Below are 71701 nucleotides of genomic sequence, written 5' to 3'. Positions count from 1 at the left end.
CTCATTCACCCACCGTCTTGGGCCCATTTCTCCACCTGCAGACTGAGATCATATTTCCCCATGAGCCACATGGAGTGAAGCAGTGCTCCATCCTCCGTGTCAGCCTCTGTCCCTCTTCCTTTCTGGAATCTCTCCCGGTTAGTGCCCACCTCCTGCCCAAGTACCAGTGGGTGATATATGCCTTAAAGTCCTTCCATCCCAGGGAACATCTATATGCCAGCTGTAGTTTCATAGTGTGGACATGTAGTAATACCAGTCCTCACCCAAAGCCTCACCCTGTGAACATCCTTATTACCTAGCACTCACCTGGCAGGAACACCCACACCTGCAGATTGCAGGATGGGATTGCAGGATGAAGGAGGTAGAGTCCCACTTGGGGATGATGAACATTCAAACACTGTGACCCCTCAAGGGGAGCCGGGTCTTCTGGGTCACCCTCAAGTCAACCCCTAGAGGAACAGAGTGGAGAGCAGGCTTTGGTGTCATCCACCCATCCAGTCATCCGCAGGGAGCATGCACACGCAGACAGTGTGCCGTGCTGTGATGGGGGCGTTGGTTTACTCCCTTGAGCCTCAGTTTGCTCATCTGTAAAGCAGTGCAGTAATTCTGAGTACAAGGCATTCCTGTGAGGATTGATCTAAATAGATAAAATAGAATGATCAAAGACCCATTTTACAATGAGTATTATTGAGCTGCATGGTAAGTCCTCAATAAATGAAACTAAATTCACCCTTCACCGTCTTCACCCTATCATTTATTTCTTGTGTCACTTTCGGGAAGATTCTCTCAGCCCTGATCTTTCATCTCTGGAAGTTGCAAACCTCTGCTGATAGCGGTCTGTCGAGTATGTGACGCAGCCAGCGTGGAAGTGAGAACCCAGCATCATGGTGGTCCTGAGGCCTCCCCACACTAGGCGGGAGCTGGGGAGCAGGAGGCTTGCGTAATACGCCCTCCAGAACACAGGGGAGCCAAGAGCTGGCCAAAGGGGTTCTGGGATTCCCCAGGAGCCCATCGCAATTTTAGGAAATGACCCAACATGCTTCAAGCCACCATCGGCTGAAAGTCACCACAGCCACCAGGCCAGGCCACACTCTGGGGTCCAGGATCACCATGTTCCTACCCAGTTCAAAGCCAGTTCCAGAAATCAGAGCTCCAGCGGAGTGAGCTATGAACCTGTCAACAGGAGCTGGGATTGCCTCCCAGGGTAGCAACAGATCCCCCTTCTCGGGCCGAGGCACGGCTCCAGGAGAGCTGGGCACTCGGAGCAACTGGAGGCCAGCCGGGCCAGCGCACACTTGCCCGATTGTGTTGGGGACCAATGGAGAAACAGTATCTGCTCTGAGACACACAAAGCTGCCATCGGCCCCCTCTCCAGGGCCGGCCCCAGGAAGTCTTTCCAGGGGGCACTCAGGGACAGCCAGGGACTGGCTAACGCTGCAGGGACACGGGAACGTTGAAAACAGCAAGCGAATGGAAGGGCTGCCTCGAGAGGGACTTCCAAGGTTACTGTGTGCATCTCCTTTTGGGCGCAGCCCTCTCACCCTTCGCCATCCCAGATGTCACTGATAGCAGCTGCAGTCTGTCCACTTATTAGGAGCAGAGCTCACAGACTCTCAGGACCAGAAGGGACTCAACATTCTGTGTGGCCACTGCTTCCCAGCTCCGGGCTCTCTCAGAATGTCCTCCTTACCCTTTGCCTTGAACTCCTGATCCAAGAGATCTGGAGGGGACCTGGGAATCTGCATTCTAATGAGTTCCCAGTGATGATCAGAGTCCACTTGTGCTGGTGAAGACTAGGCCACTCCGTTAGCACAACATGGAGAACAGAAGCCCAGAGAGGGGAAGGGGCTCTCTCCAAGGGACTCAGGGCAGGGCTGAACCCAGGCACCAGGAAACCCCACTTCCTCTTGCTGTGACTCCTCCCTGGGTGATTCCATGTCTCTAAATGCTCCCACCGGGAGACACTGACAGGAGCCATGTGAATAAGCAGAGAGATAAGAGGGATTGCAGGGGACCTGTTCCAATGTGGCTTCAAAAATGGTTCCCAAATATCTAAACACAGCAAGTCAAGTATGCAGTGTTGTGGGGCTGGCCAGGGGCCTGGAGAAGGCCTGTGGCCATGACAGGAGGGATCAGCAAGGAGGAGCACAAGGAATCCCTGAGACTTGGCACATTACTGAGCAGAAGTTGGGACACAACTGAAGGGTGTGATATTGTGAGGACGATGGCTTTGGGACACACCAGGAGAAGCAGGACAGGTGGGAGTGTGCCTGGAACCAGAGCCCTATCATGTGCTGGACGTGTAGTAGATGCCCCATGAACCCGAGCTCAGGACTTGCTGGATACCTCCTCCATTCACATCTCACCTGGGTGGAAACCACACCATCTCAGAGCGTGTTTGGCAGGAGAGAGGGGCCACCTGCTCACATGTGCTGGTCATCTCCTGGTCATCTCAGAAATGTGGACACCTGCTCTGAAGCCACAACACCTCCTGCAGCCATCACCCACCCCTTGTGGGGACCATGTCCTGTGAGAGGGAAGCAGTTGAGCACACCGGGCCTCTTCCTGTGTCCTGACAGCAGGTTAGATCTCACCATCACGGGGCTGATCTTCAGAGCCTGGCTCTGGTGCCAGGATTCAAGTTGCTGGTCAGTTACACACATGGCCTTCAACCTCCTTCCTGAGGGCAGTTCTGAGAACTAAGTTATGACAAGCAGAAAGCATATTATGGTTCCTGACATAAAATAGATTCTCAATAAACCCTGACCAAATTTGTGGCCATTTCTCCTCCCTGACCACAGACAGGCCAGCTACCACCTGGTGACTTTTTTTGATATGTTGAAGACAGTGGCACAGTAGAAAGGCCGCAGTGCCTTCTCCATCAGGTGGGAACCCCTGGAAATGTCTTCCTTCCTGCTGCCCAGAGCTGGAGGGGAAAGAACAATGGTCCTGCACCTTCACCCCTTCTCGGGGCAGGAGTCATTGAGGTGCGGTCCATCCTGCTGTTGTAAACCTAAAGGCCCATGTCTCTGCGGTGTTCAGAGCTGGCCCACCCTGAACGCCCATCCCAGTCTGCCCTCAGCTATGGTGAGGAGGAAGGAGCCTACAGGGACACCGGGGACCCCGCTGTGTGTGAAAGCCGAAGGTACTAAGGACACTGAGGGACCCTGTCCGAGAACACGGAGGTAGATAATGGGATGCAGATCTGTCTTGAAACTTCCCTCCATCACGACATTAGGAAGGTGATGGACAGGTAGGGCGGGGAGCCTTGAACCTGAGAGACCAATGGGTGGACCGTGAGCTCTCAGACAGCTCCGGCAAGTTGTCTGGAGAAGAGACGTTTCAGAGCCACAGATGTGCCCTCGTCCCCAGCTGGAGAGAACAGGAAAGCACGAGGTCAAGTCTGGACATTAGCACAGTTTGAGGGTTCAGTTTAGCAACAGACACACGTGAATTGTTTTTTATGATTTTGTCTTTCCATAATTTGATTTTTATCTGTGTCTATTATATTCATTAAATAATAATAGCAAGTTCTCAGATGGAACTTAGTAGGGGCTAGGTACTGTCTCAAGTATTTATAAATATTAACATATTTAATCTGCACCACAATCTGCAGGTATCATCTCCATTCTAAAGACAATGGTGAAGCAATTTATCAAGGACACATGTGATCAGCCTGGGCTGCCTGGCTCCTGAGTCACTGCTTCCAACCCCTCCCCCGACCCTCCCCTGAGCTACCCTCCCGGATCCTCCTGAGTCAAGACACACAAAATCATCATTACTGATTTATTTGTCTGGCTCTCTCCTCTCCCATCCCCACCACCAGTCTACAAGCTCCGTAACGTCTGCGATTTGTTCATCTGTGGTCATTGGCTGTGCAATTAGCTTAGCACAGTCCTGGGGTATCAGGCCTTTAGCGAAAGCCAAATAAAGAGAAGCACAAAGAAAGGGATTTGTGAGGAGCAAGTCCAAATGGTTGGGAGGAAAAACACAGAGGCAGGAGATCCAATATTGGTTGAATACATACTCTGTGTCAAGAAGTCTACATATGTTACCACTTTCAGTCTTTAGGATAGCTCGCGAAGAAATATTAGCGCTGTTTACAAATGAGGACTGAGACTCAGAGACATTCAGTAACACCTCAGGTCATTCATTTATCCCAGTATTCACCAGTGTCAGAAAAAATGGCAAAAGATTTTGAAAAACCAGGAGAGTGGGTTTTCTTTCTAGAGCAATCCTTCTGGGCTATCAGCACTTTCTGAACATCTTTCTGTTGTTTTTCTACTCTTTGAGTTATAGAAAATGGACAGTCATGCAAATAATTCCTGTGCATGGAAATGCAGTGAATTTCAGTTCTTATAAGGATATTCCTTATTTTGGATATCCACTTTATTTGCACTTATTTGTAAATTCTTTTTTATTTCCTATTACCTACATTTGTATGTTCTTTGAATTTTCAATAGAATGTTTTTACATTTTACAGTTTCCTCGTTAATTAACGGGAAGCCATCTATGAGCGGTTGGAGCCATTGGTCAGGGAAGCCCAGACTTGGGAACTCCCAGGCAGAATCCACTGGTTGGAGAGCACCAAGGGGTGTCATTCAGACTCAATGCAATTGGTCTGGGGTGGGAATCAGGCATCCATAATGTTTAAAATCTACTCCCTGCCCAGTAAAGTCTAAAAGACAACCAAGGTTGAGCATCCTTGCTGACGGGACCCAGAAGGTGGCCTGATCCAAGGACTTCTCACCAGCCTCAGCCACTGCACCATTCTGCTGGGGCGGACAGCTGCTGTGCCCCATGCAGGACAAGTGGGGCCGCAGGCCCATAGAGAAGGGTCAGGTGAGGCTGTGTACCCCTCAGATCTCCCTCCCTTCATGGAAAACAGTGTGTTCCCAAAGGTTCCCAGCCAAACATGCCCTCCCGCCCCCAGCTGTACTGCAGGAAAGACTAACAGCATTGACAGACGCTGCACTGTGGAAGGGGCTTTAGAGATTTATTTTTCTCATTTGACAAGAAGTCTGGAGGCCATGGAGAACAGAGTGGACCTCCACAGTGTGTCACCACAGAAGCCCTCTGTCTTCTGCTGGGCCGACATCAGTGAGAGGGCTCCGGGTTTCCCCTCAACGTCCCTTCTCCTCTTCTTACGTCGTGGAAGGATTCAGTCATTAACGTACCCTTCACCTACGCTTACCACTTTTGTGATAAAAACATTTAAAATATACTCTTTTAGCAAATATACAAAGCATTGGCACATTCCACAATGTATATTGACGCATCCGGTTGTACACCATGAATATATATAATTCTTCATTTGACAATAAAAAGTAAATTAAATTCTTTTAATTAAAAGAACTAATAGGTGTATATAAATAACAGTTTTATTCATTGGACAGGTGTTAACCCCACACACACACACACACACACACTCACACACACACTCACACACACTCACACACTCACACACACACACACTCTCACACTTCCCCACACCCCCCAGGAAGAATACAAGAAGAAGTGGAATGGAGGTCTCCTCATTTCTCCGAGGCCAAATGAGGCTCCTCACCTACTTCCGCGTAGGTGCAAAGATGGACAGCAGGTGTCCACTCAGCCAGATGTGGGCCAAGAAGCTGAGGAGAGAGAGTCGAAGGCCGCCAGGCTCCACAGTGCTGTAGGAGCTGCACCTCAGGGGCTCCCAGAGGGGACGAATCCTGCTCTTCAGTGGCTTTACATAGAGATGAGGCCCTGGTGTGCATCCAGGAGTGGCTCACCACACAGGGGAGCCCTTCCTCACCCTGAGTCTTGTGCCTCTGTGAAAAGGCAGCAATGGTCAGTCTGACAGGGAGGAAAGTGGGAAGGGGCCATGAGAGGTTGGCGCCATGTTGGAACTCTCCAGAGTAGACCTTCTCCAGCAACTTTTCCATCTGGGTCTGAGTCCCTCCTGTCCACCTTGTTTGGGACAATAAAGTATGTCCAGATTGGACAAGTCACCTGCTACTCACGGGCCGTCACGTGGATGTTCCTTGATGATCCATCAGCCAACCTTGGCTCAAGCTGATTCTGAATGTCCCCGTCCCCGCCTCTGACTGGCTCTTTCTCTGGTCCTGGATTCTGAAATTAGACCTCCTTGCACTCCCACAGCTGTGCTAGAAACCCAGATTCCTAGAGCTGCCTCTGTCCCCGTCCTTCAGGCCCCAGCCCCCTCCACCCATCTCTAACACACCACCCAACCACGCTGATCTCCTCCTTCGCCTTTCAGTAGCTGTCAAGTGCGTGCATGAGTAAAAGGGGTGGCTCGGGGACAGTTGGGCCAGTCACAGATGCCCGCCCCGTAGATAGGGCAGGGTGCCGAAGGCGCCACCAGTGACTCCTCCGTTTCCCCTGGCTGTCTCTCCCACCGCCCCCCCGCCCGCCCCCCATTACTGCCTTCGTCTTCATCCCTGTATTTTGGTGGCTTCATTTTTACAGTTGTCTCTAGTTTTTCCAAATCCAAAGGAGATATTCACATGGTTGGAGAAGTCAGAGTATTTCCAGAAAACCTGAGTAAAACCCACGCAGCTGTCCCCATCGGCCCCTCCACATGCACCCCTGCGCTCCCCAGAGAGCCCGTTCACCCTCTAGCCATGCCCCCTGGTGTTTATGGTTCAAAATAATATAAACATACTACAATACTTTTATCAGCCAAATTCAGTCACTCCTCATTATCTTATGACAAATGAAGTTTTATCTTTCACATACGATCTTTCCCATGCTGGAGCCTCCTAGAATAGCAATCTACTCATTTGTATTTCCATCATTTTGGATTTTCCTATGGTTAAAAATGTTGCTTTTCTATTGCTCATTATTTTTTCAAGCTATTACTAATTCCTCCCCTGACACCACCCCCAAAAATGGCCTGGGAGAAAAGGTCTCAAGGCATTTTCCACATCGTTAAGTATGTTTTATCTGCTTTTTGCCCCTGGAAATCTTCCCACCACAGGCCAGCTCTGACCCTGGCAGCCTACTTCAAAGTCCTCTCGCCTTTCTCCTTGGTTGGAGACCTCATTTCCCAGACCCCAGATGGATTGTTCTCTTGGTTGGTTTGTTTTTAATGTTATCCTTTTCTCATTTCATGAACACAATATGCTTCCCTTTTGAAGACAATAGTTGCAGTGTCTGAAATTTTCTGCTGATTCCTCAACAATCTTGAGGAGGAGGAGGAGGAGGAGGAGGAGGAGAGGAAGGAGGAGGATGACGATGGTAATGGTGATAGTGATGATAATCCCATCTAGCTGGCCAGTGTGGTTCTCTATTGGAGACTTCCCCAAACATCTGGGAAGGTTTCCTGTGTTTGTACATGAAAATACATGCACTAAACATTGTGTGTGTAGATGTGGGTGTGGGTGTGCGGGTGTGGGTGGGGGGGTTGGGGATGAGGGGGTATGGGGGGGGTTGTGGGGATTTGGGGGTGTGGATGTGGGGGGGGGTGTGGGGATGCTGTGGGGGGTGTGGGAGTGCTGGGGATGCAGACGGTGGACATGGTACATGGGTGTGTGTGCATATGTGGTATGTGTATGGGTGCATCTGTTACCTGTGTCTGTGTGGGTGTGTCTATGTGTGTCTATGGGGGATGTGGGAAGTGGAAGTTTATGAATAGTCTGTGTGTGTGTGTGTGTATGTGTCTGTGTGTGTGGGTGGAGAGTACACATCTGTGCATGTGTCTGTGGATTCACATCTTGTGTGTCTCAGTGGGGATAGGGTTGAGGTGTATGAGTGTGTGTCTATATATTTATATATTTTGTGTGCATGTTATATGGGGTATGCATGTGTGTCCTGGGATGGGGGAGGGGAGTATATGGTTTGCCTGTGGGGCAGAGGGTATGCGTGTGTGCAGGACCTGTTGGTGGTGGCTTTTCGGCAGCAGTCTCCATGTTCCCCAGGCTCTAGCACCTACAGGTCTCCCCTCCAGCGGGCCCTGCAGGGAAGAGGCCCTGGACTCCTGAGGTCATGGCGGTAGTGGGGAGCCTGAGGGCCGGCCTTCTGTACTTGGACAAAGGAAGTGGACGTTGAAGGTTCAATAAGCAGGGTCCCTGTACCCAGCTTTGGGTCTAGGGCCTCACTGCCCCAGGTCTCTCCCTCCCACTCAAGGACACAGCAGAGGCCTGTCACTCATCTCTCAGTTTTGCCCTCTCTGCTCGCCATTCCCAGCCGTACAGACACAGCATGCTGCAGTAAGTCCCCTGGGTGAAACCTGCCTCGGCCCACATGGCTCTGTGCCACCACAGGTCCCTTTGCTTCCCAGGACAGCCACACCCCTTCCAGGCGATGCCCACCTACGCCTGCTCCCCCCACATCTCGTACCCACTCCGGGCACACTCTCAGGCCCCGCCCCCTGCCCTGCTTCAGAGGACAACCGGCCACCCGGACCGCACCGCCCAGGCTCAGGTCTGCAAACTCCCCATCACTGCCCCTGCTCATACAGGAACCCCAAACCATTCTCCCTGCCACCAGGATGCCAAACACCTGGGACTGTGCACTGAATGCAAGTGTCTTCCTTTGTGTTCTCCCTCGACTGATGGTACCACGCCAGCGCGCGGAGCGGCCCAGCAGAGCTAACGCGCCAGTCCTGGCCCACACGGCGTTCCTCCTGCTCACGCTCTGGTGTGTCCCACCGGCCGTTTCGTGGCTCCCTGGCTAGGCTTCCAGCTCAGTCAAGAGACGGCGCGGCCACAGGGACTCCAGCTCCCGGTGCGGCATTCCCCTCCCAGGCCAACTCCTGGGAGGACCAAGGGCCAGCTCTGCTTGGTGAGAGGAACAGGGTCTGGTTTGCATTTGTTCCTGGTCAAAACAGGAAATGTTTACCCCATTTTTTTAAAAAGCAAATATTTCAAACAGCTTTTTTAAAAAGCAAATTCAGTGTGGTGCCCATGACGATCAGCCCCGGGTGACACTGTGGAGCTGCTTCAGCCTTTCTCACAGCCTGACCCTGCTCTGTGTCCTCTCCTTGTCATCAGCTCAGCCTGGACGGATGTTAGGGCCTCTCTGGTACGTGGACTTAGGCTGGGCACATGTGGCCCTCACCCCAATACTTCCCACTTCACCTGGGTGGCCACACGCATGTGTCACTCTTGGTGGATGCACACTGACTACTGGAATCAGTGGGACGACCTGACACGGTGCTGAATTTGGAGACGGAGCTCTCTCAGCCTTTTACTTGGAAGATCTCGGGCAAACCTCTCTGGATTCACGTTCTCCTGGACTTCTCAATAAAATGGAGAGAATGACTGTGAAAAAGGACTTGGAGACAGAAATGACAGTTGTGCCTCATTTTTAGTTTCCAAAGCACCAAGCACTCTGAATGGGCCAGTTTGGAAGAGGCCACTGGGATGCCAGTGGGGACAGTTTCCTAGGGGACTTCCACCTACAGGTGAAGCACATCAAGTACTATGAGTGCTCCAAAAAGCCATGGCATCCCCACAGGCACAGCAAGATGCTCCCCAGGACACAGAGGACAACGTGGGGTTGATGTCTGCCCTTCTCACAGTTCACACTACGGCACTCAGAACTGACACCCCCAAGGGCCGGTGTCTGAATTCCAGTCAGTAGACACCAGCTGATGGCTTCCCTCTGCTGCAAACAGGTGCTGACAGGTGCTGCTGCTGCAGAAGGAAGAAAGGCCTCCCCGAACCAGAGTCTTACCTCCTTCCTCCCAGCAGATGCCAAGGGTATCTCAGGACTGCTGAGGGTCTGGAGCTTTCTGATCAGCCTGGGGCCACGGGGGTCAGGAAACGTGTGTGTAGGGGGAGACAGAGGCCACCACAGGTCATTCATCTCAAGGTGCCATGCCAAGATCCCTCCCCCATCCTTTCACCAGGGACTTGGTGCATAGGGACAGATCTTAAGGATCAGCTATCCATCCCCATCCTGCAACAGAAGGTGCCCATGGGAATGAGAGGTAACCAGGCCAGCTTCCCCAGTCCCCAGAGAAAGCCTTCCCCATCCCAGGGCTCCCAAATCCATGCAAAGTTTCTCACATGATCATCTGTCATCTGGATCCCAAAGGGAGCACTAAAGAGAAGTTTTAAAACAGCTTCACCTCTCTAAAAATGGTCCCTCCACTGACGACAGGTGTCAGCCGCTATGCAAGGGTATGAGCAACCCCCTGAAGGAAATCCCCCCTCAGGGCTGCTCCTTGCCCCTGTTGAAAGGGGGGCTCTGTCCCAGATGGGGGCACAAAGTCTCGGCCCACAGAATCAGAGTGCAGGACTGGGGGTGCAAAACTGCCTCATTCCCAGGTACCAGCACCCTAGTTAGGTACGAGTATTAAGAAAGCCCCTCACCTTCATGAAGTCAGAGGGGAGTAATTCTCCAACTTTGAGAGTGAAAGTAGAGAATTAAAAATCCCCAACGTGGCTTCAGGCCTAAGCTACCTCCATTGCAATTTGCCAGGGAGTCAGGACATTAAGGCCTAAGCCAACATGGGGGTCCTGTTTGGCTCAGTGGATAACCCATTCATCAGCTCCACAGGAGAGGAATATGCCTCCACACCCAGCCCCTAAGTGAGTTGATGGTTTAAGTAGGCTCAGTGACCACAGAGGTCCAAACAAAGGTTCTAAAGAGAAAAGTGGGACAATCCCTGGGTGGCATAGTCCCTAGCTGAACCAAAAAGTCCCTATATCCGAGTATGAGATGATGGATTTAAGGGGGACCCATCCCTGGTGTAAAAATCTGCACCAGTTCACTAACAGTCAATGTGGATGTAAACAGGGAATAAAGAACTCTGCATCACTGCATCTTACAGAAGTCAGTGTTCATGGTGACTTCAGTGACGGTCCATCATGCTCAAAAGCTGAAAGGATCTGGTTGTCAAATCAAACATAACACACAAATGCATCAGACATAAACCCAAATCCATGCTTGTTTCACCAGTTTCAATGCATCCATTTCCCACCACATAACATTAATGTTGGAATTCTGTCCGTGCTCTAGTTTTATCTGCACTTAATTTTAAATGCACTTTGGCTTTGCAATTGCAAAAGAGCCATTGTTTTATGTTTGTGAATATTTAAAAAATAATTTAACATTGTAACCTTTTGAGTTAAAAAGGCTACGTGTATTTGTCCACTTAACACATACTGGCTAATCCTAAGAAATTCATCTAGTTGGGTCCTACCTGATTTCTGGAGAAGGTCCAGATGGAAAACATTTTTGTATACAAGAAATTCCCCCTATTATCGTCCTTTGTGTGCTGCCCAAAAGCAAGAACCCGAGAGCAAGAACCCAGACTCTTGTTCAGAACTAAGTCTTTCAATACCCCAGAGGTTAACTGTCTCAATTAACAAGCACTGTGTATCTTTTAGGATAACCCCTGAAACATGAATCAAAAAGACAAAGGACAAAAGCGAAACTACCAAACCACTCTGGAAGGAAAAATATGAAGTTCCCAAATGAATGTGTTGCTTGAAAATATAAACCATTTCTTCTCAGTTTGGCTCTGTTGACCATCTCGGAAAAGGATGTTTTTACAATCAGGGCAGAAATATGACTGGCCGCTCCTACATTTACATTTCTTTGTTGCAAAATGAATGTGACTTGTTCGGGTTCCAGCAGCAGAGAAAGCAGCAGAAGTGGTGGTTACTTTCCAAAGTGAAACTTAAAACCACAGTCTCCGGTGCACAAAAGGCAGAGTGAGTCACAGGAAGGGGCCACTTGCTTGCAAAACTCATTAAAAGCAATGCAGGCTGAATGGACTTCCTGCGCCGATGAAAAGATCCTGGCATCAGGACAGGCACCTCCAGGCTCCAACAATTTGGGGGAGGAAGGGAGCCATTAGGAATCCGGGCACAGCCTGCCAGGCTCCTTCCCATGCACCCCCACCCTGCCCCAGGCTGCCCAGCCTGTGGTCCCCTCCCAACCCTGATGGCTCACATCAGAGATCTCAGGAAGGGTGCTTAGATATGTCACAGGGTCAGGACGACACCTTCTGACTCAAGCAGGCACCACACTTGGTTTTCAAGCTCCTTCTCAGGAGGTTAGCTGAGGCAAGTTCATCTTTCTAGGGATGCCCCTTTCCTTTCTGGGCAGGTCTGTGTGAGCTCTGGGCGGTTATCTTTCCCTGATCTGACCAGAGGAAAGTCAGGAAAAAGGCAGAGGACCCTGCTCTGCAGCATCAAAGGAACCAAGCACCGGGATTCCCTGAAGGGGACTTCTTTAAACAGATTGCAGGGCCCAAGCCGCTGGTTTGATTCAGTAAGTCTAGAGTAAGGGCCCAAGAATTTGTTTTTGTAGCGAATGAGCTCCCTGTGGCTGCAGCTGCAGGCCAGAGATGACACTTAGAGAACAATAATCCTAAAAGGACACCAGACCTGAACAGGCAGCCACAGCCTGCTCCCTCTATGAAATCAGTCAGTGATGCTGGGCCTCAGGCTGTGCCAACTGGATATACTCTGGTACCAAAACAGTCCCCACAAGGCACTCCCCCGTCTCCCTCCAGGTCCAGTCCACTCCTGGCTGATCTCCAAGTCCAAGCACTACAGGAAGGGGGGCCTTTGGCGAAGTGGGAGATGCTTTTTAAAAAATGTGCTGCCAAAACAAAACCAATTGTGCCCCCAGGTGGCCACTTGGGCCCATTGACTTCCAAGGACGTCTTCTGTTTGGCCATACCCTGGGCTTCCTTGGGTACCAAGCCCCCTGCCTGGCTTGCAACAGAAGTGACTCCAATCACCACCTTTGATGCTGGAGTTGAAAGGAGGTCAGAAGAGTAAAGTCAGAAACTCCAGTGGCCTTTTAACCACCTTCTCTAAGTTTAGGAAGAAGTTGAGAATGAGCACTGCTCTCACAGACAAAATACACATGTTCAAAGGGAGGCAGACGAGGGAGAGGGACAGTGATGTCCAGACAGCTGGCTAGATAGTACTCCTGCAGGAGGAGGGCACTTAGATTCCAGGAGCTTGTTTTTATCCTTTTCAAATGCACCCTCCTTGTGTTCCTCCAAGATGATTAACCTGTTCCTGGCTTGAGCCAGGGTGGCATGCATTACCTGCTTGGAAAGGGCACTCTGTGACCCAAGGTTGATGGCTGCAACCCACCATCTCCACTCCTCAGCCCCAGATGCAAGGGCAGTGCTGTGCCGGTGTTGAAAACATGCTATTAAGCATCTCAAATGGTCAGATCACACCTGAGACACGGGGCACCAACCTACTGGACTAGTTTCCCTGGATACCTGTGGGAGCCGGTGCAGAACGACAGTCACAGCTTAAGCTAACGGTTAGGTTACAGGTGAAAGAGCCTGCTGACTGGATCCGAGCTGGAGTGAATCTGTGACAAAGCTCTCGACACTGTGTGAGGCTCGCTTTGCCACATGAGACGCACAGCCTTAGTACTACAGATGCCAGGGACAAATCATGTGGATCCGGGCAGTGTGAGGAACTCAGCCTAGGTTCTCCTGCAGCTCTGTTTCCACATGTAGGTACCAAGAATCTTCCACTTACTTCAAAATGTTAAGGTTAACTTAGGTAACCACCAGGAGTCTCCAGCCGTGTTGACTAAGAATTAAGCAGTTCTTAGCCTAAATAATTTAATAGGTCAGAGACTGTGATTCATTCATTTAAATGATAAATGAACTTGCAGTACACCACAAAGAAGTCAAAAGTGCACAGGAGGGCAGCCTGTGAGGCCAAGGACCCCGCGTGTTAACACTGAGGGGAAGCCCTGGGAAGCACTTGGGGATCAGCATCTTACTGAGACTCCTGGCTCCTAAGTCGCCCTATCAAAACAGGGAGGAGCCCCAAGGTACAAGCCACCCCTTCTCTTTCTTCATCCCTCTTGTCCCTCTGAAGAAGGGACACTGAACCATCAGAAAAGATGTTTATTCTAAGGGTGAGCAGGCCACCACCTTCAGGATTATGTTCAAGTAGAGAATAAAATACTGTGCTTGATAACACATCAGAAAAATAGCAACCTAATGACTTACCGAAATCTATTTAAAATTCACTTGCCTGATTTTCAGAGAAGTCTTTTATCCACCTCATCATTTATTACAATATTTTTTATCTTTGCATCCAGCACAACATAATGAAGTATTACAGTGATTTTCATCATTGCACCAGCATATACAAACACACATCAAATATTGTCAATAAAATAAAGTGGTGATCCGAACCTCAGAACAAAAGGGGAATTCTTTTTGAAGGTGCAACCATTTCTCTCTCATGTTCCAGATATATACATTCTTCTTCATCATGTGTGACAGACATTTGGAGAACTCTCACAATGGAGTGATTCACTTCCATGGACCCATTTGAAACGTGTGGTCCAAATACAGCTGACTAGCATATGACCTAGGGGTCACCAGGTCACAGCATACACGCAGATAAATAATCCACCTATTCCTGGGTGCAGCCACATATAAACCTCGTTTTCAGAAGCTGTAAGACAGGTGCTAATCTTACAGCCCACCCAGGGCTCACGTGTGAGTGAGTGTGACTCAATGGAAGGTGTGCTCTGTTTCGGGGGGGTTTTATGGAAAGGTACATCAAATTAGTGTCCTAAGTTGCGTGCTCTCAGGCTCCACTTGGAGAGCAGCCTACAGAGCAGGTGAAGAGTGAGTTGCAACCATTCCCCCCGCCAAGGCTCCCTTGGGGCGCAAGGCAGAAAGCATGGGACCTCCGCAGGCTAGTGAGCAGTGAAAATTCACTCACACACCCTGGTGGCAGAAGATTCATGGGCCTTGTAAAGGTCAGCAGAGAACAAACAGGAGTTCGTTAAGGCAGGAATATTTTTAATTAATTTTAACACCTCCCAAAGGGAATTTGCACATGCATGTCTACACGTCTCTAGGAAGTCTGCGATCTGCCAGACTCTGGGTGTCCCCACGAACAGCTCAGTGGAGCCACCCATCCTTAACAGCCCACCAACCACAACAAAGGCAATGAGGCCGGGTTTTCTTTCACAGAAAGAGTAACATTTCCTTCAGCCGCTCCATGCTTTGCGCCTACAATTCTAACAATGACATTTAATTGGAAAGCATTTCAGTCTTCACAGTAAAACACTCCTTAAAAAAATACTTCAAAAATGTAAAGCAAAATATTTTACCAAAATAATTCTTTCATGTTTCACATTGTTCCTTCCATCAGCTAGGTTAATAAACAGAACCACCTTCTACTGGCTTCAAGAATGTCACTCAAATTATTACTTTTAACCTTACCCTTAATTTGAGTGGAAAAAGCTAAGAAAAATAAATTATTCATAATTCCAAAAGAAGGTGGGTCATGAGACACACAGAATAAGGCCCTTCAGATGTCTAGCACACTCGTTTTTTAATGTATTAATAACAGTTGTAATTGAAAGACTATGGCTAGGGTGCTTACAACAGTGACCCAATCAGAGTGAAGCAATAAATAATATCTATAAAGAATAGAATTCAACTGCTTGAAACTATTTTCTTAAAACCAACCAGTTTCTTTTGAGAGCTCCCAACAAAAATCAACATCATCACCCTTCAGCATAAGCCCCGGTCAAGGCCACATGATCAGCGCCACCTCGCTGAGTGAAAGGGTGACAATGGGATGTTGAACTGATTTGAAATGTGCCTTAAAAGTCACGATCATTTTCCTTGAAGGCATAGCAGTTACTGAGAGCTGGACACAGCGCATTCCAAGTAAAATGTCTGCCACGGATGCATTAAGGCAAAAATGTCCCAGCCTTGAGCCACAAAGAATCGGGGGATATGCAGGCTGCCTCTAACCAAAGGAACTAAGAACATGTCACCTAAAAATGAGGCTGGTCAGCAAACACTGCCAGGGAACAACCACGGGGCCAAGACTAAGGCTTGCTCAAGGCTCCGACCCCATGAGGGTCAGGTTGCCATCAGGGACCTCGGGTTCAGGTCACTTGACCCTTCACTGCCCTGTCCGCCCTCTGCAGAAGGCAACACAAATGTCGCTGCCATGGGAGTGTGCCCCCTCAGGACCCCAGCCATGCACATCTGGCAATCCTCAGCTGAACCTCGTCAGGGGGCAAGCCTCTGCATCGGAGCCCCATATTGCACATTAACCAGAACTGACCCTGGAGCAGGCTGGGGCTCAGCGCTGCTGTGGGCAGCAGCCACACTGAGGATGCCTGGCACCCAGGAACACCCCACTCCTGGCCAGAAGGTCCACCCTCTGTGGTGTACTTAGAAACGTCACCCCATGGCAGGGGGAAGGGGGAGAAATGCTCCTCAATTCTAAGAAAATGAGCACACATGGGCTCCCAGTGCCGGCTCCAGGGTCCCCACAACCCGTTCTTTAGTGGTGACAGGCTCCCGCACCACTGCAGGAGGCTGTGTGGCATGTACTATGCTGAAGCAGAATGAATGTCCTGGTTCTCAAAAGGTGGCGGCGGCTCTCTCCAGAAGGTGAAGTTACTGAAAGTGTCCGCGCAGGGGAAGTCCGAAGAATGGCTTCTCTTCAGCAACGGGAAGACGTGGTCAACCACCTCACACAGCCTCACATACCTGCAAGGAAAAGGGACACTGAGTTGCACCAGCACCCAGGGCTGCCCTCGCAGTAGGCAAGACCCACAACCCCAGCCAGTGGCCACCTGCCCAAGGTGACTGAAGTCGCTCTAGGACACTCCTTACTAATGAGGAATCAAGAGGTGAGAACAAGAGTCATAAAGGAGTCCTGAGGGCTTTATGGGAGGGGTCACACAAAGGACAATAGGAGGAAATCAGCATGGCCACCACACAGCTGCCTGGCATAGAGGCCACCTTGACACAGGGGACACAAACCCAGGCAAAGCACCTCCCAGGAGAACACAACAAGAGACTGCTTCACTATAGGATGAAAAGACTAGCAGCCCTGGCGACAGGAGTCATGCCCTGGCCGTCGCCCTGCCACTTTCCAGCTCTGTGATCTTGGGAAAAGGGCTGAATCTCTCTACGCCACAATTTCCATCCCTGTAAAGTGGCGGAAATGAAAACTGCCACAGTGTTACTATCAGAATTAAATGAAATAGTATCTGCAGCAATAGAACTGCGTATAGTGGGTACTCAATAAATTTATTCAGCAAATCATTAATATGTCTCAGGGAAAAAACTCTGGCTGGCATGAGGGTCAAGGTGTTTGGGAGCTGCTCCTGCCTTACTTGCTGAGGGACCAGGGTAAGCATCTTGCCCTCTCTGAGCCTCAGGCCTTTCATCTTCAGAGTGTGTGGAGCTGGACTAGAACAGGTTTCTCAATGCTCCCTACAACCTTCTCTCACTCTATTTTCTCTGCATTCCCAAGAGGATGCTGCACATTAGCTTTTGTGCCTGCACTACAAAAAGAAAGTTGCATTCTGAATCTGCCTTTTCAGACCTCCAGGCACCTCCACCCGACTGGGACACGCCTGGCTCTCTCCCTTGCATCCCCAGGCTCCTCCCTGACAATCCCTGGGCCTCTTTCCAGTTCCAATTTGCTTTTTGAAAACCTAAAGGGGCTTTTGAAATCCAAACTCCAGGAATTAGTATGTTCTGAGGCATACAATAACTTATTAAATAAGGACGAGTGTGTGTGTTTAATAGGGGGCGGCCTCTGAAGGCCTCATGAGGAACACTGTACTGGCACAAATGGGAAAATCTCTCTTAATATAAAACCAAGAATTATGTCTTTACTGGGGATTAAAACAAAATTTCTAAAGACCTCCCAGCTCTAAGACCTATTAATCTGAGCCTTATGGCTATAGGAGGAGCCTCCCGGCTGCAGCAGTTCTCTGCCAGGCTGCGGTAGGCACCAGAACCAAGCCCACGTGCTCTGGTGACAAGGCAAGACCCAGTGGGTGCCTCGGCCCTCCACGACTGGGCTCCCTGCAGCAGGCGGGCATGACATGCCCCGCCACTCACAAACGCAAATGGAGGAAAGCACCGAGCTACTTTATGGCCCATCCCTGAGGACATTCCAGATAACTGGCCAGGTACACCGCGTGGCTTAGAAAGTTCAGTGCCTGAGCAATGTGGGAGTAGTCCCCTCACGGAGTAGTCCCATCATGGTGCAGGTGTTAGGGGAGAGCATCATTTGGCAAGATGGGAGTCGGCTCCATGCGTAAGTCCACCCTGAGGCCCAGCAACAGGCAAAAGCAAGGGGCTACAGCAATCTAACCCGAGTCTCAGGAGGCAAGCAGAGTGACACTGGAGGCTTTGGGCAAGCGGTCTTAGAAACTGGAATCCCTAGCCACGGAAAGCTCTTTGTAACCCTAAACAAAAATCCATAGATCGTCTCTAGGCCAGGGACCCTTTCACATGGGCACATGCTGCACTGGCATTAGGGAGAAGAGGAATGAAAACATTGTCGGGGCAGCAGTTTAGAACAAGGGGACACAACGATTCATCAGAGGTTCCCAAATTTCTATACTATGAGTTCAGGGAAATAGACCCACCAAGATCCTAATTAATAATAAACAAAGCATCAGGGTTCAGGGTGCACGCCTGGGATCCCAGCTATGCTACTTGAGAGGCTGATTGCAAATTTGAGCTCAGTCTGGGGAATTTAGTGAGACCCTGTCTGAAATAAAAGGGCTGGGATCTGGCTCAGTGGTAGAGCACTTGCCTAGCATGTTCAAGGGCCTGGGTTCCATCCCCAGTACTGCGAAAAACAAAAATAGCCATTGGGGTTAGCCCTCTGACTTGAAAAACCTGAGTTTTAACCAAAACATACAAGAGCATTTCTTAACAACTACATAGGACAGGGAGCTTCAACACTTGAGGAGATATCCAGCTTCCCATATTTCTGCTTGGTTACATTTCTAATCCACATTCTAGGCTTCCGAGCCTAACTCGGCAAATCTAAACAAGGATGTTTTGAATTCATTCAATTCCTTTTGGTAGCAGAATCTAAAGTCTAGTTCAAGTTTTACACCTAGAGGGGAATCTGATTTGATTCTAGCTGCTTAAAAATTAAATTTTGGACAAAAAATATAGGAATTAAACCACATGCTTTAGAGTAGTTAAAGATTAAAAACACAGGTAGCAAGGGCTTTAAGAGTCCACTGTAAATGGCAGAGCGCCATCTCAAGACACAGCTGCAACCCCAGGTGGCACACGCCTGCCATACTCACGAGGAGATGTTGGTCTTGGCATGCTCCTGTACCAGCTCTCCTTTAGGGTTGACAGTGAAGATTCTGTTCAAGGACACCCCCACTTGCTTGTAGGAATACACGTCCTGTGTGGAGAAAGGTGATTTAAACAAGTTCACTGTAAAAAAAAGTGTGTGATCTCTGTTTTAAAGTAAGAGCATCAAATTCGCACCAACAAGAGCAGGAAGTGGGGAACCAGCCAGCTTTCCTCCCCCGGCCTCGGGCCCCTCTGTGTTCAGGAACCCAGTTAAAGAGCAAGCAAACTCCTGCGTCTCCTGCAATCCTGACATTCTTTGGGGTTACTCTGTCCCACTTTCTTGTTTCATGAAAACCTGTCATGATGTTTAAGAGTACAAGAATTTTCTGGTTGAGCAATTAGTACTGTACCCACTGTATTCTCCAGAATTCTGAACCTTCCACTAAACTTGGGCCACACACACACACAACCTCAAAGCATTTCCTCTTCCTGTAAGATTATATGTTCCACACTCTTAAAATGCTACACCCCTAAGACTCAATATGTGGACTTCCCCACCCTCTGGAAGAAAGGATCTAATGCTATTAAATGTCCTTGCTTTACTCATTAAGAAGTGATATGGAATTTCAAGTTTATAGGCCCACACCTCAAGGTCAAACCCACCAGCCAGCCTTCAGAGAAAGCTGGAGGCCATGTGACATAATTTCAAATCTCTTTGCCTTGAGATGCAGTCATTTGCCAGGCTATGTGTCACAGGATGAGGACTGGCTTTACATGAGGTTCGGGCCACAGCTCTCCGGTGACTGCTGTTGGGGGAGCAATGTCCAGGACTCTTAGGGACTCAACCTAGTACTCACAGCCGGCCGGTTTCCAAACGCAGCATAAAAGGGTTCCGTATTTGGGAAAAACAGGTTTTTGATGTCAGTTAAACACTGGACTTTAAACTTTTCTGGCTTCTTTTCAATCACTTCTCTGTTAAAACAAACCAGTAAATAACAGATCAGCAGGAGAATAACTTCAGTAACTCTAAACTACTTATAGGCCTCAACACTGTGAAGTCAGTGAAGCCAGCCTAGGAGAGTGTCAGGGGTGGCCTGCCAGCCTATCCACAGGGACGGCGCCAGGAGGAAGAAAGACTTCCAGCAACCAGCTAAGGAGCAGGGGCTCCAGGGCCTACTGAGGGGAGCATCTCCACACCTACTCATGAAACAGGTACAGCCTCGAACACAGAACCTGAGGAAAATTCTGAGCAACCGGTAAACCAATGTAGCCCATGAATAAGGGCAAAGCTTCCAAAAACATATATGTGTGTAAACCAGCAATATCCAAAAGCCAGGCTCATGTCAGGAATGCAAGAGTGACATAATATCTAGAATTGATTAGTATAACACAACACATTGTCAGATTAAGGGGAAAAAAATCTCTGATATAAAAAGGGCAATTATACAATTCAATACCAAATCAGGATGAAAATTCTTAAACCAGGATGAGAAGGGGATACTCAGACCTCCTGACAGTAAAATACCGGGGTCTCCAGCACCACGGCAGTTCAGTGTACACTCAGTCCCACCCAGAGCAATGACATGAAAAGATAAATACAGGCTGTAAAGATTAGAAAGGATGTGAGAGAAACAACTATTCATATTCACAAAAAGCTGCCACCTACATTTTTTAAAAACCCAGATGAGTTATCAGAATTCAGGAAGGTTAATAAGTCAAAGGAAAAAAAATCAATGCATTTCCATGTATCAGAAACAGAGAATATAATTGTGTAAACAGTATTTAAAATAGATTTTAAAATATCAAATGTCTAGAAACCTAACAGTCATGACAGACCTTTCTAGCTAAAGTTATTAAACTACTGAAATACATTAAGAGAAGGCCTACATAAATGAAGAAATAAATTATATTCTTGAATTAGAAGATTCAATATTATACTGAGATATTAATTCTCCCTAAATTGACCTACAGAGTCATTGCAATTTTAATCCAAATTATGAAAGATTTCTGTATGTTTTTTATATAACTGCATTCCAAAAGCCACACAGCAGAACGAAGCCAGGGCACCCCTGCTGGTGGGAGGGTGAAGGCTTTCGAAGCTCTGGGGCCTGACACACTGCAGTACCTGGTCCATATGTTCCTCTGCCAAGGGAAAAACAGAGCCCAGAAACAATCGCACATTCACAGACGCTTGGCTGATGACCACAAAAGCATCCCAAAACAGGATGAAAGGGCAGTGTGTTCTTAATATAAGGTGCCAGGACAAATGAATACCCACAGAAGAAAAACAAAATGACTCTGGGTCTCTGCACCAGGCTATCTACATAAATCAGTCCCAGTTAGTGTAGACCTAACGAGAAAGTCACCGCCAGTCAATAAAATTCAGAAGACTATGCTCACAGGTCAGGGAGGACTTTGTTAAGACACAAACGCCTAAACCTCAGAGCCAACATATGCTCAGCTCTAAGTAATAAGAACTTATACTCATTAGAAGCAATAAACTGAAAAAAAAAAAAAAAAAAAAGAGAGAGATTTGCAGCACTCATAGAATACACATTGCGCTCTCCCAAAGCAAAAAGAAGTTGCAGGGAAGCCTTGGATAGGCACTTCATTGAAGAGGTCCCCAAGGACCAGTAAGTCTAAAAAGAGGTATTTATACCCCCTGGCAAGAATGTTAAAGCCTCTCCTCGACCCAGCACACGTGCCCTAGGGACACACACAGGAACAGTGCTGTCTGGGCTGGGGTTGTGGCTCAGTGGTAGAGCACCTGCCTAGTAAGCATGAGGCACTGGTTCAATTTCCAGCCCCACATTAAAAAACCAAATAAGCAAAATAAAGGTATTGTGTCCATCTACAACTAAAAATATTTTTAAAAAATAAATAAATAAAATACTGCATCAACTGCAAAAAGCTAGAGATGACTCCAGCATCCACCGGCAGCAGAATGAATAAATAGGTGTGAGGGCCACGCAACCAGAAACCACTGAAGTAATGAGAAAACTGCAGCTCCACTCGCAATCCTAGAGACTCTCAACAAGAGCTGAAGATGTGAAAAAATATATGTTCCAAGAAAACACCTGATTTCATTGACATAAAACTCACAAACATGCACAAGTAAATACTTTGCTTAGGGTCACAAATATCGGTGAGAAGATTAGCAAGACCATAAGGAATGACTAACAGAACTCAGGGACAGCGGGCACTACTGAGGGGCAGTGGGGTCCAGCACTGAGACTTGCACATGGTGGCACACCTCTGCTCTTTAAGTGGATGCCAGGTGCCCTGTGTCCACCATCTGATTATGCTTTATACCTTGCAGATATCCTAGAAATCTCCTCTTATACCTACTGAAAAATGTAATTTAGGTGACAATGACAATGGCAATGATAACCACAGGCACAGACTAAATATGTGAAGCCCCCAGGATGGTCCTGGCTCTGTGCTGACTCCCAGGCCATAGGTCCTCCTGGGCACTGAGTAAGGGTCTTGTACTCCACAGCCTGGGACCCTGGTGTACGGATGCATGAGTGGCTGTCCACACTTCAGGACCCTTGTGGATGAACACGTGAGTAACTTCACGCTCACACACACAGACTCACAGGGGGTGGGAGGAATGGGACAGTTCAATGTGAATGGGTATTTGGTGCTCAGCAGGGAGATACCATGGCCCCAGGCCACCCATGGCTTGACAGTGCTGGATACCTAGAGAGCCCTGGTATGACCACAGTGGCCAGTCCACACTGCTCCTAGGTATATCCCGTCTCTGATGATCTGAATTTGCAAACAGTCATGGGTCACTTACCTCAAGAGAGGTAAATTACTCTGAATCACAAGTGTCACATGTCCAAGTCTCACAACTCAGAAACCTCAAGGGAAATCAAAGCTATTCATGGAAGTAGGGCCTCTTTCCCAGAGACAGAGAGCAGCCTCTACTGCTGCCTAACTCCAGAAGTTCAACTCTGCCCCATAATCCAGAGTTTCAGGAACCAGCCAGGGTTAATCTGTAAGCCCCTGCCTCTGAGCCCAACTTCTCAGCAGGTCACCACCCGGAGCCTGGAGCTGCACTGGGGACGGTGCACTGCACTGATGGGGGTTTATGACAACCATCTGCACAGTTCTGTCTCCACCATAGGGCACGGGCCTCAACTCCAGTTTTGATCTTAATGTGAACAAATGGATGGGAGCGTGGAACAAACCAAAAGGGTGGGTGTGTGGAAGAGATCCCCCCAACTTGTTTCTCAGTGTTTCCTAGAATCACAGCATGGAGCTGGAAAGGCCTCCCGGGAGCATCTAAGCTAACCTTCTCATTCGGCAGTTGAAGACACAGCCTATGGAAGGCGGGGTGCCTCTGGCCACACCAGGTTGCCTGGAGGCTCTGTCCCCACTAGCAGCTCCTTCTGCCCTGCCCTGGTGAGAGCCTGCTCCTGAGACTGCAATGCATGCAGGTCCCCGTGCCCCCCACAGCCTCGTCCACTTCTTTTCCTTCATCCAGTTTAAAGCTAAACAGTGCCATCAGGATGGAACCCAGCTAAACCAAACCCTGCTAACGAAGGTTGTCTGTGCTCACAGCAGACTCACCCATCAATTCTAGGAAATCTACAGGGCAGCTGACCATGAAATGGCTTTGGCTACACTGCAGGACTGGGTGTTGGCTATCTGCTACAGGGGCACTTCCATCTCCCAGAACACCATGCAAACTGTGATTTTTGAGAGTTTTTAAAATAACTCCTTACAGGCAAAAATACATCTTAAACAAAGATATGTAAATAAGAACATGAGAAGGATTACTTTAAAGTTAACAGCAGGATGTCAGGGTAATAATGTCCACTCTCCACTCTGCCCAGCATAGACTTAGTGCTCAGCACATGCTAATGACAGCCAGCTTCAAGCTGTCAATGTAGCTCAGTGACAAATTCCATTAAACTTCTGGATTGCATTGAAGCTATACTGTTGTGATAATTCATAAGACTTGAAACACATGGTTTCATGTGTTTTGCCTGAATTTTCTCCCAAGAATGAGCAAGCTTTAATTCGAGATATTTTAAAAGCAAACCTATGATGGAAAAGATGTCTATAGAGAAATACTCAAGAGTCAGCTTGGCATTTTGGGTCCATACAGATTTGTCCATTGTTCAATGGTTAGCAGCAGCACATGCAGCTAATCTGCTCCTCTAACTGGAGCAGAACCATGCCAAAGCCTTTCACTGATCTTCAAGAGCAAGGATATAACACTATGAGTTAGCCTTTAGCAGGGACCAACAATCTGACCCACGTGGAATGCAAGAGATTATGCTTCAAGGGAAGCTGGGGAAACCACAATGGGTACCCCCATGAAAAGGAGTGCAATATCCCCACCCCTTCCACAGCAAGAGGTGACCAGCTGCCTTGAATATGGCCAGAAGGGGAAGAGAGGAGGACAACCAGAATCGATCTCCAAGAGGGTAACTATAAGAAGCAGTATGTCTAGAATTCTAAGAGGGATCAGCAAGTGTGCTGAGGGTCCAAAGGCCAGGTGGATGGGGCAGCTGGGACAGGGACCACTTCACCCCAGCAGGGTTCCCAGTGAGAGGAGATGCAAGTTGATTCCCCAAGGGTCCCCATGAAGACCCAGCCTGACCACTGAGGAAGAAAGGGAGAGGGAGAGCTACCCAAAACAGAACAGCACGGGGGACAGGACTGCACAGCAGAGAGGGTTCAGTATGGCTTGAGATTTAGAAATGAGACAGAGGGCTGGGAGACAGGTCATGAAGAGCCACCCAGAGCCAAGCTAATGACTGGACTTCACCACAGAGCCAATGGTAAGCCAAGGTGTTGCACGCCCATGATCTCCTTGGTGCCCCTGTGAAGCACAGGCATTGCCTGGAGAAGACCGTGTAAGAGATGATCTATTCTTGCAGAGAGGGAGTGGGGCTGGCCCACAGATCTCAGTATGGGAGCAGAGTGCCAGGGTGGTACCTGTGCAAGGCGGAGAAGAGGCTGCTGGGGCTGAGCAGCAGCGGCCCCTGCGGCAGCACCGTGCCCCTCTCGTTGACCCAGTGCAGGTAGCCCCGTGTCATGTCTGCCATCCCGATGGCACGTGCAGAACAGTAGAGAAACTTATATCCATTTCTGAAAGAGAAAAAGCACCCACATTTAATGGCAATCAGAGACGAAAGTTTCTGGCATTCCCAAACCCTCTCTGTTTCATGAAGAATGCCTTTGTTGCAAGTTCCCCACATAAGAAAGTCCACATTCTATAAAATCCTATTTTCAATTGAGAAATAAACCTAATTGCCTTTCTCTAATTTACTAAGCACATTCACATTCCTGATTAAATTTAATTCACTCGAAAAACATGCTTAGGTGGGTATTTCCCCCTGGTTTACTGCCATAGAGATGGAGGTTCAGAGGATCAAGTTGGCCAGAGTTTCTGCACGGTGTCCTGTACACCCCTGTCCCTGCTCTAGCTAGGGCCACCCATCCACTGTGCCAGGTCCAGGGCAGCCAAATGCCCGTGCATGGCCCTGCTTGGGCACACAGCTCTTCCCCTGCCCACCCTCAAATGCCCCTCTCCACTGGCTAATTCCCACCAGCATGTGGTACTCTCATCCCCACAAACAGACCAAGCAGAAAACACCACACACAAATCCTGTGTCCTTGTGCTCTCTCCAGCTAAGATCCCACTTCTCTTCCCCTCTGTGGCAGAATTCTTTCCAAAAGCTGTGCCGAGGCCCTGAGCCACCTGTTCACTCCATTCCTCTCCACCCCTGCTCTGGAGCAGGCTCTCCTTCCCCTCCCTGCTGGCCTTGCACAGGTCAGCTACGAGGCCATTTTGCTAAATTCAGGCAGTGGTTCTCAATTCTATGTGAAGAGACTTCCCAGGAGCCTCTGCCAGGTGCTCAGTCCACCGTCTAGCACAGCACCTTTGCCACTTGGCTCCCTGGACTCCACCTGCAGGTGTCTGAGATGCTAATTTTATTCAAAACTTGATTTTCAGAGTCTAGCCCACTGCCAGCTGCTGTCACTACTCAGGCACTCTGCTTCAAAGGCTGTTACCAAACCAAACTGGAAATCAGCTTGGGGACGTGCTAATGGGGAAAATACTTATTGGTGGCAACAAGAATTTCCCTTCCAGAGCCTTTCCCAGCCTCAAGGAAAGCTATCTGAAATCCCAGCAATGCCCCCCATCAACGCTCTGGTGGCACAAGTCTGTCTGGATGACGCTCTTCGGGGTAAGACCCCTTACTCAGAAGGGCAACCATGTCAGGATGCACCCCTCAGGCCACCCGGCCCAGGTCTCTACACAATCCGAGGCTCTTGCCACCATCCTTTCAACCACCCTCTCTGAACCTCCAGTGCCAGCTCTGCCAGCTAGGGGCACCATGGGGCTTGGCGTGGCCCTGCCCCACAGGAGCAGAGACTGTCGGGGGTGGGGAACCAAAATTAGAGAAAAGGGACAGGTGACAAAGCAGAGGAGGGCCCAGGGTAGGAATTCCTCTGATATTCTCGGTGACTGGAACAGGACTTGGGGAAATACCAGAGCAAAGTAAGGAAAAGTGATCCAAGTCCAAGTGGCTTTCTCCTTCTCTCCCTGTCTCCATATCCTGAACTAGAGAGATTTCAACAGTCTCTGGGACTACACCAGACCACCAGGAGTGCTTACTAAGACCAGCCTCCAGACTGCAGCCCACAACACTGACATCTTGAGGTCACCGGAGGCCCATGCAATGCTGCAGCAGGGGTACTCAGCAGCACCCCTGGGCTCCACCCACCAGCACACCCCACCAAGACAATCAAAACTGTCACCACACACTGCTACATGTCCCACAGGGGACAAAGACATTCTTGGTAGAGGATGACTACTGTAGGGGAAAAGGGACCCTGGGGCGTCATTTGCAAGCTGAAGAGGAAGGACAGCCCCCCACACCCGGTCCCTTAAGGAAGGCTCTGGATCAAACCCGCTGGCCTTAGCCTGCTCTACTGAACCCTGTGATCTGCTCCCCACCTCCTTCCCCGTTTCCCTTTTCAGCCACCCTTCCTGAGCACCATGAGGCCACTGGGCAACAGCTCATCTGCCACCTCTACTCTTGTTCCTACATCCACTTACAATGACCTGTCATCTCCTTCGAAACCCTGCTGCCACCTTCTCACTGAAACCTCCTGTGACACCTTTAGTGTCCCCTTTACCGTGTCCTTCAAAGACAGCATCCCAGTGTCCTGATCACTCACCACCTTTCCACAAGGAGCTCCACAGGCTTCCTCCTCCCTCATCACAAGCTCCTCAAAGGAGAGGTGGTCAGTATCCCTGCAGCCCCAGAATAGCCCCCAGTACACAGCAGGTGCACAAATCAGAGCCCAGGGGGACGGCCCCCAGCGCACAGCAGGTGTACAGTCTAGCTAGGTGCCTCCCAGTTCTGGCCGAGGCTGGGCTGAGAAAGTCCCCCAGCTGCAGCCCACATGCACCCACTTCAGCAGCAGAGCACAGCATGGATGGCGATGGCCTAAGGGGTCATCTGGCCTAACCTCGTTTTAGAGAGGAGGAAACCAAAGCTCAGAATGGGACATATGCCTCAGGTAAGTCACAGTTGTCGCTGCTGGAATCCAGCCCTGCTGATTGCAGACAGACCTTTATTCCCCACCAGCCTCTCTTCCTGGCAGAGAGTGACCCTGCAGTAAACCAAGAGCTGAGGCGAAAGAAGTGACTGCTATGGGCAGGAGACGGGAAACCCCAATGAGTCTGCTCATGGTTAGTCCCTCCTTTGACATGCTGGCCTGAGGTGGCATGTTCCTTAAGCCACAGATAAACGAATTTATTTATGGAATCACAAGAATTCATTCTTGCTGAGTCATAGTGCCACTGACTCCAGGTAACATGAATATAAAAATACACATCAACTAAGGTAGAAAATTAGAGCAATCATTCTTCAAAATTAGATTCCCAAAAACCTATTCGCTCAATGATCTCAATATTTTAGGAAATAGTCCTTCTTTATGCTCCTTCTAATTATTGAATGTATTTGAATCTGAGGGAGCTTCATTTACCTTCCATTTATATTTGCTATAGTTCTCTTTCAACACTAACTAAGCAAGGTTTATACCCTTCCTATGAATGAGATGATAATCAGACTCACAGATAATTCCTCAGGGCTACCCATATTTAAACAAGTAATTAAATTCAGCAAAAAATAAATAAATAAAGTTGTCCTTATTTTCTGTGATTTCTAGGCAAGTAGCTCACTGCAAGACTGGTTTATTCATTAGGCAAATACTGCAGAATAAAATTTAAGTGGTACCCAAATTCAATGGCAGCAATGTCAGAAAAGAGATTAATGAGTCCAAAACTCCTACACTAAACGGCACCTTTCTCCTGGTGCTCCAGCATGCTGAACATTTCTCTAAGTATTTCTCTGGGTAATCACAATAAAATCTCAAAAGAATAGCCTGGACTAACTGGAAGGGCACACTAGGAGCCCTGGTCAGCTTGGTCCTGCCTCTGCTCCCAGCTGTGGCTGTCTGAAACGTGCACGGGGCCTGGCTTGTGAGACTGCCTGGACGGGAACCCACTTTAGCTGACGGTCAGCTCCAGGTGCCTTACACTGTGACCAGCCTGGTGCCCCACAATGGGGACTGTAGCCAACAATCTAGGCCCACGCCCCTGGACACCAGGGAAGAGCTGCAAAGCCAGGGAAGGCAGGAGCTGACAGCTGGCCAGGGTCACGGGTTCTGGCCTGGAAACATATCATGAAGACTGTGGCATGTGAGACAGACAGTAAAGGCTGGAGAAATGTTGAAAGGCAAAATTCAGAGGTAAAGACACGTTAAGCAAAAGCTATTGCAAGAGCAAAGGCAAGAAGACAGAAAAGGAGCAGATCAGAGCACGAAGGTCCAAGAGCAGCAGGAAAGGAGGAGTGAGCATGAGGCTGGGACACTGCTGGGAAGCATGAGCCCGAGCACTTCCTCTGGTAGGTGCTGGTGTGGCGCCCCTGCAGACCCATACACTGCCCCGGGAGCCCCAATCAGCACTGCAAATCCCACGGCCTGACTGTCCTCGGGCACCACAGACAGACATACCAAACTCAATGAGCAAACTGACATCAGACCACGTGTCATATAACACTCCAGCCACTCGACCAAAAAGACGACTAAGAAGAATTCTGCAGCATCCTCAGATTCCCAACAGAGTTTATTCTTTCTAAACTCTCAAAGAAAAGAACAAGTGTCTTTGGGAAGCCACGAGACTTTATTTTTTTTAAGATATTACTTCAGGAAAATCCAAGAGAGACATAAATCAAGACCAAAAGGGGTGGGGAGGTAGAAAGAAATGTGGCCCTTTTTTAATGTCACTAAAAAGACAGAAATAGATTTATGCTCTAATACTCAAAATGAATCAGGCTATGAAGAACTCAACATCCTGACCCAGGAAGGCATCTTCCTTAAACCAAAAATAAATGCAACTCTAAGTGTCACACTAGTCACAGCAGCCGAGGGGCAGATCAATCCTCCTGAGTGAAAAGCCAGCCATGAAGGGCTGTGGGGAAGGGGTGCACACAATGTCTATAAGAGTACAGGCTGGGGGCCTTCACAGAAGGCAACCCCCCAGCAGTAGTGATCAGCTCTGCAAAGATGCACGTCAACCACCTGCAGTTCAGGGGAAGAACACCACGTCTAGGACTCTCACAGGACTTGCTAAGTGCACGCCTTCTTTATTCATTCACACACAATTATAAACAGAATACCAGAATATGTAAATACTTGTGGCATCACTGTTGGAAATAGTAAAAAAGACTATCTACATGTTCATCAACAGAGTTATGAGTTAAATAAAGCAGGGTATACCCGTAAGAGAATTTTGTGAAGCAGCTAAAAAGAATAAGGTAATCTTCATCATGAGGACATATGAGGGGAGAATGGATGTTTTTCTGTCTTTCTTTTTTTTTTTTTTTTTAGTAAGTACAACAGCAAGATAGAACAGGTTGTCCACAGTATTTCTGGGAACAATTCACTAGGGAGTAGGGTAGGGAGGAGGCAGCCATAACCTTTACCTTGGAACTTTTAAATTTCTGTAATCTGGATCTTTAAAGATCTTTTTAAAGAAGCATGCTTTACTCTTGTAAATTTTTAAAGATGAAATCTAGAAAGGGTTAAACCACTGGGCTGAGCATCTAAGAAGAAACCTGAATCCTGCAATCCACCAGATCCTCCATTGCAGGATCATAAGGTCCTGGAGTAAGCGACTGACTGGTGCATGATGACCCCAACCATCTGCCACAGGACCACGGGACCGAGCACTCACAGGCACTCCATGAATGTTGCATAAATGGAAGAATATGGGGCGGGGAAGACTATTTATTTGTCTGTGTGCAAAATTCCAGAAAGAGCTCTGTCCCACTAAACAACTCCCCACACCTCACCACCACCCATGTGGACCAGGGGTAAGCACATCAGGTTGGGAACACCGAACCTGAGATGCCCATCCGGACACTAAATATGTGAAGCCCTCGTCTTGCTCACCCATGGAAGACAGGGCTCTCCTGACTCAGACACACCTCCAGCTCTCACTGGAGGGAGAACAGAAGACACTGGAGGGAGAGGTCCCACTCATGTTGGAGACTCTAGTCCACAGAAAGCTAGAGAAGGTGTAACTATGTGGATCAGAGGCGAAGTCCCAGCAAGCCAGGATGGCAGGTGGAGAATCACTGAAGGGCTCCAACCCCTGGAGGCAAGCAGAGCAGAAGCTGTGGCCTTGGAGCCAGGCAACCAGGGTTTGAATGAGTCCTGACCATTAGCACCTATTTGGACAAATCATTTGAACTTTTCAAGTTAATTCCCCTTATACTCACACAGAAATGATATTACTTGCTTTTCAGAATTACTATAAGATCAAGGGAAGAAACACACGTGCCCCACACGATGGCAGTTTGAAAACCAGTCACCACTTGACATTCCAGGTGTAGGCCCCAGCAGTGAGCATTGCCATCCCACTCACTGCGCACTCCACAGACCAGGTGGACACGGAGCGCACTGCAAGCTGACTTTCAGGACCAGCACCTATCTAAAATTTGCATGGAGTCTGCAACTTTTTAGCCCAGAGGTGATCGCTTGGCACACATCGCTTGGTTACTTTTGACTTTCCCTGGTTGAATCGAACCCCAGTCCCTCAGCTAACACTGCCACCTTCTTCTTTCTCTTTAGCAATTTTTGACTCACCTACACTTTCCTTCTTGCTTCGTGGTCCTGACCCAAGTATGGAACTGTCAGGACTCTCTGTGCAACTTAGGATTCTCCACCCCCACTCTCCACTCCCACTGCCCCTTCTCGGGTTAGGTCCCCCATCTGCATAAGTCACCCCATGCCTGGCAGCAGTGCCAAGAAATGGGAGACGAGCACTCTGTACTTACTGGCTCACTTTATGGTACAACTTCGCAATGCCCTGGTGGGTCCAATCCTTCCCGAGGGTGGGCAAAATGTGGCCAAGGGTATCTGATCTAAATAAAGACAAAGATAAGAAAAATAACAAGGTAACTATAAAGGGATTTTAAAAACCTATTCAAATTCAACACACCATTCATACCTCATTACAAAATATGAACAAGACCCAGGACACTGTGGATACAAAGCCCAAGACTCAAGTCATCAAGTAGACTGGTCAGAACGGGGCGCCTTCAGTCTGACCACAGGCCAAGAGCTGGGCTTGTTAATTCAAGTGAAGAGGCTCTGACCATTCCACAGAGGCCTTCTCCAAAATCATCCAGGTCAGCAACCAAGGCAGAAAGACGGCACCCCAGGGAAAACCATCCCCAGGCCCTGCAGACAGCTGCTGAGGCCCAGGAGCTGAACTCTGGTGTCCCACCAGGCTCCCGAGGAAGAGCATGAAGTCCATCTGGAGACCAGGCTCCCACAATGAAGTTGTCTTACCTCGTGATGGTGCCGTCAATATCAGAAATGACGACTTTATCATCCCAGTTCCACAGATAGATGGTGCCTTCACAGCGACAGGTGCCTTGATACTGTGTGGTGACACTGAAAACCACGTCATTGGGGCCATTCTTCAACTTCAAGCTTTTCTGAAAAATATGAATAACTGTGTCTGCTTGAGAGAAGGCCCAGGGTGAGGGACATGGGCCTCTGTCTATGAGAAGGAAGCCAAAGTTCCAAAAGCAATCACAGCCCTGGGCCACCGTGAAGTTCCTCTCCTGCTGCTTGTTCTTGGTCTTTCTGGGACTGGACAGGAACCTGAATCTCAGCTCCCAGGCCACACCCAGCACAGCATCACCCACTTCCCATAAGTATCCTTCTTCCAAGGGTAATTCTGACATGATCCAGTGTTTCTGGGCAGGGCTACATGACAGGCCATGAGCCTTGGCAAGATAAACTGTAGTTACAGAAGAGACATGTGAAGGTCCTGATATGGAGACACAAATCTAAACCAAATGTGAAAATGTTCCCTAAATAACCATGTTTTTAATGCTTATTTAAAATGTGTTTTTCATGGTTATTTTACTGACACAAATTAGAAAAAAGAAGGCTCAGTTATCAGTCATTATCAGCCACAGAATATAGTGGTGACCTAAAGAAATCATACTGAATTCAGAAAGCAAAATGACTTTTTGGGAGTTCTGAGTCTCTTTGCTGGGATGCTCTGGTGCATGCTAGCTGACTGCACAGACCCACAGGGCTGACTTCAGGTGTCTCCCAGATTGCTGGCAGGAGCCTATGTCACACAGTAACTTGCAGGCCACAGGACCTCATCCATGGCTAACATGGGTACCAGGGCCTGAACTTTTCCCATTAAATACCATAACTAAGACTGCTCCCCACTAAGTCAAATGCAAAAGACTCTATTTGCAAAATAGCAGGGATATTTGCTCTCTGAATGGTCATGGTTTGAAATAGGATACAAGGACAGAAGGGGCCTGATTAAAGCTGGGCTACACACACACACACACACACACACACACACACACTTTCTCACAACTCTATAACCAGATGATGCCCTTGCTACCTCATGTTCTCCCCATCCCATCGCCTCTCCTAGATTTCCACCAATTTAAGAGATGCATTTGTGTTAACAAACATCTCTCTTAAGCACCCTGAGAGATTTTCAGAAGTCTATTAGTCACTGATGTCTTGGGATAAGGGAGCTCAGTCAGGGTGCCTTCTGCTGTGTCAGAAAAAAGGGGAACTTGAGGGAAGTCATGAGGGGGCCCACCTCAACAGGTGTCGGCGGAGTCTGGGTGGAAATACGCGGTATCCAAATGAGGGGTGTGATGCTGCCAGAGGGTAGCAGGTGCACTGGGGCAGGAAGGGTGCCACAATGTACAAGTGGGAACCTGAAAGTGGGAGGAGTATCCGAGCCTTCATGCAACCCCAGGGTCTGTACAACCATGGCCCCCGAGGACTTGGAGACACAGCCACCCTGAGTCCGGGAGACTCACCAGCTGCTCCGACGTGAGCCGGAGAGTCTTTTTGTAGCTGACGTTAGACAAAAGAGGGAGGTGGCTCGCACTGGAAGGCTTGGCAGCTGCATGCTCTTCGTCACTGGAGGATGATTCGTGCTTTATTCTGGCACACAGTGATATAATCACAAATTAGAAAATGCATGTGGGCAGCCATTAAAAATGCATTAGCCTAAGTCGATGACTCAGTCAATTGGGTCTCTCCGGAGAACTGTCTCCTGGGTGGTCATTTACCATATGGCATTAAATTTATCAATGAACCCTCGCTGCACCCCCCCCATTCATGCAGCTCCTGCATTATTCATGCAGGGGCCACACTGCTTATTCACTTGCCTACTTTCTAGCCGCCACCACTCCCTCTCCACCAGCACAGGTTCACTCCTGATCAGTAGGGTCAAATCCCTCCCGACCTAGGGACGCTGACACTCTTTTGCCTCTCTTCTCCTCCTATCTGAGGGGCAGGACAAGCCCTAAGAGTCCAAATCGCTACAAGTTCAACCTCATCTGTTCTCTGTATCTACCTCTCCAAATATGAGTCTACACAATTAGGGCACTTCCAGGACCTCTAAACAGAGGCCAGTGTAACAAGGAAGGCAGGCCAGTTCTCCCCCTGCAGGACCCCATCGGTCACCACACAAGCTACCAGAATCCACAGCCAACGCCCCAACTTTTCCACACACTCCTGTTGAGGGTGGGGGAGGGGGTCAGAGGAGCAGGGAACAAATCAGTTTATAGAAAGCAGATCAGTAATTTGCTGTTCCCTAAATTAAAATCCTGCCACGACATCATCTCCAACCCAGTAATATCAGCTCTGCCTCCAAGGACCGTGATCTTTAAAAACATCTTGGTGCCACGTGAAGTGCTTAATAAATGCCTTAGACAGAATGTCAAAGGCTGAGCACTCCCAGCAGGCCCATCTGACCTCTCACACACCTATACGCAAGACTCCAACACACAGAGCTCCACCCAATCTCCAAAGTAAGCGCCGACTTCTCTGTGCCAATGTCCCGTGGCCTACCACCTCCCGTCCTCCCTGCATGCTCATTTGGGAGGCAGTACTGGAGACCCGATGCTGCTCTCCACCAGGAGATGTGAAGGACACTGCCACACAGCACCCTCTCAGTGGGCAGACCGGGCTCTGCAGTCCCGAGTGAGCTGCCCCTCCCCAGGCACAGACTCAGGAGAGGGTCTGTGGGTTTGTGGCCATGACCTGACTCACCCACCCACACTTCTCCACACTACTGAGCACTGACAATGCAGCAAGAGACCTGGCCCCTGCGCTCCTAGTCTGTGTCCATCCCAGCCGGGGCTGGAAATGTAGACTTGATGTCTCTGAGACAAAGTCCCAAAGAGTAATTCCTGATCAAAGGAGACAGAGAACACAGGCCAGCGCCCTGCCTGATCCATGGCAGCTGGGCCACTTGTGGGTGGTGAGGGCAGATGGCGCAGTGTTCAGAATCGGAGGGACCCAGGTCTCGAGCCCGAGTCTGAGGCTCAGCACCTGGACAGGTCACTTCTTTGCTTTCTGGTCTTTCTTCCCCTTAGCCTGCCATGCGGAGAATACCGCCTCCCACCTCCCCAAAACTCTAGAGCACAGGCAGGGAACCGCCTGGAGAATCAGCCCCAAGAAAGGCCTCAGCAGGGGAGGATTTCTCTCCAGGCCTCAGCCAGCTCATCTGTTAAAGGACACCCTTCGCCAAAGTCCCTTCCCTTCTAACATCTATGGATCCTGTGGACAAACCGGCTCTGTCCAGCCAATAACCTGGAGGCTTTCCAGCGCGGTAGACTCAGTCCTGGAGTCAGCCAGGCCTGACAGACGTCCTCGTCAGCAGCAGGAGGACAAGGCTATGGGCCCTTACTGACAAGGAAAATGTTTATGTTCCAACCAAACAGTTTGGACTGAAATGAGATCCAAATGTGAATGGAAGCTCTTGGTGAAAACAGATTGATGTGTGCCTCTGCCGGGAGGAGGAAGCCGCAAGGGGAAGAGCTGTGATTTCCATCTGCTGCTTTAAAAAAAAGCCACGAATTCACGCAGCATACCATGTTTGAAGGAACACGGAAAGGAAAACACAGACACGAAGCCTAACAGGAGTTGTACAGTTGGCTGCCGGCACTGCCAGCCCAGGGCGAGGAGACGGTGGTTTACAGCTGCCGGCTTCCGGCCCTCGCCACCCTTTGCCACCCTGCAAGGAACAAAATGCCTCCCATTCAGAGTCCCCACGCCCCTCCGGCAACGGCTCATTAAATGTCGCTTGCGCTTATGGAGCCTGCAAGCAGCAGCACAATACAATAGGCTCCCACCACTTGGAAATCTGTGTTCGGAAGAGAGGCTGGGAACGGCCTCAGAGTCAGCCCTCGTCACAGCATACGTTTTTCAAATGGTGTTTTAATTATTTGTATGGTGACAAGCTGTTTGCTCAATTATGGGACTTTGGGGACTGTTCTGTCACTCAAGTCTGTCAATTAGGAAATCATTCCAACGCCTTTTTTTAAGTTATCTGCATGAATCTAATAAGAAGACTAAAAGTCTAAGATGCCAGTATAAAGTAAAAGATTCATATTTCTCAAGAGAACTTTAGCCTTACTTCTTCTGAAATCTCAATTCATTGCACAAGAGTTAAAACTTTTCAGGTTTGATAAAGAAATGTTTGACTAATTCAGAACGATGAAAGGCCCAACTGCGTCTACACAAAGGGAACAGCATTTCTCGTCAACAGATAAGTGTGACTGCGTCAGACAGTGAGGAGAGCCGTCATAGCTCAAGGAACAACAAGCTGATGACAACTGACAACCCAACTGGGAAGAGCTACTGAAGTGTCCTGATGGCCCGCCACCCTCTGCCTGCCCAGTGTCCTCCTGGGGTGGTCCACACCACAGCCAGAAAGGGCAAAAACTGCAGTGGTGACAACAGCTGGAGCCTCTGCCAGTGGCTGTCCCCACCGGTCCCTTCTAACTCACCTCAGGATGGGTCTGGCTCACGGGTGGCACCACAAGAAAGTGGAAACTGCAAGGCTCTAGACAGATACACACCCCCCAGGTGACCACAGGCTGGACCAGGGGCTTGTGCATTCTGGTCACCTTGTCACGAAGCTATCATGAGTGAGCATTAGTGAGTAGGAAGAAGGCAGGTGCTGGGGTCGTGAGCGCTGAGTGGGGGGCCTGGAGGGAGAAGCAGGTACTGGGCCCACTCTTACCCACTCCACAAATGGAGATGCTGAGAGGTGGGTATTCATGTGGCAGAGACCGCTCAGAGGCTGACAATGGCCTGCTTCAAACCCTACTCTGGTAGCTTGGTATTTAGAAACCGTTAGAGGGACAGGGGGGCTCCTGAGAATTCCAGGAAAACAGGGCATGTCCAGTGCAGCGAACCCTCTGGTTCAAGTGCTTACATCATGCAGCTTAGTACCCTTGCTCCTGTCCTCTCTTTGAAGGCCGCCACCTGCTGCGCCGCTCCTCCCAGCCCATGTGGGCATCAACCCCCAATGGCGCCTTTGCTCAGATACATGAAGTACTCTGCCTGAGGCCACGCGTGAGCCAGGATTCCTAACCAGATCCACCTGACTCCAGAGGCTGCTGTTCCTGCTAGTCTCCCACAAGAGGAGGCACTTGCTGAAGATCTCCTGGCTTCTCTCCCGGTACTGGACACACCCCTTCTAAGGACTGCCATGCTCTGCTGGGGCTCCGTCCTGAACACACCTGCCTTCACCCTTCCAAGCTTGCTCTGAGCCAAACTCAAAGTTCTTGGAAAGCAACCAAATCATTGTGCCTGAGAGCCTGTCCCCAGGGAAAGAGCCAGAGACAGAAGGTGAAGGGAGCAAACAGCAGCCCCCACACCCCAAGCCTAACACTAGGGTCGGGCTGAGTCACAGGAAGGCACAGAGCAGCAGAGTCCAGGTGGAAACATACCACCGCTTGGGGGTGCCACCAAAAAAAAAAAAAAAAAAAAAAAAAACAGCAGTTTCCCTTCAAGAACATCCCAGCCAGATGAGTCTGGTCCCTGGACAGTCACATCCAAAAACAGTTGTCCCTGGTCCTGAGTACTCTGCCAACCTTATCCTTCTCCACAGAGAACAAGGAAATTAGCACATTCCCTGCTTCTCACCAACATGGCTTCCCACTTCCAGCAAATAATTCCAGAAAGAGAATTCTCTGTTTAAGACACTGACAAGAGGTCAGGACAGAGGACAGAAATCTAAGCCTGCTTCTCCCCTAAACCAACCGACACACAGGGAAATCCCATCAGTGCAGCAGCATCCACAACAGGCCTACTCCAGGCAGGCACTGGCTGGCCTCCAAGGATCGTGCCCACAGCTCATCTCTACCCACAGAACAAGAAATGCAGTCTGGGTTTCTCACACACAGAAAGGCTGCAAGGTGAAGTAACAGGGATACTACCAGTGTGGACCCCCTAGTATCAGCATGTCGATGTGGTCTGCCTCAAATTCCTACAGAGCTTAAGCTGAACACAAAACATCACTAACTGTGACCAGCATTGTTAAAACCTAATCTCTCCTATGTAAGTTAATAGGAATCAGCACATATTTAAACTGTACAGAAAGGGAAATCCTTCAAAAGGGAACTTATTTTCCCATCACCGTGAATGCTCACCCGCCATCACCATCACCACATCACCATAGTGATGTTGGAGGACCACCACATGCAGGGCCATGAGCAATGCTCTAGTTCTGTTGTCTCATCTCAGGGTCACGTTGACCTTGCAAAGACTAACGGGAAAACCAATCTACATAATTGTCACTGAGGGCATCACAGAACTGGGCGAGGGCATCACAGAACTGGGCTAAGACCCAGGTGCAAGGCTTGAGCCGCTGTGAAGCCTTCAGCATCCATGCACATGTGCATAGCCCTGGGTATGGAAAGAAGTGGCCACACCCCAACAGGGCACCCGCCTGTACCTGGTGGCCATGCTCAGCTGTGACGGCTGCTCTCCAGTGCTGTGGCCCTTTCCAGCCAAGCACTGCTCGGGCTTACTCTCCTGGAGAAGAAGAAAAGAAAGTCAAGAAAAACCTCTTGCACTAAAGCTCACATTCTGCCATGGGCTCCCGAAGGACAGGCAGACCCCCAAGGTGGCCCTTCCCAGGGGCACACACCCAGGGATGGCCCAGGAGGCTCTGGGTGTATTCATTTGGGCAGGTCCCAGTTACTCCCTTGTATGATTAAGCTGAGAAATATTTTTGACAGAAATGAGTGTTATCCATAAGTGTTCATGGCACGAAACCAAACTCCATCATTGCCGCAGCGTATGCAAACGCTTTTATCAAGGGCTGCTTGGATTCCTGTGGGCTTTCAAAATATTTGGTTTAAATTGCCAATAGAAATGCTTGAAAACGTTTTCACACCATATTTTGCTTGGGGAAAATGTTGAAGCATCTTTCTCTCTTTCAATACTACAGTCTTAATAGAAAATGTTCCTGGGGTATATTGGGGAGAGCCTTAGATCTCTAAGAAAACTCCAGGCCCCAGGCTTTTTCTCTCACTTCTTTTGGAGCAAGCCATGGAACTTCTCAGAGCCTCATTTCCCCATCTGTGAAACGGGTGAGATCACTGAGGCCCAGCACTGCAGTGAAGACTGAGAGAGGTGCTGTATACACAGCATCAACCCTGATGATGGGCAGACACCAGCCCCGGAGACTTCCCACCAAGTCAGACGGGGCCAGACAGACATGCCAGGGGACACAGTGAGACCTCTTTATCAGTGGTCCTCTGGCTAGGAGGCAAGTTAATACTTCCACTGCAGCACTTTAATAAAGAAAAGGAACAAAACAAACCCCATCACCAGATACCCTTCCCCACATACAATGCATATAAACTTGTTTTAAATACTTGTTAATTTTTCTATGAATACACAAAAAACTGATATAATATACCCAGTTATTTTTTAAGGAAACTTTGCCACTACAACTAACAATTTTTATTTAGTTTACTTATGTTAAATAAGTATATTTCTGCTTTTTTTAAAGAAATGTTTAATCCAATAAATGCTCCTTACTTCATACTAGCAGTCCCTCAATTACCATCAGTAGAAACAGATAAAATAAAGAGGTCTTTAAAATATTCTTCTATCTTAAATTCTGGAATATTCTGCCCAGGACTGCAGATGTAGTTCAAAAAAATATTTGCTTGACATGCATAAAGCCTTGGGTTAGATCCCCAGCACCATGAAAAATAAGTAAATAAATAAAATAGAACATTCTACCCTCTAGTAAGAAAACTGGAAAGCCCTTCACACTTCTGATTCCCCATGGGAAAGCATGTATTTGCTCTAGCTTGTTTGCAGACCTCAGAAGTAAAGGGACTCACATTAAAACTCAGATGTACTAACAGAAAATGTCAAAGAGCACCTCAATCTGGATAAAACTCTTCAATAGAACTTTTGCCTTTGAACAAATGGTACATTGAGTCCGATGGGTTTTCTTTCACCAGTTAAATAATATCATGATCACTACACGCTGCATTCCAAAGGTGATCATCATTCCCTCAACAATTCCTACCAAAGCCCCAGTCCAATGTGGGCTCCAGGACTGCACCCCAGAGTCAAAGTTATGCATGGCCTCTCCCTTCATGGAGCTTAGGGTCTACCAGGAAAAAGACATGCTATTCAACAGTCAGACTACTAAGTGTATAATTATAAACTCTGATGCAATTTATGAAGGAAAATCTCATAGGCAAGGCTGCGAAAACAGAGAATGGTAGAACACATTAATCTGCCAAGGGGAACTTGATCAGCTGGTTAAATAATGGCAAGGGAGTGTTGAGGGTCCTATATTCTCTGGGCAGAGAAAATAACATGTGCAGAAGCCCTGGGGTAGACCATTTACTTTTAGCAGTTCTATTAAAGCACAGAAGGCAGGAGGAGAAGGGCAAAGATAAGGCTGATGAGCGAGACAGAAAAAGTGAAGTATGTGGGTCTGGAAACCTCAGTCTATAAGCAGGGAGCAACATCAACTGGACCAGTATCCTAACTAGAACAATCCAGCTACAGGACAGAGAACCAAGAAGTGAGGGCGGGAACAGCTACACAGACTATTTGAGAGATGACAGCAGTTGAGACTCATGGGGTGGAGAAGAGAAATGGATAAACAGGAGAGGCATTTATGATGGTAAGCCAAAGGGATCCAAAGGGGAGCGAGAGAAAGGAAGCACCTGGCCCATGAACAAACAGTGACACCATTTTCTATCTGTGGCTCCAACGAAGGAAGAGCTCTCTAGCGTACTAGGAATTCCATTTTAGAAATGAGTCTAAATGCCTTGAAGCTCCTCCGTGGAGGTGTCTGTCTGGTTGGCCACTCATAAACAATCCAGGAGGGACAAGGCACGCCTGGCCGGGAGATGAAGATGGGTCTCCAGATGCAGGGAAAAAGGCCAGGGAAAGCAGGGGCTATAAGCAGAGGAGAGGCCGGGGGACTATTCTTGAGGACCTTCAGAGAGGGCCAGCCAGGGGGGAAGCCACTGGATCGGGAGGAAAGCCAGGCAGCTCAGCCAGAGCCAGCGCATAAGTGCCCACAAGGCAGCTAGGAGCTGGATGCAAAGGATGGCAGACATGGAGGGAAACCAGAGTTGCGTCACCTAGACAGCCACCTCAGGGGACAGATGGAGAGAACAAGGTCACTGTTCTGAGAGCACAAGAGGAAGGAAGGTACCGAAGTTTCTTAATCAAATTCTCACATTGAAACCCTTTTTACAGATTGGACATGAGGTTTCTGTGAAAGAACAGACTCCCAAGATGACCAGACGGGGCCTGAACAACTGGAAAGAGGAATGTACTACTTACTGATGGAGGAAAGACCACAGGTGGATCAGACAGAGGGGAGTCAAAAACTCCACACTGAACCTGTTAAATCTGGGGCATCCATAAGACATACCTGAGTGTAGAAGTAACACAGGCAGCTGGTGTGCAAATGTGGAGCTCAAGGAAAGAGTCCCACTGGAGACGAGTCTGCACAGGCCAGCGGGGAGACGGCATGTAAAATGAAACCGCCTTGGGGCTGGGGATGCGGCTCAGTGGCAGAGCTCCTGCCTGGCATGGGCAAGGCTCTCGGTTCAGTCCTAGCACCACAAAAAGAGCCAACCGGAAGAAATCAGCAAGGCAACGGATCTCTCTGGAGAGCAGGTGCAGGGACAAGGGCTGAGGTACACCATGCCCCCAGCAGGGAGCGACCTGACCAGGCTCCTACCTGACAGGTGACAGATGCAGATGGGAACCGCCTCTGCTCATTCCTCACCCTCCATCCCACCCTCCCTACACCCCGAATGGCAGAGGCAGCTTGTGAGAACTCAGAGTGGCAGCTTATGCGTGCGGACCTGATGTAAGCACATGGAGACAAGCTTCACACAAAACCAAAACCTGCAAAGGCCGTTTTGCTTTCTGTGCTTACCTCTTTGATCGTGGTGTTTCTTCCCCTCCAAGAAAACCACCATCTTCCTCCCTTTTTGGGCATCTTATCCCTCATGATAGATTCCACAGTGGCCTGTTTTAAATGGATGGTGACATAAATAATGGAACCAAAAAAAGATCAACTTAGCAATTTCAAACCAAAAGAAACAGACATGCAAATTAAAGAAAGATTAAAAAAAAAAAAAGTCAGAGAGAGAACAACATACTAATTGTGAATTAAAACTTTTAGAGAAGCAAAACCTAATGGTGTCCAAAATTACATGAAGGTAACTTAAGCATGAAGACTTAAGAGGATGTTAAAGAAAAAACAAACAACAAATAAAATACAACACAACAACAACAAAAAAGAAAGCATTAAAAAATCATTAGTGATTAGTAAGACCAGAAGTTTTCAAACTAAAGTGGCTAATTGATTAAGATACTGTTACGTTCAATACGATGATTACAAAATAAAACATGAAATGATTAATATGGTACAGGATAAAATGATCTTAAACAAAAGGAAAAATTCCCACGACTTTTTAGTACATGTCAGTTTCCAAATTTTGACAAACTGAACTTAGATGCAAATGATTTAAAATCTCAAGTACTACAAAGAAAATTCACACTGACACCCTAAACACATGGAAGTTTGATGGGGAAGATTAAATATGAATTAAAAATCTTCTAAGTATTTCCAAAGAACAGTATCTTAAGGCTAATTCCAAGACCCAAGTAAATGTTATCTCCCTTCCCTTCCTCAGTTTACAGAATTTTGAAGTAGCTGAGACCTTAGCTAGGAACATGGAAAGATGATCTGAGGTCCTTCATCCCAGCAGGAAGCAGCCAAGTGGAAAGGGAATAATCCACAGGGTTGGCCTGAAGTCTGCTACTTTTCACTGTCTAAAAGATCCTGATCTGACCCCAAAGAAGCCCTGATATACCAAGATGTAAGTCATACATACATCAGTCATGAAAATGATAATGCATAAAGACAACAATACCCTGTCCCCCCAAACTCACCCATAAATATAACAAACCTCCAACTGAGGGAAAAAAAAAAAAATGGAAAAAGAAACTAACCGTGTGATGCTTCAGATGCAGACACACTGATTCTAAACTTCATTTGAAAACAAACAAAAATATCCAAGAAAACACTTATAAGTAGAAAAACAAGGCACAGCCCTCCAGGTTATTAAAATGTATTTGAAAGCTACAGTAATTTAAAAATGCAGTGTTGATCCATAAGTAAATACATCACTGGAACAGGAAACCTAAAATTCAGAGTTAGCAATAAATTTAAGTGCATAGAGAAACTGAGTGTGATGGAGTTGTGACTGCCAATCAGAGGGGGAAAGTTATTTAATAAATGATATCAAAATAATTCAGCTGCCTTGTCAGACCCTGGGAGCTTGATTTCAGAGAAGAAATCAAGTCTCAAACCAGCCTCCCCTTTCTTTCCTGGCAAAGAATCCAAAACTCGATACTCAAGAACCAGGCTGCCATGAAGCGCTGGGGAGGCGGAGACGATGGCAGCCACCCCAGGTCCCACAGGTGAGTTCCGGAGGATGGACCCTGACCGGCTGTGCCTTTCCAGTCACTCCACCACCTGCAACACTGGCCTTGGGGGTGCTGGAGCCTGGGCCAGTGAGACACGAGGAAGCCGCCCACCCTCCCCACTGTGGATGCTGCTGTGTAAGGAAAGTACACAGCAATCATCCTGTGACAGCAAAGGAAAAGCCAGGGACATCAGAGAAGAAATCAAGTCCCAAACCAGAACATCTAAGACTCTCATTATGATAAGAATTATTATCATAATAAACCCACATGATTTAGGCCACTTTTAATCACTGTGCTTTCTACAGTGAGAAGTATCCTAATCCAGTAACCACTTGGGAAAAAAAACTGGTTTGGTTCCCAAAACCTCCCTCATTCCTCTCAAAATAAAATATAGATGGCTCAAAGATTTAAAATAAAGTACTAGAAGAAAATACAGAACCATATGTCACTAGTTTTGGAAATGGGGAAGGCAGACCATTCCAAATGATACAAATCCCAGCAGCCATCAAAGATAAACTCTACAAGTCAAAAAAACTACTGCCTAAACCTGTTCAGTGTTCGTATCACATATCACAGGATTAATTTAAGTTTTACAGCCATGTGTATTTATTTTCCTGTAAATTAAATTAATTAACTATATTTCTATTGCATTGGTCTTTTTTTCTTAAAAATTTGCAAAACTTGAGAAATTTAACATAAAAATTTATCCCAGGCCATGGATACCTTGAGAAATCTGGCAAGGACAACATAAAAACCACTCTGTTGATCATGCCTCAGAGTCCACAAACACACACACACATGTGCACAAATACACCACCACACACGCGTACATAAACACATGTGCATGCACATGCGTACACACATATGCACACACGTGCAAGTGTGCATGTATACACAGGTATTGCATACATGCACACACATGCATGTACATATGCATGCACACCACCATGCACACACCCCCATACGCGCATTCATGTACATGTGTGTGCACTCACATGCACACGTGTGCGCCATGCATAAATGCACACACAGTATGCACATGTACATACCAATATGCACACTCAGGCGTTCACATACACACATGTATAAGCATATATATAGGTACACATATAAGCCTATGCACACACATACATGTGTATGCTCGCGCATGCATACACATGCACACATACAAGTACACATATGTGCATGTACAGATGTACCTACCTGCACACATGCATGTACACATGCATGCACACATGCATACATAGAGAGATGTGCATATACACACACGCACACACATTGAAGGAGCAGTACAGACTCAACAGTAGGATTTGACCTCCAGGACCTCCAGCATTAGAACTTTTAGACTACAACACCTCGGCCCCATTGAGCACTTGCTAAGTGTACCGAGGATACGAACAGGTCTAAGATGGCATCTTACAGCAAAAACAAAGTATAATTCAGTAGGCAGACGTAACGTTGAGAAAATTCACAACTTCAGGCCAAGTGTCCAGTGGGCTTCCCGGGGCAGGCTGAGCACACCGTGGGCTCACAGGTGGGATCTGCCCTCCTAACTGGACCCTTCCCTGCAGGACTCACCTACTGTCACATGCAGGCTGTGAGCTGCCAGATCCTGGGGGGCTCTGGCCCTGAAGACCTGGGTCTGATACTCTGCCTCCCTGCACTAGCCCCTGCCTACTGCCACCCACCCTCACACGGCTCTGCCCGCTGACCACCATATGCTCCTTCCTACCCCATCATCCTCGTCTGCACTGCCACAGTGGGAGGTCTGCCGTGTAAAGAGCGGGAAGGTGTTCAGGGTGCAAAAGGGACACCTGGCCTGCTCCCAGACTTCAGGAGAGCACAACAAAACTATCAGTGAGGGTCTAAAATAAATGTTCCATTTCAACCCCAACCCCACCCCCACAACACAGCCATCACTTAGTGCCCCATTTCTTTGTCGGGTTACAGCTCACCTTTGGCAAAGGTTTCTGGAAGGCCTGCATTGCCAGCAGTAGAGGTGCTGCCGTCATCCAATTATAATATCTAACAAAACAATGAGAAAGTTGTCACTAGACCATTGCCCAAACCTAAAGTCTTTTTTTTTCTTTGGTACTGGGGATTAAACCCAAGCGCACTTCACCACTGAGCTACATCTGTAGCCCTTCTTATTTTTTGAGACAGGATCTCACTAAGTTGCTCAGGCTGTCCTTAAACTTACAATCCTCCTGCCTCAGCCTCCCAAATTGCTGGGATTATAGGCAGATACCACCACACCCAGCTATCATCATGCCAAGTGATGATAACTTTCCATGGAAAGTTCTGGAATGCCAGTGAGCCCTCAAGGAGCTCAATACTGCTGCTCCCTTCCTGTCCTCTCCATAGACCCCAGCCACACTGGCCAGCAAGGGGCCCAGCTGCAATCATGGCAGCAGGATAAAAGCTAGACCTGATGTCAATGACACTGCCAAGTCCCAATGAGTGACTGCACCAAGCACCAAATGCTGGGGGAGGGGAACCAGGTAGTCTACATTAATCAATAAAATGTCCACAATTTCTGCTCAGAGAAGTCCACAGAGACACCTGCACCTCCCTTGACTTTGCATAATGGCACTTTTGAAAGGTGGGCTACTCAAGGTCCCAGGCTACAGATTAAACTCCACAGCTTTACACCATCAATTATAAAGTCCAGTGCAGATGAATACTGAAACCCACAGGCCAATCATCACCTCGACCTATCAGCTACGCAGGAACACAGAGTCTGGCCATCACTGAGGACACACAGGACACCTGACAACACCTGTGTTTCATCTGCTTTAAAGCTTAACATCCAGGTGTCTGCACTGGCGGGAACCACGGGGCCCATGTCAAGCTGCTGCCAAGACAGGTACTCACTTATTCCCGATCTTCACCACAAGATTGGGGTCGTCGATGATAGCAGGGTTGTCCACAAACTGCTGATAGGACACGGCTTGCTCCAAAAACGCATCTATAATGGCATTTGTAAGGAATAAACAAGAAATACAAAGGGAATTGGGCCCTCACTCATTCACAAGTATTTCCAAGAGCATAAGTCTCCACTGTGCACACAGCCTGTAGAACGGAAAAGGCGCCTGTGCTTGTTTGGGGCAGTGTCTGCACTGACATGAAGGAGGCTGCAGTCGAGCCTGCAGGTGTGGAAGACGTGTGTCCTCCCGCACACATGGGAGTGGTGCGTGTGCTTGCACAGAGGGGCATCCACACAGGCAATCTGATGGCTCTGCAGGGCTGGGAAGCCAGGCTTCAGCTTAGTCACCCCTGTTGGTAATGGGGCAACTGACTCCTCTCCCCAGGCCTCAGCCCCTCCTTTGCAGCACAGTAATGAGGACAGCTTCCTGGGGGCTCATGAGGAAGGACAAGGTCATACGAGGAAAGCAGAGTCATCGATATGGGCAGCTGTGGTGCTGGAGCTGTCGTCTGTGGGAAGAGGGGTGATGGTGTGAGACCCAGTGCTAACCGTGCCCAGCCTCAGGGGAGAGGCAGCACCACTGTGCCCAGGGCAGCAGGACCAGGAGGACATTCAGTGAGGGGCTGTGGCCTGAAACCCTGGCTTCCACTCAACTTTCAGTTCAGCTGGACAGTCCCTTGGGCCTTGACCAGGGGTCTGACCATCTCTCTGGCCCTGACCCATGCCCACACCTTCAAGACCCAGCAGACATTGAGAATCACCTCTGTCCATGGGCTAGCTTGGTCATGAACAGCAACCCAGGTTGGCCAGAACACATACCCTCAGAATCCTGAGACCACGGGGTCTCTCCTCAGAGCTCCTGACCTCCTCTGCACAGACAAGACATTCTTGAGCTCCCACCCATGAGCCAGCTCAGGTGACCCACCTGTCCCATTGCTGCTGTCCCCTCCCCCACCAGCTGCATGTGTACTGAGGAGGGGGTGCCAGCAGGACACTGGCCACCTCATGCCTCTAACTGGTCCCAGGAGTGTGCTTGTCCCATTGTGACCTCAGGAACACACTGGGGTTGGCTATTAAATGTGTGGTCTTAGGAAGACGCCACGGAGCAGCAGAATCAAGCCCACCATGAAGGACCAGCTGGTACAGGGGCCAGAACAGAATCCCCAATCTTTATGTGAGAAGAAATTTTTAAAGTCTAGAAGGGATTTTAGGATGAAGATGGGTCCAGGATGGTTTCCCTGGGCAGGAGAGAAAAGTGGCGTGGCTCTTGCACGGCAGGGCCTTCGCCCCATGCTCTGCTAGAAACAGCGGCCATGGGACAGAAGAGAGACCCGTGGTGGTGGAGAGGCAGTGCTGGCAGCTGGGTCACTACACTCAAAGACTCATCAGCCGACAACTGTCGGCAGGAGCGGAGTCAGGGGGGGGGGGGGGGGAGGTGGTTCCTGGGTGTCCCACCATGTAACTGTCACTAGGAAATCACTTTTTGGAATACATCAGATGCTATGAATTGACCGCCCAAGCCCGCCCTAATGGCGCCCTTCACCCTGCTGGGAAGCATCTCCACTCTTCCTCAGACAGACTCACCCCTGAGCCCTTCTGCACACCTTCTGCACACCTTCCCCTGCACCTGCTCTGAGAAGACCGCCGTTTCCCCAGACAGCGGGCCCCTGGAAGACAGCTTCGCAGGGCTGTCCAAGGCACAGGGGACACCAGAGGTACTCAACAAACATATATGATGACTGACCCCCAGAGCCTGTTGTTGCCCAGAGCCATGTGTAACCAACAGCACCCCAGGGTCAGCTGATGGCCAGCCAGGAACTCTGGGCAGAGCAACAGTGAGTGACTCGGCCAATCCGACCACAGCCAGAGGCCAGCTGCCTCTGACATGACCCATCACAGCAGCCCACACCTGGGCCTTCTAACCACGGCCACAGTACCTTTCATGATTTCCCGGTGGTCACTGAGGCCCCCACAGAGGGAGATGGCAATGGATGGCAGGTCCCTCAGGCCGTCCGAGGTGCTCTCCATGCCACTGTCAGCACCCGAGCTGCCCACAGACTGCGGGGACTGGTTGGCTGACCGGGCTCCGTTGTCACTGGTGTGTTTGGCGAGCGCAGGAGGGTCTCCGCTGGAAGAAGGAAAGCTACAACTGCCGGGGGTTCCCCTCCTGGGTCCCCCCGCAGCACCACATGACCCCTCAGGACAGGCTTGTCACTACAGCACCCAAAGGTAAATGAACTGCCTTGAAGAGAAAGCACCCGTTTGCCACCTGTTACATTCTCCCTGTAGCCCTCCCAACCCTGGGAGGGCACGGTTCTCGACTCTTGCCCTCCCAGACACGGCCCTCCCTACAGCCCAGGAGAGCTCACACTGGGTCCCCAGGACCACCAGAAAATCTCCCCGGGGAGGGGAAGACAGAGCTGCCAGCTGCTCTTACTTGGGTTGTGGCCACTGGATGCTGAGACCCAGCTAGCCCTGGACTTCACTGTGCCACCCATTCCCAGCCCCCAGCCTCTCACCCTCATGTCCCCAGAAGGTGGGGGTGCCGCAGGCCCACACAAGTCGGGCAGGCCAGGCTGCTGCGGCTCCCACTGCTGTGCTCGCCCACTTTCCAATCAGGCACCGTCAGCACAAGCGGGACCCACACGAACTAATGCTCAAGTTATAGAAAACGAAAGGAGGAATTAAAGGAAATTTTACTTTTTGGGAAAATACAGGGCTGCCACCTCAGGATCCATGTCTGTGAGGTCGTCCAAGTAGACGCCATCAGCACCGAGGTGTCTGCTTCGTTTATCTGAAGGAACAAATGGAAGCAGTTGGAAAAGTGCTCTCCAGAAACCACCTTGCGGAACACACCTCCAGGAACAGCATTTGAGCACAACGTGTGGATGTGTCCCTAAGTACCCAAGAACTAGGGTAAGAGGTGCAGTAGGCAGCCTCGCTGCAGGGCCAGCTGCCCGGGTCTGCACCAAGGCTCCAGCTCGCCCCACTGTGCGGTCCTGATGGAGCCCCATGGCTGCACTCAGCCCCAGCCCCGCATCCAGAGAGGGCCGAGTTGTCCTGAGCCCTGGAGGCACTGGAGCCATCACAGGATCATCACTGCTATTAATGACCAACACTTTCATAAAGCACTACCCGTTAACACCCCGAGACACAGCACCCTAACTTGGGGCACAGACAATCGCTGTGCACAATGACTTCAGACTTCCTCTCCACAGAAACTGCACAGAACTGCCTGGGTGGCGATGAGGCTCGACATCATCGCCACTAACAGGCAACCAGGGGAGCACCTCAGATTCCCAGATAGGAATGCTCAGTTAGTAGAGTCTACACAACTACTCTGAAATCTGTGGTCCCCAGAATTCCCAGGTACTGAGGATGAGGGACACTCAACCTGCAGACTCAGCAAAAAAGCACAGATTAGATGCTAAGAACGTCATGGTTCATGTCTGCCTCGAGGCATTCTGAAGTGAACTCTGGGAGGAAGGAATTCAAGTGCCCAGTGGATGCGAGTCTGTGGGAATGAGCTGGGCGCAGGCCTCACACCTCTTTTCCTGGAAGGAGAGTCCGTCTTGCTTGCAGTGGGCACTGCACTGGCAGCCGGGGCCTTGAGTTCTTCCGCCATAGGCAATGGCGGGGCTGCTGCTCCCAAGGCCTCTAGGTCTTCTTCACTGACAAACTGCATATCTGTCGGAGGCTTATTCTGGTCTGAAAGAGACCCTCTGGCCAAAGTTGGTGATTGGTCACTAAAAGTATCTGAAGATTCGCTGTGAATGGTCTGAAAGTGAGTTTTATCACAAATTTTTCTACTGCACAGTGGGCTGGACTCTTTCATCTTGTGTGGAGAAGATGACTAGACCAAAACAGAGAGAGAGAAGGGAGAGATTTGAGAACAGGTCCAAGCATGAGCAAAGAGAAAAATTGAGTTCCCAAAGGGGAACAAGCCTTCTGTGGCAGAGACTTAAACCTCGGGATTCACCCAGGGATTTCCACACCTGCCCAGAGGCCTAGAAACCAAGAATAGAAGTTCCAAAGCAAATGAACTTGCATATACAACATCAACTGCCAAAAAGTAGTAAATGAGATCAGTTCAGTAACGGCCAAGGAGTAGAAGCAACCCAAGGTCCCTCATCCTCAATACCTGGGAATTCTGGGGACCTCAGCAAAATGAGAAGCAGACTCACCCAATGGGATATTTTGCAGTGATGAGAATAATGCATTACAACTACTCAGAATGATAAGGATGCATCTTGCAAAACTAATCTCTGCTACTGCAAGACAGAACGCTCATCTTTGTGGGATGGAGGGGTCAGCATGGCCCTCCATGCTGCTGGCCTGGTCCTGCCTCTCCCTCTGAGAGCAGGGCGCCTAGATGAGCTCACACTGTGAAGACTCCCTGAGCTCCCACTTGTGATCTGTGTATTTCTCTATGCCTGTGTTACATTTCATTACTAAGTTCACTCCTAGATCACAAGTGAATAAGTGAAGATTTGGGGGTTGCTTGTTCAAATGGGAGGGGAAATCTCATTTCTGATTCTACTGCACTAGAGATTACCTGCTGTGGAAAAACAGGACTCAAACAAAAACCAAAATGCCATTTTCAGGCTAGGAAGGGAAGGGAATGCAGTTACTCTGCATCTGATCTGCAATGTCTACTACAGACAAAGCCACAGATCTGTGGTTACAACTGTAGAAGTGACAGGTCTGCACATTCACACTCTGCCTCAAGCAACTACAGACAGACATGAATTTGTAAAGCTCGCTGGCTGGGTCACCACTACAGCTCATGGGCAGAGAATCAGCATTTATATAAAAGTTAAGCACAAACAAGAAAGGGATGGATCCACAGCTTTAACCTTAACAGACTTGCTCTCCAAAAAGCTGCCCACCTGACACTGCAAGGAATGCCTCCAATCTGACTCATTCCTTCCTTCACAAATGGTCACTGTGGTACAGGAGGCTATGACCTCTTCCAATGACCTCAAGTTTTTGGTTTTTGGGGTTTTTTTTAAGCTGGCAATATGATAGAATTTGAAATATTTATAATACATTGGAATACAAGAAAAAATTTCTTCAAAGAAAAGACTGTGTCCATTTCATACTTTTAGAAACCCATCTGTTGCCACTCCTGTGTACTTGAGATCAACCAACTACATTGTGCAGCTAGGGAATCAGGATAGGTATGTGGCACAAACAAGGAGGAAGAAAGCAAATATTCAAAGGGCTTCTGCAAGCCACACACTCTGCACATAGTATCTCTTCTAATCTATGGTCTTCTCTCATCTTACAGGTAACAACACGAGGCTACCTTTCTAGAGAGTGGTAGAGTGCGGAGTGAGCTGGACTCCCAGGCCCTCCGCCCCATGCATTCAGCTGCTTCTCTGCTTGCTGTTCAAAGAGTCAGATTCAGAGCTCTATCAACAACGAGAGTCCAAAAATATTTACCACTTGACAAATCAAAGTCTGAGAATTTCCTGGTTTACGAGGCTCACAACCTAGTGTCCTATTCCACATCTGCCTGAGGGACACAGGCACACATGGATCCTGGCCCTCATAGCTCACTCAGCCCTTGATTCAAAGGGCTCAGCCTCAAGTGTCTCTTCCTGTGGTGCTTCTCCCATCACCACTGACCTCGCGGAAGTAAAGCTGGGTGGGACTTTCTGTTTATGGCTTCTAGACATTGTGGTTTCTGTATAGGTTTTTTTTGTTTGTTTTATAATTTGATTTTAGTTGTACTATAAATTGAAGACCCTAAGAGAGATCCTGTATGTTTAAAATATATAAATATAAGACCCTTTTATAATGTTGGTAAAGCACAAAAAAGCAATTCTGCTGTTCAATGTGGTTTTGTTGACTAATATCTCCTATGGTTACGCTGTGCTGTGATGTGACATTAATTCCTCATCATTCAAACTTAGGTAGAAATCCTCAGTGTGGGGCGGGATAGAGGGGAAGACTCACCTTTGCTGCCTGTGGCAGCTCTCCCCAGAGCCAGAGCATTTCTAGGTTGCTCTTCAGTGCTGACCTGTCCGTCGACTTACTGACCAGCTCGGAATCACTTTTAGGCGTTGAGGGTCGGGAACCTGAAGGACTTAAAAAAAAATAAACCCATAATTTAGATAAGGAAAAAAAAATTTCCATTGCTTTTTGTCCAGGTCTGAGGTTCAAAAAGCCCAGAAAATGCACCCAACACTGTCATTCTCTATGGAGCATAGCCTCATGACAATTCCTGATTTAGCCACCAGGGGTCCCGCATCTGTCTCCAGGTGTGAGTGGTCCCAGGGGGCAAGTCTTAGGACCCTGCTGCCAAGCAAGGTAGACAATGAGAAATGGCAGTAGCGAGAAAAGGAACATTGAGAAAGAGAGAAGCAAAGGTAAAGGAAACTAGTTCATTCCTCCACCAAGACCACCATCCTTTCACACCCTGTCCTGGGCTCGCCTCCCTGACTCTTTCCAAATCAAGTGTCCCAACTCCCAGACAGACAGCTGCAGAGGATCCTGGCCAGCTCTGACATTACACGGAACGAATATTGAAAATATTTACAAATCTGCATTAGTTCTGAAAACTAGAGAAACTGTATCATGTAGCAATTTCCACAGAGAAACTCTATAACAAGGCAGGAGCATCATCTCCCAAGCTCTCTTCCAGGGATACTCCCAATTTGCCAAGGCTCCTTCTGCACTGATCTCACACCACTTCACTCAGGCCAGCCTCTAAGTAAGTGGCTGCAACAGGCTGTTCCCTCCAGGTTTTCTATATTTTTACTCCTAACACCTGAACAAAGTTTTACTTCTGTCCAACCAAACTGGATAAAAGAATCAAATATGTTCAAGATTCCCATAGCACACTAAATAACACAGAGACGAGAAGAAAATACCATTTACTTAATTCTTGAATTATTCCCCTATATCAATTTCCTCCAAGGGAAGATGGCAGAGTCTTTAAATAAAGCAGGAAACAAAGAGACCACAACTTCCCCTCACATCTCCTTTCACAGACCTTATCTAGCCTCCTCAGCAACCTCTCATTGATGCGCACGGTCTCCTTTATCTGTCTGAGTTAGAGTTCAACTCCAGCTGAACATAAACACTTTCCTGTCAGTAAAGGAGAGCTAATGACGGTATGTAACTTGTGGCCAACAGAGTTGTTCCCTGTGGCTAACCGGATGTCCTTTAGTCAACTCATTTGCAGCCAACACACTGAATGCACTCTTCCCACTGAGGTGCAGATAGGCTGGAACCTCCCACCCTGGTGCTGGCTGACCACTGAGTTTTCCAGGTGGAACGAGCTACGGGGCAGCCCCCACATTGCAGTTCATCTTTCTATGGGGGGGAGGCTCCTAATAAACCACACTACAAGGCTTACACCATGAGACAGTGGAAGTGTATGTGTGTGTGTGTGTGCACACACACGCACATGCACGCACGCGCGTGCGCGCACACACACACACAAACACACACACACAGTTACACTCTTAAGAAAGCTGTCCATGAGGAGGAATACTGGGTCCCGCACCCGCCTGCCTGGGTGGGGAGGGCTCGCTGCCCCTCAGCATCCGGCTTCCTCTCCCTCTATAACTGTGCTTTCCTCTCCTGGCACTCATGTGTCCGCAATCACATGTTCACACGACTGAAACAAAAAAGGGAGGGCTGTGGCCCCTGAGTCCACTTCCCTGGGGCCCTCACGGAAGTCCACCCTGACCAGCTTCCTATTTAAAATCTCCTCCCTTCTACATTACACGCGAAATCTACTTACATTTTGTTCTCAGTTCTTGGGAACAGCAGTGGTCTGACCCACGGCACTTAGGTTGCTCTAGAGCAGGGCTCAGCGCAACAGGCTGTGGGTCACATGGTCTGCTGCAACTGCTCGATTCTGGATTCTGCCACTGCAGCACAAAAGCAGCCCAGCCCGTATGCAAAGGGACTCGCTATGCTCCACAGAACTCAACAGAAGCACAGGGCAGACAGGACTGGGCCCTGGGCTGACATTTGCAAACCTCTGCTCTAGAAGAAAGAAGACGCTGAACATGGTACCAGTGGCCCACCCCAGCTCTGTGGCCACTCACACTCCAGTCCTTCATGAAAGCTACATGTGGAGGGAGCCCATGGAGGCACTGAGGTGTATGAGTCCTGTGAAGGTCATAAGCTGGAGGCACCTCCTTCAGGACAAATATGACATGACCATAAACACTGCCCTGCTCCAACAGACGCTGCACACACACACACACACACACACACTCACACACACACAGAGCCCTGCTCCAACAGATGCTGCACACACACACACACACACACACACAGCCCTGCTCCAACAGATGCTGCACACACAGAGCCCTGCTCCAACAGATGCTGCACACACACCCACACACACAGAGCCCTGCTCCAACAGATGCTGCACACACACACACACACACACAGAGCCCTGCTCCAACAGACGCTGCACACACACATACACACACAGAGCCCTGCTCCACAGACGCTGCACACACACACACACAGCCCTGCTCCAAAAGACGCTGCACACACACATACACACACACACATACTCCACAACCAGCAGAGGGCACTGAGGCCCATGGAAGAGGAGCTGAGGGGAGACAGGCTGAGGCTGAGTGTGATTCATCAGAATTGTGATTCTAGAATGGCCCCTTATCAAACATCACACTTAAAGTAAAGGGTTATTCAAAAAAGTAAGCCTACAAGGTCGCTGGCTAGCTGGCTAATTTGCAAAAACAAGGCGCTCATCAGCCTGCACACTTCTCAGGACTTCCGCCAGCCCCAGGTGGGCTGTCAGCTGTAACTATCCATGACCTGACCTCATTTTAAAATCGCCTTTCTTCTTCACAACAGCCTCTCAATAAAGTGCACCCTGAGGCTTGGCTCCTTAATCAAAAAGAAAAAAGGTTTCTCCTTGTAGAAACTCCCCATGGCTTCATTTGCTGAAGTTCCTATTCGAGTCGTGCAAGTCCAAGTGGGTAAGTCAAAGTATGGACAGAGCTGAGGAGCCGAGAGCAGAAATCCCAGACAACAGCATCAATAACGGTGCAAATGAGGTCCTGAAATCCATGCTGTGCTCTTCTTCTAAATCCTGCTCTAGAAATGCTGTGGAAAATTCTGAACCCATTATTCAGATAGCCTGATAGGCTACTGAAATATTTATAATAAATGATGACTTATACTAAAGTAACATCCTAAAAAGAGCTTGTAGGCTTATTTGTTGAACAACCCTAGACATAAAACAAAAGATCACATTCCCAATCTATATCTCATTACTCTAGTGTTCAAAGCACTCCACAGAATTAGGAAGAGTGATATGTCAACCATCATTTCCAGAGAGTCAAATTTAGGACTTTAAAAAAAAAAATCTAATAATCTACAAACGTTTCAGGTGAAAGAAAAATAATCTATATGTATTTTCTTCAGAGGTGAGTTGGTTAGTAAAATAGATTTGTGTAGATCAAAACCTCCACTCCCTATCATTGACAGGCATATTCCTCATCAGTCATTTGGTTAATGGGAATAGATAGACTCAGGAGTTAGATCAACATTTCCGCTGCTGAAAGCGCCCAGTCAGGAGCGCAGCACATCTACCTTTCTGAAGCATGGAAGTGGGAAGGCTGCGGAGGGCAGGAACTAGACAGGCCACCCTCGGCTGCAGCTGCAAGATGAGGGGGAGTCCTTTTGCCATCTACCGGGCTGCTGGACACACCACATGATACACATTGAAAGAAAGAAAAAAATCAGAGGTCAATTAAGTGAAACTTCTTGTAAACTTTTTAGCTACTCTCAACAGTAATGTCCATAAAAAAATGAAAACATTCAGGCTTCTGACAGCAGAGCTCTCTGGGCCAAGATCATGAAGAATTCAACTTAACTTTCCTGTTTTTTCCACAAAAACAGGAAGGAAAACCCTATTTCAATTTCCATTTCATCCATGTGCCCACAAAAGATGGCCTGTCTCTGACTGTAGCTTAGTGCTTAATCAGACCACACACCCAAAGTCTTGAGCATCTATGCTGTCAATTATCTCTGCATATGGAAATATATCTACCTAGCCTAACTTGTAATTCCATTTAACAGTGGTCACTGTCGAATCATTATTCTAGATTATTCTAAATTCATAACGCAAAATACTAGACACAGAAAAACTTACTCGGGGCTGTGTTTAAAACATTTATTTTATATTCTTAAGACTAACGTATAGATGTTTCAACCTACTACTGTTTCTAAATACTGTGCACTGTTTCCTCCCATAGAGGTTATCCCCGCAGATCCAGGGAAAGGACACACGGGGCTCTGGAATGGCCCTGAGTCTATACTGTTCAGTACAATGAGCCACTGGTCACATGTAGCCCTTGAGCACTTCAAATGTGGCCAGTCCAAATTGAGATGAGCTGTACATGGAATATGCAAAAGAATTTTAAAACAGCATGAACACAGAACATGAACTATCTCATTGATTTTATCTTTAAATTGACTACTTGTGGAAATAATATTTCAGATATACTGGGTCAAATGAAATCTACCCTTAAAATTAATTTCACTCTTTGTACTTTTTAAACATGGCTACCAAAAAAATTAAAATTACATATGTAGCTAAGCACTGTATTTCCATCAGACAGGGCTGGTCACCATCCATCAGAGCCCCAGGCTCACCCTGGGACCAACATTCGCTGCCAGCCCTGGCTGGGCACAGGCACAGGACACACCCACCCAGCGCCCACCCCCCAACATCAGCACATGCTGCTGCCTCTCTCTTGAGATCACCCTGAGCCAACTGGACCCAGGAGAGTGCTCTGATGAGACCAGCCTCGGGTTGGAGCCCTCTACAGCACACAGAGCTGCAGGAGCTCGTCCAGCTCCATTTCAGGCCACTCCAGAGGAACCACCCAAGGACGTGACTGTCCGTAGACCAGTATTTTTCTCACTTTTTTCTCTCATTAACACCACACCCCTGAGCATTTCAAGAAATTAGTAGTCTGACCCCACTCCCATGGCATTCTAATGCCGTACCCTGTCAGAGATGGCAAGGCTTTATATCATCTAGGATCTGTTTGCCACCCAAGAACCAGTTTTTGCCACAACAGGAGTGATAGGAGTGATACTGCCCCTTTTGAGAACACACAATTTAGATCCATTCCCTTCCCCAGAGGGAAAAACCAGGCAAAAGTGCTCCTGTGTTCTCCAAGGCTTCCCTGATTTAAAGTCTGTGGAGTCTTCGGGAAGGCGATCTGCACACCTAGCAGCCAAGTTCACCTGGGAGCTCCTAGGCAGCTCCATGTGTTCAGGGAAATACACACTCCTGAATCGAGCAGCATGGGTTAGGTGTGGGATAAGCCGTCACTGTAGCAGCCCTGAGGGACCTCAGCAGCTGGAACCTCTCTTCTCTGAACCTGACTTCACCAAGGACCATGACGGCCTCTGCCACCCTGCCTCCTGCTAACAATCAGCACTTCATAACTAGCCAGCGTTTCTCCTCCAGCATCACCGGCAGACAGCTAACTCAGCAAATGAATTCAGTGTGTGATCTGCGCCCGTCCTGGTTTTACTCAGTACCTGCTACTCTACATTGAGGTTTTCTGGTCCTAATTGTTTTCTTTGGTATTTATATTCCATTATTTTCTTTGACATGCTTCCGGTAACTGGCTCCTAACTCTTTGGACAGGGACGAGTGAACCATGACCCACACATAGGCAACTCACCTGGGGTTGGGGGACCACTCTCGATCTGAATTGGGGTATGATGCTGACTGGGGATAAGGCAAGACTGAGGGGAGGTTTTCCTCGGGAACTTCATCTTGGAATGGCGGTATGTCACTAGGAAGAGTTCTGGAGGAAAAAGGTTAGAGTCAAAGAACTTCCAGGGACATATTCATAATAAAGTGAAGTTCTAAGTTCTTTCTGGAAGTATTTCATCAACCAGCGTGAAAGCTTAGGCAGTGGAGAGAGAAAAATATAGAGATGAGCAAAAAAAATGTGTTTGTGTATCAGGCTGAGTCACAAATTTAAAAATGCTTTGTTTAAGCATTTGGACTCAGTCATAGGGCACGTCACCCTGCTTTCCTGTCCCACTGCAGCATCTTACTGTCACCCTCTGCATTACACCTCACAAATGTATGAGAGGCAGATCTGGCCCCAACCAGACCCAGGGGTTACAAAACCCTTGCTATATGCAGGTGGAAGTGCCTTGTAACTACAGGGCCAGGCCTGAACCATGTTCTGTCAGCCAGAATAAATAAATGACATCAACCAAATGTATCTTTTCATCACCAAGCGAGGGCCACACTGCCCAGTCTCTGATACATGAGCATGCTCACAGCAAGATGTGATTCACTCCTGCAGAGGCCATCTGCCTGCACCCACGACGGGGCCTGCAATGCCTGCAGCCAAGTTCCAGAGCTCAACATCACCCAGAGGTGCAAGAACAAGCCCAGCCCCCACTTCTGCACCCACAGCAGCCTGGAGGCCACTGGAGTGAGGAAGAGCATCGCTGCCCACCCACCTTCATCTTTAGCCAGAAAAAAATAAATCCTATCCTGAACAAGGAAGCAGGGACATTCCTGTTGTTCCTTATCCCCTGTTTACGTTAACAAGATGTAAAAACAATTACCAAAAAGAACACTAAATTATATGTAAAATAGAAACAGCAAGTATTCTTTAAAAATGAGTTTTGTCTTCCTAACTGGCATTTTTCACCAAAATAGCAATATATAAAAACAGAATTTCACTACACTCTTAGAAAGGAAAAAAAAATAGGGGGAAAAATATCCATTAAACTTTGGGCCTAGCCTAAATTAAGAAGGACACAGTGGGGATGCAGACGAAAGTGAGCATGCACTAGTCATTTCACCCTCAGCCTGTCACATGTCAGCAACCTACAAATAGCCAACAGCCACGCGCAGAGCTGGTGCTCAAAATAGAGCCCAGAGCTCCCGGGTGCGCTTCTTAGGCTGCTAAGGCCCTGGGTTCACCCCCAGCAACAAAAACTAATTAACAAGGTCTGAGGAAATGACTTTGTTCACCCACTGCTCATCGACTGCGTCCTGCTTCCTGGTTCTACTCTGAGCTGAACTCGGCGGCCACAGAGCTGGCCCTCTCCTGCACTCTCCCAGTGAGAAGCTACATGGAATCTCAACTCCACTCAAGACACTTGATTCCAAAATCCAGACTAAAGGGCCTAAAAGTAAGAAATTCTGAGGAGTAAAAAAAAAAAAAAAAGAGCTTACAAAAACCATCTTAAAAGCTACTTCCTCCAACCCCATGTGCCCCGCCCTCCCTGGGCCTTCACCTGCTGCCGTCCAGCGGCCCTGAGTCCTCATCCGAGCTCATCTCTATGGGAAACATGTCTTCGTCCTCAGACGTGTTCGTGTTGTCGTCCCTCTTCAGGCTGTCCAGTTGGGACTTCCTCCTCCTTTTCCGCCTCTTCTTTACCAAGGAGCCACTGGACGAGGTCTCGCTGGGTGGCACAACCTGGGGAGGCGTGCAAGGGTCCAGGCTCCTCACCCTGTCTGCCGAGTTCCTTTTCAGCTGGGACTCCATTCTCGAAGCTCCTTCTGACAAGATAGGGGAGGTGGCCAGGTACATGGGGATCACTTCCTGGGGAAAGGACGCATTTTCAAGAGTCTGATTAATTTGGGCTCAGGGAGCAATAGCCAGGTCAGCAATTTACCAAATGCCATCTGTATTCACATAATTAGAACCCAGTGAATCAAGAATCAGTGATTTCAAGCCTCCACAATTCTTCCTCACCTGAAATACCCAGAGCACAGAGAAAAAGGAAGGGCTCTAGGTCACCACTTGGTGCTAGAAGGCAACTCAGCTCTGCACTTTGTCGTGGGTGTCAATGTGGGTGGGGGAGACAGGCAGAGCGAATGTGTGTGTACCTTTTAAATATTTTTTCTTTTTGTTTCTATTTGTTCTTTTTTCAACTTTTTTATTTCTTTTTATTTTTGTGTGTGAGCCAGCACTGTCCATGATCAGTGGTGCAGGACGCAGCGCATCTTCCAGCAGTCTCCCAGATGTCCAGTGAGGTGGAGGGGAGCAGGCCACTGCAGGGTGCAGCCTCTGTGGCTCCCCAGCCCACAACACTTCTTGCAGCCTAATAGGTGTGAACAGGCTGAAAAGGCAAGTGGCTGCTTGAGTATGAAGAGGTCCCATCAGGACACCCTTAGGAACCATCAGGAATCCTCAGGCCTTTGCATTCACAGAGACAGAGCAGAGAGCTGGGGTCCTTGACAGCCACAGGGCCATGACAGGACAGGCCTTCCCGCTTCGGACCTCACAGGAACACCAGCACTCTAGGCGTTCACTTAGGCCTGGGGCTACAGGGAGCCATTCCTTCCCACCATGCTCTCTGCTGGTAAGAGGATCTAGTTCACAAGAATCTCAAGGAGGAATCACTACTCAGATCCCTCCGGTGAGCAAAAGAGTTCAAGGGGAAGCAGGTACAGCTCTGTGGCAGAGCTTGCCTAGCATGAGCAGTGCCTGTGTTCAAACCCTGGTCCCTCCAAAAACATTTAAAAATTAAAAAGTAGTTTGGTTTGTCTTGGAAGGAAACAGCAGTAAATCTTTGCAGCCTTGGATTTGGCAAAGGAGTCCTAGCTAGATAGAACACCAAACAATGAACAACAAAATAAAAACTAGAATAACTAAAAGTTAAACAAAATCCTTTTAAAGAGAAAGAAAAAATAGGCAAAGCTCAAAATGTGGAAGTGACTCTGACCACATAGCCTTCCTCACCTGATCATTATCAGTCTCTTGAACAAAAAATGCTTCTCCATTATCACCCAACTTCATATGCAAATCCACGGATTCACCGTTGATTTCTATGTCAACCTGAGGGAAAGGCATGGTTAGGAACACAGGAGCTCCACCAGGACACCTCAGGGAGCAGCCACACCCCCACACACTTCAACCCCAGTGCCCTGAGCACTGGGGTTCTGGGCTAAGAGGCCCTTGACCATGAGGAATGAGACCCAGAATGGAAGAGCTCCTCAGAGCCCACCTGGGGTCCAGCCTCTCCTTTTCTAACGTAGGGGCTGAACCCAGGGTCTCACAGCTGGTTAGTGATAAGAGTTCAACTTCAGACTACGTCAACACCTCCCCAGCCAAGCACTGGTCCTGGGAGAGAGCAAATGCGAGGAGGAATCCAGTGGCAGCCTGTGAGCCTTCTGGCTGAGGCCTCGGCAGAAGAGAGCAGAGGCAGGCCAGCGCTGCCCCATGGTCCCCCTGAGCCACAGAACCCGGGCCTTGATAAACAGCTGTGCCTCTGTCTTTCAGAGTAACTGACAGTCACAGCCACTGGAGCAGTTTGAATTAGTGACTGTCAACTCAGGGAACTGCCATTCCCAAGGGACAACTAAAAGCCAGGTCTCAGAGCTCGGGGTGTGCAACAACACAGAAGCAGGATGCAGTCCTTAAGGAAGCCAAGCACTGGCTGACGGGGCCCCAGTCTCACCACTTTCTCCCGGGAACGCAGAACCCCCATCTTCCCGAAGCGGACATGGAAAGGGGAGCACTGCAGACTCCCATTGGGCTGCCGGATGACAATGATATCGATGCATCCCGACAGAGTAGCAGGGTTCAACCCCTTGTAGAGCTCCTTCACAGTGACAAACACCTGGCCGGCCAGCTGCCCAACGTAGTTCATGGTCTGGGCCTAAGGAGACAGCGCAGATAGGACACACACAGTCAACCAGGGAAGCCACCAGAGCCGATCAAAGTGAACAACTCCCCATCCAACTCACACACTCCACTTTCACACTGCTCAGATTATTTTGTTTCTGGAATGTTCTCCACACACCCACCACCACCACCAACATCCTCCACCCAGGCAGGGCCCAGCGCAGAGAGCCCAAGCCCCATGAAGACAAACTGCAGGTGTCACCAGGGTGTCTTCTCTGATGCCTGTGAGCCCTGTCTGCAGAGTCCTCATGGCTGCTGCCACCTGTGCCTGCTTGCCAAGGTGCACAGGTCTCACACGCTAAATGTTCCTCAGGAAAGAGGCTCTATTCTAGACAGCTGGCACCCCGAATGTGCCAGCAGAGTGGGTGCCCAATAGCAGCAGCTGAGAGAAACTACTTCCACCTGAGGAGGGAAGCAACTGACTTCTCATTTCTAACAGTTCCCAGCCAGGTCCTTGCCTGCGGACTCTTTTCCCACCACTGGAGGGACACGCGCACTGTGCTGCCATCTGCCTGCCCACAGCCTCTCACCTGCCACTCTGCAAAGGTTCAGGGCATCTACTCACAAAAAAGATGCAGCCCTGGGGCACAGAGGTGCGGAAGGGTAGGGAGAGCAACTTCAAATGCTCGACAGCATAGCAGGATAACTAGAGTTCACACTAATTCAATGGAATTTTCCAAAATATTCAATCTTGAAAATTGAGTATTCCAAAATAGCTAGTAGAAAGGATTCTGACTCTTCCCAACGCAATGAAATGATATGTCTGAGATGACATATTTGCTGGTTACCTTAACCATTACACATCATTCATGCACTAATGTCACACTCTACCCCATAAATATTACAATTACTGTGTGTTAATTTAAAAATAAAAATACATTTTAAGACACAGTCCCTTGTTCCCTGAAGGGACTTGAAGACTTGGGATGGACAGAGAAGCACTACATAAGTAACTAAAAAAAGTCAGCATTGCTGTGTTTAAATGCAGGCTAGGGGAGGTGTGACCTAGGAAAGAGACCCAGAGCGGGTCCTGGGAAGCCCCAATTTATAGCCAGTCGGTTGGAAGAGCAGGAGGTCAGAAGAGCAGGAGGCTGCAGCTTGCAGGTGGCACTCAACACGGGTATAGTCTCATCGGTAGAGTCTTGTAGGTACAGTCTCGTGGGCCAAGCCCATCACCTGTGGGGTGTGACACTAGCTCCAGGTGACACAGAACCTGCTGGTATCTGCCAAGAACTGGAGAAATGCTTGGTGTGGAAGAGACCACACTATTGGAGTCAAGAGTACTGGGTGAGAGCAAATAGTTTTCTTTTTATTCTTTATAAGCTATACTATTCTCATTGATCAAGCCCTGGCCTTCCAGTTTTTGGGAAAAAAAAAAAAAAAAAAAAAAAAAAAACCTCATATAAGCCTCACCTCTACCCTATGAACTAGGCATAAGTGTAGGCAGAAACATGCTCAGAGGTGGCAAGTCAGATGCCCTGCATGCATCAGTTCTGCCTTAGAACTGGCCAGGGACCTGGAAGTAACGAAGGAAGCCTGCAAGAAAAGAGCACAGGAAACCCTCTCTGGCTCCTTTGTGATTTTAGGGGAGGCTCCAGAATGATCCACTTCCTGCCACCACTGAGGAATCCAGCAGACCCCATAGCCAGCACATTTGAGGGGTTCAGACCTGCCTTCCTCTCAAACAAGTAAATGCCAGAGCTGTTAATCCGTCCTGATACAAACATATGCCTTTTCTAAGTTTGCTAGTGGTGCAGGTTCACCTAACTTCATGCGAAGGCTAGGGGTCCTGAAAAGATGTGCAACATAAAACTCATTCTCTGTAACCCTGGCACTTCTTACAGCAAATCTCTCCATAAAAGAAATTATCACCCCAGAAGTTACACTGAGGTTTTGGTATGCTGCACTGTGCCGAGTGTGAGCAGCATGTGTGCAGTGTCAAATGCCAATGGGACTATGAACGGTGAAGGCTCAAGAGGAAAAGGAGGACACTGCTGGTTATGGAGTAGAGGCCATTCCTGTCATGTTCTGGCTGAGAAGTTGTCTGCATTTTGCCCATATCCTGGTACTTTCTGTGAAGCTGATTCTTAATCTGACAGAAGCAAGGTCTAGATAGCATAGCATTCAGGCCTTGGCGTGGATATTGCTGGCGGCTTTTAGCCAAATTTATTGTGATAATCAGAAGCAGACAGCAGAGTAGATTTGAAAAACTTGGACTAGAAAGGTGGGAGTAAAACTTGGGCTAAGATTGTTAAAAACATTACCACTGCTAAAGAAATGCTAAAGACTTCCTGGGAGACAATAAGAAAGTTGGCTGGAGGGCATCTCAGGAGCTGGCAAGACCTATTTCAGACTCAAAGAAGTAAAAGTAAAAATTCTCTGGAGAAGAGACCAATGGGGCACCCTTCTGGCACCAGGAGCCCTAGGAAGTTTGTTCAAAGTGCTCAGCCACCCAGACACTCGGAGGCTGGTGCAAACAGGATCCCTGGAGGTTTGGCTACTGCTCAATATGATGGTGCTGATTCTGCAAGAATGCAGGATGCTGGAATTAGGGGATCACGGAGGCTTCCACTAAGATTTCAAAGGAAGGCCTGGGAGACCAGGCAAAGTGCCACAGGGTTGGAGTCCCTGCAGACAGCCCCTGAGAAGGTGATGTGTGGAGATTTGAGGAGGAAGCTGAAGCTGCAGTGGAGACCCCCAAGATTAAAAAATACCAGTAACATGGGACATCATCCTAGGAAAGCTGCAGGAATTGAGCAGAGATAAGCCAACCGAAAAGCCATTTGGGCTGCAACCAACGTGGCCACAGGGGCAGAAGCCCTTTGGAGAGGACATATTGCTATGTGCTCCAGATGCCACACACAGAACTACAGGACTTGTTTGCCCAGCTGGATTTTGGTCTTCCTTTGGTCCCCTCCTGTTTTTCTATGGCCCTATTTTTGTGAATGAAATGTTTACTGGATACTTGTAAATTGCTTTTAATTTTATAGGAGCTTACAATGCAAGACTGCCTTGAGCCTCAGAGAAGACTCTGGACCTGAACTTTGAGCAATCTTGGAACTGCTGAGACTATGGGGACTCTTAGGAATGGGCTAAATGTATTTTGCATTGTCAGATGAGTGTGAGTTTTGGAGGGCCAGGAGCAGAATGTTCTGATGATTTAGATGTGGTATCCCCCAAAAGCTCACATGTGAGACAATGCAAGAAGTTGTATAGAAAAAAATGACTGGGTTATGAGAGCCTTCACCTGATGAGATTGAGTGGTAACTGAAGGCAGATGGGGTGTGGCTGGAGGAGGTGAGTGGAGTCTCTTCTCTCTGCCATACTCTTCCGCCATGTTCTGCCTCACCTTGAGCCCTGAGGAATAGAGCTGGCCTTCTATGGACTAAGACCACTAAAACTGTGAGCCCTCAACTTTTCCTTCTCTACAATTGTTCTGGTCAGATCTTTCAGTCACAGCAGCAAAAAAGCCAAGTAAAACAACCATAGAATGGAATATTATGAGGACATTAAAAATGGGAAGAGAGAGGCATTGCTCCATAAATACTAAAAATGAAAAGCTATACACTGAATAGCAAAAGGTGCCAAACTATTCATAACATGAACCCATATTAAAATGAGTTAAATGATTAAAGCAAAGGACATTTACACATATTCTGACACACACCAAAAAACAATGGGATGAGTTAAATCCCAAACAAGATTCACAGGGCTCACCCCTGCGGCCAGTGCTGGTTTCTACTTCGGGTTTCTCACATATACACCTTGTACTTTAGCATCAAGCTTTAATGACCTCAGAGAAGAGGGGAGAGGGAGGTGAAGAACTCTGGCCCACTCAGTCTCAGAGTCTCCCTGTCACCAAAACCACAGAACAAAAAAAAGGGTACAGGGAGGAGCCTGCTCTGACCCAAGGTCAGATGGGTGACCACTTGGCTCCTTCAGTGTGGAGATTTTGCAACACTTGAATGTCATAATTCCAGGAGACTCCTGTCCTCGGGCTCCTGCCAAGCAACACAAAGGGCCTGGACAGGGGATGGAGACGTGTGAGGTACAGAGTGACCGCTGCACTTGGCCATTGATCACCAAACGGCCCAGGTTCAGACTCGGGTCCTTTGCTTTAATCATTCAACTCCTTATCAGGCACAGGACTTTGTTTTTCCTGGGCGGACGCAATGACAGTCTCTCCTCACAAATCACGAGAGCCCTCTGTCCACATCTGTGCCTTGGTCAAAAGCAAGCTCTGCTTCTGTGGCCTCTACTCCACCTACCCAGCAGTAGCAAGGGTGAGTACCTCCTGGGTGTTCAAAAACCCTGCTGGCCCTGCCTGGAAGAAAGGCTGCAGTGCCCAGGAAGGCGCACAGGCCGCAGCACGAATCCCAGCTCCTCCTCCCACGGACCCCACCTCCCACTGACCCCATGGCCATGGGCAGCTTCCTAACCTGGTGGCATTGGTTTCACATCTATAAAATGGGTGATATCAACTGTAGCCACCACACTGGATTGCTGAGAAGTAGCTCATGTAAAATATTTTTCAAAGTACACCACATAAAAACCAGGTGACAACCCCTTGGTCATAAATGGCTCCAGATGAAAACTGGATCTGAGAGTATTGCAAATACTTAAGTTTAGCATATTCAAATTGTACCTTCCCAAAAAGACAGAGGCAAGGAATATTACTAGTTAAAATTAAGGTGTCCTTAGGGCACATTTACATTTCACTACTGAACATGCGTTCACCTCAGGCATCCTAATTTTAGAGATGAGACCATAAAGTCTGCAGTTTAAAAGAGAGCTGGCTCTCCACTCTGCAAGAACAACATACCAACATTTTACCAAAACACTTTCCGACTAGGACCCACAATAAGGAAAACACCCACATGGAAACCCCACCACTCCTCAGAGGGCCAAGAGACCAGGGGTGATGAGAACTGCCAGGCAGGCTCCCCAACCCTCCCTTTGGTGGCCAACACCCCACAAGCTCAACCTGGTCAGACCATAGCTCTGGGCCCTGTGCAAACCACACACGTGCATACACAAGTCACAACTACATGTTGTACAAAATAACACCCAACTTAGGATCGGTATATGGCACTCCCAATACATTCTGTTCAATTTTATTTCATTTTCTTAAAAAAATGTTGTCCGCCTGCTAAACTGATTCTTCTCGCAGCCAATGGTACCTAACCCCAAGCTCACTACAGGCAGAAGCTCCTCACAATCCTCTAATTCTCCAGCCTATCCAGCCCCAGCCCAGCCCTGCTGAGCTTCTGCTCAGTTGTCTGTTGAATAAAAGGTGCAGAGAACATCGAGGGAGAAGAATCACCGTGAGGAAGGGAAGGCCCAGAAAGAGAGGCAGCATCCACACCCCTGGCCCATCAGCCCCAGGACCAAGAGTCTCCAGTCTAGCTCCAAGGTGGGGTGGAATTCTCTCCAGATGGTGCCAGAGCTTAGAATGCAAACTTCAGAAACAGCCACCCAACAAGCACTGGGGCCTTCCAGAAATTAAGAACCTGTAAAACACTGAAAGGCTCGTTCAGGCTTGGGTGGACCTTCCCCATCCACAAAATCAAAATCAAAAACCATTCTGATTTTGAATGGGCTTGTTTTATAAGAAAATGAACTAGGGTTCCACAAAGTGTAAAAAGTATGGCTTCACCCTCTACAGGAAACCCCGTGGGCAGCCACCGGGTCCTCCTCACCACCACCTATCCGAAGCTTCAAGTTCCCACCTGTGCTGTCTCGGAGAAGTCCAAGAGCACGAAGGTCAGACCACGAGCCTCAGTGTCCAGCTGCATCACCACCTTCTGGGAGTTTCCCAAAATGTTCCCCACACCACCCTCTCAGTGCACACCTGGGGTCTTCCGGGAACAGGGTGCCTGTCCCCTTAGCCACCCAAATCAGTCTCACTTTGGTACCTTCTAGGCTGGGAACCCAGAAGGAAGAAGACAGAGGAAAAGCAAACTCACAGTCCAAGAGGGAGGCAGGGAGGGTGGTCCCGTGGGGATCAGGGGCCAGCAGGAGGCAGCCCCACCCTCCAAAGAGCCCTCCTCACTGGCACCTCAAGTTCCTCCCTTAAGATAACAACAGCTCCAGTGATTCACATACCCCATATATGATGTCCCCCATGGTTCCTGTACACCTCAAATTAATTTTTACAGCACCCTTCATTTCACAGATGACAAAGCTGAGGCTTGGAGAAGTGAAGTGGCTGCTCTACATCCTCCAGCAGTCAGTGAAGCCTACCAAGCCCCAGATCTCAGCACGGGCCTCTCAGGCCAGGGCAGCCCAAGCTGCTTCTCCTTGCTGTCCGTCTCTGGGACATCCCTTTCCCCGGCCCAGGACACTGAGGACAGCTGGCCTGGCACCAAGCAGAGTCCACAGACTCCCTTCTGGCCAGGCCGAAGGGCCATCCCCACCCCACCCAGGGCAGACTCCCCCACAGCAGGAATCCTTCCCAAAGCCCCAGGACCTCTTCCATGTAGCAGGTCCAGCAGGTCTGCCCCTTGCAGCTGGCTCCCTTCCAACATGATGAGCCTGTTGATGGCTGTCCCCTGGGAGCACAGGACACACACAGCCAAGCCAGAACCAAGCTCAGGCCTCTCAACACCAACAAAACACACAGCCACACACCAAACGCATGACAGTAAAACTAACATCAGCCCAACATGAAGAATTATCAAACTTTTGGACCTTTCAACATTTGGGTGGAAACAAAAAGGTGTTCAGGTGAAGATGCAGTTGTTCCTCGATTACTATGCCTCCCTCAACCGCTTACTTTCATTCATAAAACCCAACTGGAAACTGAAGCCCAGAGTACGTTTCACGATCCTTACCATCAACCACCCCCAATTTAAAGTCGGTGTTCTGCTCACCTTTCCCAAAAGGCTCCTAGCCTGTGGCAACCGGCGGGTTCCAAAATCTCCCAACCAATACTGCCAGTTGTGTTAGCTCAAGTTTTCTGCCTGGTGGTCAACACCCGGGCTGACCTCGGCTTTCTCCGGCAACAACTGACCACACAAATTATCGGCCTAGATGCTCACTCCATGCCACTAAGTTACTCTCTAAACACTGCTTTTCACCCTATGTTTTCCTGGCCTTCTCCAAAACTGTTTTCGGGGCAACTGATGGAATGAAGCGGCCTCGTGCCCAACAGGCGGCAGGAAAGGGGCAGGGAGGCCTGGCAGAAGAGGTCTGTAATCTGAGAACCGACCTGGGCTCGGCCGGCCCCGCAGCCCGGCCGCTGTGTGACCTTGGGCACGTAGGTCAACCTCCCTGAGCCTCAGTTTCCTCAGTCACAAAGCAGGAATCCTGACTCCCTCCAGAGAGTTCCATCGGGTCTCAGCCGGGCCGGGGCGCACGGCTCCGCAGCCGGAACGCACCCGCACTCCCCGCCGGCCTCGGCGCTGCAGTCCGGGGGCTCCGCGCGCGGGGGCGGCCTCCGGGTGCGCTCGGGAGGGAAGGCCCTAGGGATGCTCGCGCGGCCCGCCCGGCCTCCCGGGCCTTTTCTCCGCCCTCCTCCCCGAACCACGTCCAGGACCAGCGCCGCCGAGAGAGGGCTGCGTCCTCGGTCCCCAGACCCCAGCCAAGCGCGGCCCGCCCCGCCCCTGCAGCTGCGGCCCGGCTCGCGGCCGAGACTCACCCTCCGGCGCGCGCCGCCGCCTTTGTATGCAAACACCAGCCCGCCGCGCGCTGTCAGCGCCGCGCGGCCGGGGGCGGGGCGAGGGCGGGGCACGCGGCCGGGGGCGGGGCTAGAGGGGCGGCCCGAGGGCGCCTCGGGAGGCCGACGGCCAGGCTGCTTTCAGGGCCCTCAGGCCCGCGTCCGGAGGAAGGCAGCACCCGACAGCCATCCTTGGCTGCCTGCTTTAGCCCTATGCCCCGTTTCTGATCCTCCTGACCAGAGCCAAAGCTCGACGGTCTAGACTGACGTAACAACTAGGCCTTGGAGTGGGATGGCTGTGCAGAATCTGCAAGGGAGGGCAGCCTGGGAATAGCCAGGGAAACCTACCCGGGCCTATCTCTGCCCTCCCGGCCTCCTCCTCAGGTTCCTGGGCACATCCTTGACCCTTGTGACCCTCTCAGCCTGCCTTTCTTCAACCTTAAAGTGGCAGCCGCGTTGACCACCTTTCCTGCACTCGTAGCTGTGCCACAGTGGTCCTCTGCTAACCCAACAGTCAGCAGCCACCCGCCCCCTGCTCACACGCTCCCCAGGGGGCTGGACAGGGTCTGAATACAAGCAGGAAGTCGGACCATCAGCAGCCGCACATTTGGGCTGAGACCCCGGGGATGAGAAAGTCCAAGCACGCCAAGATGGGGAGAGGGGCTGCCTGGGAGCTGCAGCACGAGTCCAGAGGTGCTGGGGCAGCCTCTCAAGGGCGGTGGAGCCAGGTGACTAGGGTCTTGTAGGGCAGCCTGGAAGTTGTATATGGAAAAAAGACTACAGGAGTGGACACCAGCAGACAGGCTGCAGGAAACCAGGGGCCCGGATGTGGAGGGCTCTGCCCCTGAGAAATGGGTTGGGGTGATTCTAGAGGTGAAATGCGTGGACTTGAATGGAAGGGGCAGACCAAGCTGGCCTGAAGGAAAAGTTTGGAGGCAGCTGCATGGAGAATTTTGTCCAGGCGAGGAGGTATCCGTGCCCCTGACCACTGGGCGCTGGGCCACTCCCAGTGAGCCACAGGCACTGAGGCTGCAGGGCCACAGAAGAAAGCACTCTGTGCCCTCACTGATCCCCGGCCTTCCAGGAAGTGGGTCCCGTTTCAGGTCACTTAAATGAAACATTGTTTGGAAAAAAAAAAAAAAAATCTTGAGTTCCTTTCTATTTGATGAGTGGGGGGGGGGGGGGTTCTAAAAACTTAAATTCCAGCCCCAAACCCTCATAATATAAACGATGAGCCTGGAGGCAAGAGCTGGGCTGCAGTCCCCACAGGTCAGCTCTGATGAGCAGGATAGGGCTGGATTCAGGAGTTAGATCCCGCCCTACCCAGACTCACAGGAGGACATTTTTGACAAACAGGCAATGAGAAGAAAACTCGCTAGAACCTAGATCACACTCAGGCTGTGAAATGAATAGGATTCTCCAAAGCTCCCGGCCCTTCCAATTCCTCACTGTCTGGAGTCCCCCTGGGAGGGCCCTCAGCTGTGTTGTCAGCAACCTGGCTGGTGACAGGGCTGTGACTCAGCCCTAGAGCTGAGGTGATCCCCTGGGCCAATCCCAGGACCTGGTGTGGTCAGTCCAGGAAGAGGAGAAAGACCCGCAGGCTGAGTAAACTATCTTCAGGTGCCTGAGGAGGAAGGAGCTGCCTAGTAGTCTCTGGGCAAAGCAACACTGGTGTCCTGGGTTCTAGAGACTCATTTTCACAGTCTGGGAAATGGGGTGCAGCACTGAAATGGGGTGCAGAATCTTGGAGGATAAAAAGGTCATCACGTAAAACACTTGGCACAGTTGCTGGCGACTTCTCAATCCTAAAATCCAGTACATTGAGGAGTGGCCACTCTCAGAAGGATCTGGTCACTGCCTAGCCCAGCAGTGACAACAGTGAGGGCCCAACCCAGCAGGCCACTGCCCCCCCCCCTTAAGAGGGGTGCCTTGAGAGCATCAAGCATCCAAGCATCATCTCCCAAGGACAAAAGGGGTGTCCTGCTGAGAACACTTGC

General features: G+C 49.1%; 1 protein-coding gene across 6 annotated transcripts; it reads right to left on the bottom strand.

Moving 5' to 3' along the window:
• Positions 1-14737: 14737 nt before the first annotated feature.
• On the bottom strand, positions 14738-69730 carry Lpin1 (lipin 1). Of its 6 annotated transcripts, none has more exons than XM_046441284.2 (21): positions 69687-69730; positions 61821-62021; positions 61103-61198; positions 59652-59959; positions 58067-58192; positions 55956-56063; positions 52326-52455; positions 49911-50217; positions 49065-49158; positions 48302-48492; positions 46313-46406; positions 45394-45463; positions 41880-41972; positions 38400-38479; positions 33463-33589; positions 31943-32091; positions 31426-31512; positions 25004-25156; positions 19906-20020; positions 19054-19157; positions 14738-16474 (listed from the first exon to the last, which is right to left on the bottom strand). In XM_046441284.2, the coding sequence occupies exons 2-21, from the start codon at positions 62010-62012 to the stop codon at positions 16315-16317; spliced, it is 2784 nt and encodes a 927-aa protein (XP_046297240.1). In that variant the 5' UTR covers positions 62013-62021; positions 69687-69730; the 3' UTR covers positions 14738-16314. The 6 variants fall into 6 exon arrangements, with proteins under 6 accessions (XP_046297240.1, XP_046297239.1, XP_046297238.1 ...); XM_046441283.2 differs by lacking the exon at positions 69687-69730 and adding an exon at positions 69258-69411; XM_046441282.2 differs by lacking the exon at positions 69687-69730 and adding an exon at positions 68920-69408.
• Positions 69731-71701: the final 1971 nt, after the last annotated feature.

The sequence above is a fragment of the Marmota monax genome, unplaced genomic scaffold, assembly GCF_021218885.2.
Source record: "Marmota monax isolate L192 unplaced genomic scaffold, Marmota_monax_Labrador192_F-V1.1 WCK01_AAM20220418_F8-fsc00010, whole genome shotgun sequence".
Taxonomy (NCBI): domain Eukaryota; kingdom Metazoa; phylum Chordata; class Mammalia; order Rodentia; family Sciuridae; genus Marmota; species Marmota monax.
This window is presented reverse-complemented; position numbering and strand designations above follow the sequence as displayed.

Bases quoted from the DNA above. Each gene is read 5' to 3' on its own strand.
- Lpin1 (XM_046441279.2), bottom strand. From the start codon at position 67,842: ATGCAGCTGGACACTGAGGCTCGTGGTCTGACCTTCGTGCTCTTGGAC. The intron at 52,456-55,955 runs GTAGATGTGCTG...TTTTTTTTTAAG, and splicing joins CACTTCCATGCTTCAGAAAG to TCCTTCAGGTTCCCGACCCT. The intron at 19,158-19,905 runs GTGAGTACTAGG...TTCTCCACACAG, and splicing joins CGTTTGGAAACCGGCCGGCT to GACGTGTATTCCTACAAGCA.